The sequence below is a fragment of the Micromys minutus genome, assembly GCF_963924665.1.
Source record: "Micromys minutus genome assembly, chromosome: 8".
NCBI classification, from domain to species: Eukaryota; Metazoa; Chordata; class Mammalia; order Rodentia; family Muridae; genus Micromys; species Micromys minutus.
The window spans coordinates 50,582,356-50,654,444 of NC_137977.1; the positions used below are offsets into that span (position 1 = coordinate 50,582,356).

Here is a 72,089-nt window from a genome sequence, read left to right on the forward strand (position 1 = left end):
CCCCCCGGGTCATGACACACAGGTTGAGAACAATTGGTCTAGATTATCCAGAAACTGCTTGAAATATGAACACTGTGCGTGGCAATATGATCCGAGGACACCATACCATTACTGCTAAGATAAATTATTTCCAGGGTCTAATTAGTTAAAATACACCAGAAGTATTTGAGGTTTGCTGCTTGCTGTTGTGGAGCTGAGGTTGGACCCAGAGCCTTAGACATGCTAGACCAAGAGTTGCACCACTGAATCCTCCGATAGGAAACTCAATCTTTAAAACCTCTCGAAAAGATTTCGGTCAGTTCCCTGAATGAGTATCTGAATCTCCAGCTCCATTAGGTCCATCTGGCAAACGCCCTCCACTTGAAGAGGAAACCTTTGAGGTTGCCCAACGTGGAGAGCTGGTGGCCTGGCGGATTCCGCACATACGCAAGCTCAGGGTCTGCTGAGAGTGGATGCGCGTGGGGGCGCCTCCGGGAAGCGCGTGCTACCCTCTCCGGTGTGAGGTAAGCATCCTCCCACGGTCCCGGGAAGCTCCTACGCCACAAGCTTCCTAGCTGTGGCAGCCCCTCCACCGCTTCCTCCAACTGCTATACACGCCCATCCCTTCCTGCTCCGCCGACAGTGAGGTGCAGCCTCACTCCCCGCCCATACTACGCCCCGCCTCCAAGGGTAGCTTTCCCAGTGGCTGAGACCGCGGCCGGCAGCCGGAAGCGAGGCCCCGCCCCCATCCCGCCCCGCTCACTACAGGTGAAACTGTTTGCTCTAATGACTGGGCCCCACCCTACGCCCCGCCCCCAAACTCATCTCTTCTTGCCAGTGGAGAAGCGCCACTCAAGCCCCGCCCACACACCGGCAGACAGGCCCCGCCCCCGAGGCCCGCCCCTCCCTTCGGCTAGCGCGCGGCGAGGCTTTTCAAGGGAACTTGTCTCGCGGACCCAGGAGCAGTGCTTCTTCCTGTGAGGGCCTTGCTGTACGGCTGACTTCTCCTTCCGCTCCTGCGACTCCAGGGACAGCGAGAGTCAAGCCGAAGGTGCGCGGACGCCGAGGCCCGAGGTGACCGGCGGGAGTTGAGCAGTCGGGGCCACCGGCTTAGCCATGTCGCTGTGGGGGCAGCCGCTGCAGGCCTCACCTCCCCCGGCGGTGCAGCAGCCCCTGACCGCGTCCTCCGGACCTCCGACCGCCCCTCCAGCGGGCGCAACCCTCAACCGCCTGCCGGAGCTGCTGCTGCGGAGGCTCAGCGAGAGCTTGGACCGTGCGCCGGAGGGCCGGGGCTGGCGACAGCTGGCCGAGCTGGCAGGCAGTCGGGGACGCCTTCGGCTCAGGTGAGCCGGACCCTCAGACGGGCGGAGGGGTGTGCTCCGTGGTAAGGAGTCGCGAGGGACCGACGTGGGCCCCGGGGTCGGGAAGGGACTGGCCCTGATGGCCCAGTGGCCCCTTCACACCTTCCCGACCCTCCGCTCCTGAAGCTGGAAAGCGATCTCCACCTGTTGACACGGGTTGTGTTAAGTGTAGGAACGCTTATCTGCAGGGTTGTAATATAGTGGGTTTTAAAGCAAAAGGCAGGGATGTGAACACAGCCCCCGGTACCCAAAGGGCGGTCTAGAGAGATTCGGGGAGGTAGAGGGTTGTGAAGTGTGCAGGGGTTCCTGGATTTTGAGAGGAGAGAAGAGACTGGATTTAAATTCATCATCGTCTCCAGTTCCTCGACTTTACTGATCTTCACCACGAATATTAGACCCTTAATAAATTAAACGACTTTTCCTGCTGAGAAAAGGGATCACTGACGTGACTTGGTGCCACAGTCAGCGATTCTTAAAATGTGGGGTCTCAAGACTTCTCCCCTCCTAAGAATTATTGAAGACCACAAATAGCTTTTATGTGCATTTTATATATTTTTCAGGTGTGTACGGATATTCTACTTGAAAGTAAAACTAATAGCTCCTAAAATATTTATCATAAAAGTAATTCTTACATGGTAGCAGAAATGGTGTCTGGTTTTTTTTCTTCAGAAAAAGTTTGTCCAAAAACAAATTAAATAGAGCTTTGGTTAACATTTTTTAAATCTGTTGCTTTGGATTTTTTATTTGTTTGGCTGGTTGGTTGCTTGCTTGCTTTGGTTTGGTTTGGTGTTTTTTTGTTTTTGTTTTTTGTTTTTTAAACAAGATCTCTATGTAGTTTAACCTGTCCTCAGATTATTCTTGTTTAAGTCTCTCTAACGGTGGAATTTCAAACTGGCATCATCATATCCATATTGAAGTATTTTGGGTTTTGAGACAGGATCACACTGTATCTGAGGTGGCCTGGAACACTCTGATCAACCAGTCTGATCTGGATCTGGTAGCAGTCTTCTTGCCTCAGACTGGCAATGCCTCGAACATCTTTATGTTTAATTGCATATTCTTTTCTATATCTGATTCATTCTACTGCAGTATCATAAGTGTCAGGGCTCTAGAAACTTTTCCTTTAGGAAATAGAAAATAGAAAACAGGGTCTTAGTACTATTATGGAAAAAATGCTTTAACCTTATAAACAACCTTAAAGTAGTCTTAGAGTGTTCTCAACCACTACTTTGTACCGTTGTCAAGATTTCAGCCTGTCCTTTAACTCCTCAAATAACTAAGCTTTGACTTTTACTGTAATTATTTGTATACGTCTTTATAAGCTTAGGAACAGAAGTCGTTTCTTATTGTGTGTTATACATAGAACTTCTCTTAGGCAAGTTCTTAAAAGAAGTCCTTTGTTCAAAATTGTATTTGTTGAATGTTTCTATTAGCTGGAAGTTCTAATCAACCATTATTTGGGAACAGTCACAGGGACATATAGAATGCTAAGTTGAGTATAAATAATACCATTAATTGAACACGTTGTACATACAGTGTGCTGTTTAAAAGCATTATTTACTTTAACATTCCCAACAGCTGACAAACTAAGCTGGACATGGTAACACACACCTATAATCCTAGCGCTTCAGAGGTAGAGGCAGGAGGATCAAGGAGTTCAAGACCAGCATCAGGTACATGAGACGGAGAAGTCAGACAAACAATAAACTAGCAAAGCTAAGCAGACAGAGGAAGTAAGTTCTGTTCTTGGGCTTTGAGTTATACAAAGACGGTCCAAAGTATCATTCAAGCTTCATAAATTTCTCAACTTCTAGACTTCCATAATACAAGAAATTGTTTCCTTTGTGGGTAGATCTGCAGAGTATTATAGTGTTAATTGTGAATCCGGTTAAGGAAGGCCCTAGGCTTCCTGGAGAGAGCCTGCATGGTGATGAAGATGTAAACATCAATATATCAAGCCCTGCCTAAAAGAAGCATGGCTGTTGGACTATAAAAGGGGTCGGTACTTAATGCTGGGTATTAGGTTTTCCTTCCTAAGCCTTCAGTACAATTTAACCATTGTTTGGGGGAAATCTTAGGGGAAAGTCTGAAGCCTCTTTAGAAGGAGTAGTGTAGAAAGAGACCAGTTACTTATTGTTCATTTTTAGAATCTTAGAATTCAAGGTAGAGGGTCTGGTAGGGTGTTTTCTGTAGTTTATATAAAACTATGTTTTATAGTTTCATGAGTCTTCCACAATGGTGGTTAGCTAGCTCTGTGTGGCTTAATTGGGGTTGGAGGATTGGAAAATCTGGAAATAAACTAATACCAGTTGAGATCAGAAGAATCAGTTGCCATTAAAAGTTAGTACTGAAACCCAGACATGGTGGTGCACACTAATCCCAGCACTCGGGAAGCAGAGGTAGGCAGTGTGAGTCCTCGGCTAGCCAGTGCCACATAATATGCTGTCTCAAAGACAGTACAGAAGTTATCACTGAAAACTTGGGGCTGGAGTAAATGAACCAAAGCAGTACACGGGGTCCACTGGTGAGTCTTATTATTATGCTTAATGTTTTTGGGAATGTTCAAATGACTTCATAGTAATGAAAATAAAATCACCGGCTGATAGAAGGTCATAAAGGCCTTTTCCTCTGATTACACTGGGAGAGTCTAGTTGAGGGTATATAACAAGTCACGGGAGAATGTGAAGCGCTTTTCCCAGTCATTGAATTCAGCCCAGGCTGGTCTCCAAGTTGTTGTGATCCTCCTCCCTCTGTGTTTTGAGTGCCCCCATGCTCAGCCCCTTGTCACATTTTCCTCTCAGTCTTTACATCTTTCTTTAGATTCCGTGAGACTTTAATAATACAGATCATAGAAACAGTCCATTTAGCACTGTCCCCAGAGATTAGGAATGTCGTAAATGTTGTTTACGTTTGATTATTGATGACTCAGATTAAATCTTTGCATGTAGCCTAGTTTCCAATAACTACTGACCCTGATCTGTTCAAACTGATGTAATACTAGGTTCTTTTAAGACAGGATCTCCGTAGCCCTGGCTAACCTGCAATTTGTTATATAGACCTAGCTAGCCGTGAACACAGATCTTTCTCTGCCCCTAGGTGCAGGAACTAGAAGTGTGTTCCAGTCTGCTTGGATAAATTTGGGTGCTGCCTTCTGCCAGTTTAGACATACTCTTAGTGTGCCGACACGTTAATTGGTGGTGAGTGGAACAGCTAAACTGCAAGGATTGGCAGAACTTCGAGAAAGCTTTAAAGTATCTAAATCCTCTAAGCAGAGTGCTTGAAAGTGGAGCCGTGAAACATGAACCAAGGGGCAGCCATCTGTTGCTGCTCGTCTGCCGTGCAGAAGATGTTCTTTAGCTGCAGATGATGGTAAAAATGGGAACACTGAAAAGATGAATGAAAGTGTCCCCCATTATCTGTCCGGCTCAGTTTTGAAGTGTGCAAGAACTCATGCTTTTATTTCCAGTGCTTTTCTACCTAACTTCCTAATGCTGCCCTTCACTCAGGGTTTTGAATATAGTCAAGCTGATTACAACTAGAAATATCTGCTTTTCCCAGACATATGTAAGTAGGTGGCTATTGCCATCTCCTCAAGTGATTAGTAGGCATCTTAAATGTAACATGTCCTAAACGTAATAGGTACTCTCCTATAAACCTCTTCCCCTAAGTGACTTCTACATCTCTACAGTTGTTCAGACCAGAAATTCCAGTCATTCCTGATTTTACTTGTATACACATCATTTTTGTCAGTAATTCCTGATTGTTCTATGTTTAATATATATATAGAATATGACATCTACTGCCATACAAGGTTAAGGTTAAGCCTATATATCTCACCCAGTTTCTTCTAATACTTTCTTGAGTTCTCTCTCCTTCCCATTCCAACCTGTGTCCAAAACACAACAGTAACAATGCTTCTTTCCAAATATTAATAAGCAAGTGGGGACTGGAGCTCAGTTGATAGAGTGTTTGCCTAGTGTGCATGGGTTTCATCCCCAGCAGCACATAAGCCACATATGGTAGCAAATGCCTGTATTTGAGATTTGGAAGGTAGAGGCAGGAGAATTAGAAGTTAAAGGTCCTCTCCATGGGGACTGTGAGACATGCCTAGGATACATAAGCCCTGTGCCAAAGAAAAGGTAATCGAGGTGTGGTAAGTGCAGGTGTAATTCTAGCACTGGGGAGACTAAGACACAGGCATTTTAAGCCTGAGGCCACCCTGAACCTAAAACAGTAAAATAAAAAAAAACCTTAAGTTAGGCTTGCTCCTCTACTTAAAACCCTTCAACTGCTTTCTGTTTGAAGTGGAAAAAAAAAAAATCTCTGTAGCTAGAGTTCTAGGACTGTGGTAGAGTTAGCATGTGGTTGTGAGCTATGATGCTCGGGACTGGACTTAGATCTCTAGAGGAGTGCTGACTTTGCTTTCCCACGTTACTACTGAGCCATTTCCCTAGCACCTAAAATAATTTTTAAAAGCAAAATTCACCTGTTTTAGTGATAAAGAAATTCTTTAAATTCTAAATTCAAGTTTATAGAAACCACATCAAAGGACACTCTTACGAGAACATAACTAAAAAAGGAAAGATAAGAGTTGTGTATGTATACACATCACCTTAGCCCAAAGCCAGTGAGTGTCCATGCAGAAAATCAGTAAAACAAAATGATACAAAATCCTACTCTTACCTTTATACCTTGTTTTGGAACAGACGTATTTAACTTTAATTTGATCTTTGCTCCTTGTTAGGAAGGAAAACTCTGGCTATTAAGCTTTTTCTCTGTATCATTTAAGACACGCCTTGGTTACATCTGATGAGATGGCATATCAATTTCATGTATCAGTGCCTGGTAAACTTCTGAATCCAAAAACGTATATTTTGCGTACTATACTCATGCATCTATGAATCTCATATTGGCTTGAAAACTTAGTAACTTGTTTCTAACATATGATCTTTGATAAGGGCTTCTTCTGCCTTTTTCAGCTGCTGACTTTATAACATTGATTTTCCTGTTCAGTGTCTTTGAGGTATTAGCTTCTGTGCTCTTAATTCTTCTCACATCTGTTCACATCTGTTCGTGCTGTATTGGCCTCATGAGAGGACGGGCTTATTCTTTTCAGACAACGGCAGCATCTAGCCTGCTAATTAGTGCCTACATTTTGGGTAGTTTTCTACTTCATCTTTAAAGAGCAAGTTAAGGGAATTGCAGTTCTGTTACCTGAACACATATCATGCTTATGATTCAAAAAGTATGTCAGAAATTTTCTCCAAAATAATCAAGGGAGGTTGAATCTAGTAATGATTATCATCTATAGCTTTTCGAACCTTTTATGCCTTGATGGTGACAGAACCTGTTAGCTGTAGAATCTGTTATACACAAGTAAAAATACTTTCTTTGTTTAAACAAAAATGGTTGGGCAATAGTGGTGTACTCCTTTAATCCCAGCACTTAGGAGGCAAAGGCAAGTGGATCTCTGAGCTCCAAACCAGCCTGCTGTGTACAGAGAGAGTTCTAAGACAGCCAGGACTACACCAAAAAGCTCTGTCACAAAAAAAAAAAAAAAAAAAAAAAAAAAAAAAAAAAAAAAAAAAAAAACTGGACGAGAAAGAAAAAAAGGAAGAAGAGGAGGAGGAGGAAGAAGAATAAGAAGAAACCACCACCAAATGGTGTGGTGACTTAGCATTAAGCACTTGGAAGACAGAGACAAATAGCTCTCTGAATTCAAGGTCAACCTGGTCTATATTTCAGGTTCCAGGCCAGCTAGAACTATATAGTAAGACCTTATCTCTAAATAAATAATAGTAAAGAAGGAGTAAAGCAAATTTCTGGCCTTTTTCTTATTCTCAATTGAAGAATAAAAGTCTGACCTGAATCAAGAGTAAATTTTTCTCACATCCTTCAGACTGAATAATTACAGGAGCTAAAGAGGTGGGGAAGAAACTGGAGAAAGGACTGCTGGGGAAGAGAGAAGAGGGGAGGTGGGGCCCAGTCCCTACAACTACATATTAGACATGTCTGAATCAGATCTGTCGTTTCAGTTGCCTGGACTTGGAACAGTGTTCTCTTAAAGTGCTGGAGCCAGAGGGGAGCCCAAGTCTGTGTCTACTGAAGCTAATGGGTGAGAAAGGATGTACAGTCACAGACCTGAGCGACTTCCTACAGGCTTTGGAACACACTGAGGCTCTTCAGCTTCTCAACCCCCCAGGTAGGTCCCCCGTCCCCTTCAGGACTATTCTTCAGAAATTCATGGAGTCAAATTTAGGGAAGAATACCTTTTTTTGACCAGGTAAATTGTGTTCGGTATTTTTGGAAAATATAAATGCATAGAAGAATCTCATTCCATTTTCCCCCATGTTGAGACATCAAAAGTATTGGATTGTAGTTCAGGAAACAAGCTATACAAAACAATTTGAAACAGCTATTTAAAAATTTTCACTGTAACCCACATATTTGATATTAGAGAGTTATGCCATAATATTGTAGTTCAGAAGATACCTATATTCTAGGAAGATGTATGCTAAAGTATTTCAATGTTAGGTTTCTGTAACATACACTGAAATAGTGTAGCCCAAAACACAGTGTACATTTTATGTATGTGTATATAGGCATGAGGTAAAACGAGAGGTCAGTTGCTCACTTTTTAATCATTATAATACTTTTGAAATGTTAGCTATATGAATTTTTCTTACTACACCTGTATTGAGTGAGACTTTTCATATGTAAAGTCACATGGACAATGGGGAACAGGAGCTAGAAAGGTAACGGCTCATCGGTTAAGAGCACTTGCTGTTCTTTCATAGGACCAGAGCATGGTTCCTTGGACCCACATCAGACAACTCACAAGTTCCTGTAACCCCAGCTCCAGGGGTCCAATGTCTTCTGACCTCTGACATCACCTGTATATACACAGAAACACGAACACACAAATAAAAATAAAATGCAAAATTAAAAAAAGAAAAACAAGTAGGAAACAGGCTGGGGAAATGGATTGCTTGTCCCTAATACTGTCATTGTAGCCAAGGACATGGAATGTGCTGATATGCTTGGCTTAAAGCTAAGAATGGAGTTAAGCTGAGTCAGCTTTCCAGGAACCACATGGATCACCAAATAAAAATAGATTGGTTGGATAAGAAAAAGAGCCAACAGACCCTGGAGATGTAACCAGACTGTTGACCACAAATACAAAGGGTCCTAGATTATGAGGAAGGGAACGTGGATCCCAGCCATTCTCTGCTTTACCATACACCTTTATATGACTTATTTGGAGTGTTATATTGAGTGTTCAGCTTCCTCAACTAAACCTGTTGGCTAGGAACAATGAACTGCTAATGCAGACGCCCCACGTGGAATTGTTGCCCATCTCTAAACAATGAATGTCCTAAAGTGTAAGGGCCGAACACCAGCCTAATGCTTTATACCATGAGTTCTTATGTTTTGTGAATGGGGTATCTATCCTCTGCCTCACAGTTACAGGAGTCACGTGGAGTGGTAGCTCATGCCTGTAATCCCAGCACTCAAGGAAGCCAAAGTAAGAGGATCGCCATGAGTTAGCCAGGGCTAAATGAGTGAGTCCTGGCAAGCTTTAGCTCCAGAGTAATGTTTTTTCTCAAACAAAACAGTTTTTATGTTTTAATATCAAATCCAAAAATAAGACTATCTTAAGAAAAATATAAACTCTGGCAAAAATCAGTTTAATTTGTGACTTTGCTCAGAATTATTCTTTGAACACTTTTTTTCTATTTCATTATCTTCATGGTCTCAGGCATTAAACATGAATTCAGAGATAAACAAGACAATTATTTTTGCCTATTAAAAGGTCTTTGTTTAGTAGAGCAGACAAATATCAAATCTAGAACAACTATAAAAAATAATTATAAGCCAGACATAGTGAAGCACACCTGTGATCCCAGAACTGAAGAAGCAGAGTCAAACAGATCTCTGAGTTTGAAGCCAGCTTGGTCTACATAGTAAGTTCCAGGACAGTCAGAACTACATAGTGAGACCCTGTCTTAAAAAAAGTGTGTATCTGTATGTGTGTGTCTGTGTATGTCTCTGTGTGGATAAGTTTATCTGATCTCCAGTTTTCCATTTTAGTACTTCACATTCTTTTTTGTGTGTTTTCAGGGTTTTTTGTTTTTTGTTTTGTTTGAGACAGGGCTTCCTTGTGTGTCCTGAAACTCAATTTACAGACCAGGCAGGCCTCAAACTCAGAGATCTGCCTGCCTCTGTCTGCCTCCTGAGTGCTGGGCTTAAAGGTATGTGCCACCAGACCTTTAAACTACCTGTAGTTTTGATGTGCCTGATATTCATTACAAGTGCATACACCTGCTAACACACTCATGCACCATACACACATGCATCATATTTATATACACATAATAATAACAACAAAGTAAACCATTTTTTCTTTAACATTTTTCATATAATCTATCTTGATATTCCCTCTCCCTCAACTCCTCAGAGCTCCTTAAATATCCCTACCCACCCAACTTTATGTTTTCTATCTAACAACAAACAATAAAATAAAAAACAAAACTCAACCAATAAAGAAAAAAAGATGAAATGCACACACACACACACACACACACACATACACACACACAAATATGAGAGAAGAATCAAAAAAGGACTGAATGATCTAAAGTCTCTCTGCACATTGTCTACTTGTAGGTCTCTGTTATTTCTATCTACTGCAAGAAGCAGCTTCTCTGATTGAGCTGTATTCTGCTATATGACTACTGTGGGACTTTGGGCTTGGCTGAGTGCCAGAAGCCCCACACAGAGGTCTCTGGTCAGAGACAGGAGTGGCTTCTGCTGCCTCCTCTGCTGGGTCCGGCTGGGCTCGTGGGTTCAGGAAGAGGGGAATTCCCAGACAGGGAAGGGAGAACCAATTCTCCCTTCCCCCTTTCCACTGCCACCTCTGCGCCTCCGGGCCAGGCTGTACCAAGCCAGCGAGAGGCTTGGTCACCAGATGCAAGAAGCTTCGGGAGAGGAAATCTCTCCCCAAACAGCAGTGTTAACAGCTTTTATGACAGAAGCTTTCAGATGACAGAATGATTCTTACACCCCTTTACCTTGCCTACATATTTGGGGGTGTGGTCCTGCTTCTGCCTAGAACTTACATGACCTATAGCCACATCCTCACCTATAGAGCAGGGACTTGGGGCATGGCTGATCTGGCTGGAGTCCTCTTCAAATCCTCTCCTGTGGAGGAGGGACTTGGGGGTGGCTAATGCCACTTTGGGGTGGTGATGGCAGTTCTGTGCTTATGGCAGCGTGAAGGGGCCTGATTTCTCGGGGCCATCCCCTAGGGGCCTCCAGAGCTTCACCGCCCGCCAATTGCCCCACAACTATAGTAATATGTCATTAGGGATCATTTTATCGCTATGTTCTTTTGCAGAATAATATTATTACCCCTTGGTCCATGACTTGTAGTCTCAGGTTCTTGTTCATTTTAGCAGTGTCAACAATGGGTTTCATTTCATGGAATGAACCTTAAATTTAGTCAGAAGTGGTTGCTTACTCTGATGACAGCTGTGCTGCTATGGTACCATTATATCTTGCAGACAGGTCACTGTTGTAGTTCATGTTGTAGTCATGGTTTGTAGCTGGGAGATGTTGATAATTGCCTTTCTCAAGTGGTAGTGTGCAGAGTACCATGAACGCTAGTCAGTAGGGGTGAGGCTTCTAGTTAGACACCAGCTCAGTTTCCCAGATGTCTCTAGTTCATGTCAAGTTGTGTACTACTTAGGCACTTAACTCAGTGGAAGTGCTTGTCACGTGAATATTTAAGACCAGGTATTTTGTATTCATTGCACTGAGAACTGTAATGTGATGTCTACCTGGCAGGTGTCTTAAAAGGTGCATCCTGATCTCAGAAATGTTAGAGTATAGGGGAAAAAGTATTTCTCAAAATTAGAATTTAAGTTTTTTTTCTTGGTTTACAAAGTTTTCAGCTGAAGATACATACTGACAGAGAAAAAATAAATTATTTACGTTAAAGATGAGTCTGAAAACTCTAAAATATTTCTACCTTGTTTTCTACATATAAGCAAGAAAACACCTCTTTTGTGACTTTACTTTTTTTTTTTTTTTTTTTTAGGATTAAAAATCACCGTAAACCCAGAATCCAAGGCAGTTTTGGCTGGACAGTTTGTAAAGCTGTGCTGCCGGGCAACTGGACATCCTTTTGTACAATACCAGTGGTTCAAAATGAATAAAGAGGTAATTTTAAGTGTCTTTTAATTCTACTTAGGTTGGTTAATTAGCTGATTGGCTAACTGACTGGCTGGCTGGTTGAATGGCTGGTTGGTTGGCTGGCTGGCTGGTTGAATGGCTGGTTGGTTGACTGGCTGGCTGGCTAACTGACTGGCTGGCTGGTTGAATGGCTGGTTGGTTGGCTGGCTGGCTGGTTGAATGGCTGGTGGGTTGACTGGCTGGCTGGCTAACTGACTGGCTGGCTGGTTGAATGGCTGGTTGGTTGGCTGGCTGGCTGGTTGAATGGCTGGTTGGTTGACTGGCTGGCTGGTTGAATGGCTGGTTGGTTGACTGGCTGGCTGGTTGAATGGCTGGTTGGTTGAATGGCTGGCTAGCTGGCTGGTTGAATGGCTGGCTAACTGACTGGCTGGCTGGTTGAATGGCTGGTTAACTGACTGGCTGGCTGGTTGAATGGCTGGCTAACTGACTGGCTGGCTGGTTGAATGGCTGGCTAACTGACTGGCTGGCTGGTTGAATGGCTGGTTAACTGACTGGCTGGCTGGTTGAATGGCTGGCTAACTGACTGGCTGGCTGGTTGAATGGCTGGTTAACTGACTGGCTGGCTGGTTGAATGGCTGGCTAGCTGGCTGGCTGGCTGGCTGATTGAATGGCTGGCTAACTGACTGGCTGGCTGGTTGAATGGCTGGTTAACTGACTGGCTGGCTGGTTGAATGGCTGACTAGCTGACTGGCTGGCTGGTTGAATGGCTGGTTGGTTGGCTGGCTGGCTGGTTGAATGGCTGGCTAGCTGGCTGGCCGGTTGGTTGGCTGGCTGGTTGATTGGTTGGTTGGAGGCAAGATCTTATTCTGTAGCCCAACCTGGCCTGGAACCCACCATGGAACTTTGACTGACTTTATGGTAATAGTAATACTCCTGCCTCAACTTCCTGAGTGATGTGATTCAAGTGTGAGCCGTCATACCTGGTTATATCACTAGTGTAAGTGGGTAAAGCTATTCCCAGAAGGCATAATGTTATTAAATGAGAATTCCATGTCCCCTCCCTTCCATGTTGCCCATAGTGGGGTTGGAAGATCATAGATTCCCATATAGCTTTTTCATGTAACCTTCATTTTGGTTAGGACTTCTATCACCCCTCATTTCCTTCTACCTTGCCCCTCTTGGCACTTGCTTGGTAGTATTTATTCCCCGTGGCCCTTGACTATATTTATCTTTTTCTTCAGTCCAAAGTTATTTCTTCTGGTAGCCTCTGTAGAACTGGCTTGGTAGTTATAAATTTATTTTATTTTGTCTTTATTGTAAAAATGTTTAGTTATCTTATAACTTTAATAGATAGTTTTGTTGGATTGGATGTACTAGTTTGGGTTGGCAGTTGAGGTCTTTTGGAACTTTTAAGTGACTGACCCTTCTGGCTTTTTAAAAAAATTATTACCCTTTTAAAATATAATTATGTCATGGGGATTTTCTTTCCTGGTCTTTTTGGTGTTCTGTAGGCCTTTTATGCTTTTATACCTGAATGGGCATTTCTTTGGGCTTGGGGAAATTTCTTCTTTTATTATTTCATTGAAAATATTCTCTGTGCCTTTGGTATGGTATTCTCTTTCACTGTGCTCATAACTCTTAAGACTGTCTTCTCACAGTTTCTCAAAATTCTCCAGTGTTCCATACTTTTTTAAAGTTTATCATTGACCTTTACTGAGTAATACAATATATGTCTTTCTCTCTGATACTCTGCTTTCTGCGTGATCTATTGGTTAAGCTTTCCATGAGGATTTTATTTGGCTTACAGATTTTTCATTTTCAGCCCTGTTTCAGTTTGGGTTTTCTTCAGCATGCACCTTTTCCTTGAATTGGCTTCCTCCTTTCACTCAGCTTTTTGCTTTTCTTTTGAACCATGCATCTTCTGTGAGTTGTTTGAACATAATTATAATCCTTTGAATTCTTCAACTGGTAGTTCTTCCTGGTCATTCTTATGCAATTAGTAATTTTAGGAGGTGACATGTTCTTGTGGTCTTTGTATGTGGGTTACTTTTGTTTCTGCCCTTGGGACTTGTGCATCTGAAATAATTTGTTGATTTAGTCTGTTTTTTTCCAATCACTCTTTTTATTTTAGTGGAAGTTTATACAGTGTTCAGAAGAAGATATTATAAGCTGTGAATTTGAGATATTTTCCTCTGTGGGACTAGCATTGAAAGCTTCAAGAATGGGGTCTTATGTAGTGACACAGAGAAACATGTTTCCAGAGGAGTAGGAAAAAAATGGGGAAATGGGGGCCAGGCATGGTGGTGCATGCCTTTAATCTCAGCACTAAAGAGTTTCATCCCTAAGACTCACATGATCAAAAAAGAGAACTGATGCACAAAAGTTGTTCTCTTATCGTCACACATATACCATGGCACATGTGCATGTGTGCATCCTGACACACATAAATAAATAAATAAATAAATAAATAAATAAATAAATAAGTTCTTAAAACTAGTCATATGCATGGAAGAACTTAAAATTAAGCAGTTTGCCAAATCAGTTAAGTTAGAGGCTTATATACCTAACTTATGAGAAAATCAAATGTGTTTCTTCATAAAAGATGAGATTCTGGGCATATCACACATGCCTTTAATGCTAGTACTTGGGAGGCAGAGAGGCAGGGTCCAAGGCTGGCCAGGGCTGTACTGTAAGACCCTGTCTCCTAAATAAATAAATAAATAAATAAATAAATAAATAAATAAATAAATAATGAATAAATAAATAATAAATAATAAATAATAAAATTAAATTTTATAAAACCAATATACTCAAAAAAAGCAAAGGTTTTCTAGAAGAGCAAGGGTAGGCTAGGGAACTCTTCTGATGTTAGTTTGTTGTGAAAGTCTTCCTTCTTTATGGAGATAAAACTGAGAAGATTTATGATAGATTTACTCTAATCTGAGATTAGCATGAAGAAAACACAAACTAACCATCACTTCAAGTTCTGACGGAAATGAAAGAAACCTTACTATGGCCATTCCTTCCTGTCACTGCTATGCTTTCCATGAAGCCGGACACTTCAGAGAAGTTGGATGTAGTTTTGTTAAGCAGCTGTCTTCTTGAGTACTTTGTAGATGAGAAAGTGAAGTCACAAGATAAAATGGTTTATCCCATGTAGTTATAGTTGATCAGGCCAGAAAGGAAAATGCTATAGCTAGTTTGTTTTCTTCATTCCATGGTAGTGTTTATTTATGCTACTTATAAAAGTTGCAGTTGCCTAAGTAAGTGTGCTATCTTAATGACCAAATAGACGGGTTCCTACTAAAATCCTAGAAACAAATAACCTCTCTGATGAATGAAAGACTGTGAACTTGCTTCTGTCCTCAAAAACCCGACTTTTTACTTTGTAACTAGCAAACATTTTAGAATTTGAAGAAAAAAAAAGAAACGTACTTTTGAAAGGTCTGTAATCAAATCATAGATTTCACACAGCATGTATTACAACCTGGATTTTTGATGGATTCTTCACACATGCCCTCTTACTGATTCTTTTGCAGATCCCATATGGAAATTCATCAGAACTTATTTTTAGCACTGTGCATGTGAAAGATGCAGGCTTTTATGTCTGCCGAGTTAACAACAGTTCCACCTTTGAATTTAGCCAGTGGTCACAGCTGGATGTGTGTGATGTGGCAGAAGTAACAGACAGCTTCCAGGGTGAGTGATAACTGAAGTTGCGTGTTTAAGTGTTCATTTAAAAATAACTCCAACGTGTAAGTGTCATGCATGAGTCATTAGGAGTTGACTCCACAGGATTTGATTGTCATTCTCTACATGTCTGTTCCTTGAGATGACATGGGCCCTTCTCATTCTTGTGCCTGACGCTCAGCTTGAACCTGCTGATGTTTGTGGCCCTGTCCATTAAGTATGGCGTCTGTCTTAGTCAGGGTTTCTATTCCTGCACAAACATCACGACCAAGAAGCAAGCTGGGGAGGAAAGGGTTTATTCAGCTTACACTTCCACATTGCTGTTCATCACCAGAGGAAGTCAGGACTGGAACTCAAGCAGGTCAGGAAGCAGGAGCTGATGCAGAGGTCATGGAGGGATGTCACTTACTGACTTGCTTCCCCTGGCTTGCTCAGCCTGCTTTCTTATAGAACCCAGGTCTACCATCCCAGGGATGGCTCCACCCACAATGGGCTGGGCCCTTCCCCCTTGATCACTAATTGAGAAAATGCCTTACAGCTGGATCTCATGGAGGCATTTCCTCAAGGGAGGCTCCTTTCTCTGTGATAACTCCAGCTGTGTCAAGTTGACACATAACCAGCCAGTACAATGTCTATAATTTAAGCTTAGTTTCTCCCCTTACTTCAGTATTCTTGTATGCCCAGTATTGCTAAACTGTTGTTGTTCACTGCAGCATTCTCTTTCACTTTAGAACATCTCTGAACGTTTGTGGGAGTTTCATGAATAAAATAAATAAATAAATAAATAAAAACTTTAAGTATGGTTTTAAAAATCGTAAAAACTAAAGGATACACTTAGACATCTCTGTTTGGGTTATAGGGAATCTTTGATTTTAAGTTTAACCCAAAGATTTTATTTTTTTCTTTTAAGGAAGTGTGGATGGCATCTCAGAATCCAAGTTGCAAATCTGTGTTGAACCAAAGTCCCAAAAGCTGATGCCAGGCAGTACTTTATTGTTACAGTGTGTTGCTATTGGAAGTCCTATGCCACACTACCAGTGGTTTAAAGATGAATCACCATTAACACATGAGACAAAAAAGCATTACACGGTAGGCAATTGATTTGGGGGGGGGGGATAATTTATGAAATAAATGGTACAATTAAGATGTAAAAGAACTTGTTAAATTTATAACTATTTGGAATGTTTTTGGTATTTTTAGTTCAAGTTTTTTGTTTCAGTATTAGTTAGTTTCTTGTGTTTGCAACAGGACAGGATTTCAACTGAGGCTTCAATATAAAATGTCAAATATTACTGTACCAAACTTTATACTTTTAGAATAATTTTATTTGCTTGCTAACATTTAGCTTAATGAATGATAATCTCAGGGTATATAATTTTGTTGAAAGACTGCATTTGAGAAATCTTTTAAATACAATGACTTTTACCTTAAGTAATTTTTAAATTAATGTTGAAGAGAAAAATGTATGTTCTGATATTGATACAGGTTCCATATGTGGATCTAGAACATGAAGGAACCTACTGGTGTCATGTATATAATGACCGAGACAGTCAAGACAGTAAGAAGGTAGAAATCGTCATAGGTAAGCCGTGTTGTGACCTGAAGCATGAGACGTGAACTGTATAACTGGAGTGTGTGAGCAAAGCAAACCCAACGCTTTCTGACCTGGGCCATCTAATAACCCCACGTGTAAGGAGTTACATTGTTTTGTACAGGAATTTTAGAGAATTCATGCTAAATTAATTTTCTAAGGTGTATACAAAAAGCAAAACAAAAAAACGGAAAAATGATTTTATTTATCCTATTTTATTTTTATAGTATTACAGTGTATCATAAATATTTGTATCAAAGTGTATTTCTTGTAGTTCTAAATTACAAAAGGATTGATTTGGTGAAAAAGATTTTCAGTAATAATTATTGATCAGTATTCCCTATTTTGAATTATGTGATTTTGGAGTTTGTTCTGTTACATTGACTATATTTACAGTGACTTTGTCAAGAGTAGGAAATATTGATGCATGTGTTTCTTAGGCAACATGATTCTGTGGTGTTTATCTCTGTTTACTTGATGACTACCCTTCCTAAGATTATGAGTTACAGTGTGTTCAAATTTGTTTTCTCTAACATAAGGAAGAACAGATGAGGCAGTGGAGTGCACTGAAGGTAGTGTAATCCTTTGGTTCGAGACCAAGTCTCCTGCATGCTGGTTACTCTGGGGAGCGGCGGAGTGTCCTAGCTCACTAAGGGCAGCGATAGAAAAAATACTAGCTCTAATAAGTCGTTTCTACTAAAGGACATCGTGTCTTCTTAAAGTTTTGTACATTTTCACTACTAAACAGACACTTCTAAAGTAATCTCCAGCTAATTTCCTGTTGTACATAAGACCCAGAGCTCCTCCATAAGTTACTTGAAATAGTGAATATTTGCAGTTCTTAATCGTAATAAAATACATTTAAAATATTAAATAAGTATTTGTTTAGATTATTTGATTTCTTAAGATGCCCTTTAATGGCAAAACATAGTTTCTATAAAAATTTCAGGATGGATATATTATTTGGTATATTTTATCAATTATTAAATATTCTAAAAATGATTTGATAAGGATTTTCAAAACTATGATTTTTAAGATTAATTTACATGCCACATTGACCATGGAGAGAGAACTGAAAATCCATTTTAGCATAAACTTCTAACTAATTTTAATTAACCAAAACATCGTACTTAAATTGTATTAAGTAAATATTAAATATTAGACTATTTCCCTTTGGTTATTAAATATTAGATTATTTCCCTTTTGAAATCACATTGGTTTCAAAAATTAGGGTTATGAATAGCAAAAGTATTTTTTCAATAGCTGCTTCCTTGAACTGTTACATTGTCTTTCTTAGGTTCTACTTGGGAAAAGTAAGATGAGTAATGTTAAATCAAACATTTCCTGATTTTCCTATCATTCATCTCTATGGTAGCATGTAAACTACTAATAATTACTGTTTTGATTCTAATACGTAGTTTGAACCAGAATTCTCTTATAAATTCTAATCCTACTCTTAATCTTACAGAAGGGAAGCCGTGTACAGAAATCCTAACCAAACTTTTCTCTCTTATGTTTTTTTGCCTAATTGCATGTGTGTTTGTTTCTTTAAATTTTCTAATATAAGAGACCTTCAAGAGTAAATAAGAAAGAGCACTGCTGTTTGGCTTCAGAGTGAGCATGTGATTGTTACCCTGCCCTGCTGTTTCTATAATTGAACAATTTACTATGCAGTTGTTTTTCAATGATAAAAACAAACAACTAGTCAGTGGTGGTACATACCTTTAATCTCAGCACTTGAAAGGCAGAGGCAGGCAGATCTCTGTGAGTTCGAGTCCAGTCTGGTCTACAGAGTTCTGGGATAGCTAGGACTACAACCCTGTCTCGAAAAACAAAACAAAGCACAGTCAAACAATAATTTTCAAATAACTATTTGGAATGTAGAGGTGACAATGTAGCTGTAGAGTTGCTTCAATATTTTCAAATGGAAAACATCATATCCAAAAAGCCTGCAAAAACTAAGACTGTAGTTGACGGGTTGATAAAAACTGTGAACAGTATCCTTTATTGTGTCGTATGTTAATGTCTCCTATTCCATTTTGTTTATTCGAATATTAGGACAGGGGTGTGGTTGAAAAACATGAGGCCCAGCTGTAATTTAGGGTAGTAAAACTATGCAAATTTTAAATAGCCATTCAGGAGACGGAAAGAACAGACACCCAAGATGGAATGCAGAATATGGCAAAAACATGTAACTGTGTTACAAATGTTTAAAGTATTCTTACTGAGAAGAGATGGAGCAAGGTGCTGACCTGCCTCTCCAGGAACTCATCTGTAAGAAAAAGGCTTGACAACCTGTATGTACACTGTGCACTGGTCGATGCCACTCTTAAGCTGATCTTATGTGGTATGAAAATGCCGTTCTTGGCCAGGCTTGTTGCATGACTGAAAACTAAGGTGGGAAGGTAGTGGGCTTAAGAACAGCCATGTTTATTTTTGTCTTCCTAAAATTTCCTAAGTAAAAAAAAGTGATGATGACTGTTGTTTTATGCACTTGTGCTATTCTGTATGAAAAGTGTATAGAGGATGCAAGTTAATTCTGAAGCTGTTCTACCTCCCCCAAAAGCATACCATACCTTGATACATCCATAAGAAAAACAAACAAATCCCAATTGGAGGACATTCTACTGTTCAAAACTGAAATGGTCATTAAAAACAAGGAATGTCTAAGGAGACACAGTAAATGCTTCTTCTATCTTAAATAGATCTTGGGGAGAAAACAAATATTATGGTAAAAGTAATATACTAACATGTTAATAATAGGGAAGCTAGGTTTGTACTCAAGGACCTTCCTCTGCAATAGTCCACAGTAGTTCATCAGATGTCCTGGTGTTTTATAGTTAAAGGTCTATTAATTTTCTAAAGATCACTTATGAATAAGTATCTAAAACTTTGAACAAATGATGAGTTTAAGTGTTTGTAATTTAAAGCGAAACAGCTTTAGGATTTGCATGACTTCATTTAACTTTGAAAACTAATGATGAACTGTAGCTGATATAACCGCTTCTCTTACTCATACTATTTGTGCTGAGTTTGGCAGATTACTTAAAATTAATTTGTTTTCTCTTACTGTATTTTAGATGAATTAAATAATTTGGGGCATCCTGGTAAGTATTATAAACAGTTTTCTTTTAGATTGCTACGTTTGATATAGGAAAGGTACTATAGACATTCTTGCCCACATTCTTAGACTACTGTTTACATGAAGTTCAATTTAAAGTATGTAAAATGTAAAAATATTATTGATTATAAGACCATAAAGGTTGAAAACGTATTTGGGGTAACAATAACAAATGTTAATGCTTCAGTCAATAAACTAGCCAAATGAGTAAAAGTACCTACTTCCAAATTTGACCTGCATTTGACCCTCAGAGCCCACGTGTAGGTAGGAGAAAACTAATTCTTGCACATTTTTCTCTACCCTCTGCATGTGCACCATGCCCTGACACACAAACAAAAGAAATAGATAAGTGTAAAAAAAATTAAGAATTTTGGTTTTTGTTCTTGTGTGTTCTGGGGATCACACCCAGGTCTAGTACATGCTGTGCCAAGCTCAGCACTGATGCTTTTTAATCATTTTATATTGCTCCTTATAGAAGGAAGTCCTTTGTTTTTAATGTGGAAGACTGGACATATTGATGGAGTGACATTGTAAACTGTCAGACATTGACTATCCCTGAAATGGTTGGGTAGATGCCATCACCACAACTGAAAGGCAGCTAATGAAGAGAGTTAGCAGTAGAAAGATGCATTGGTCTGTAACTATTAAGAGACTAGTGGTGGCAGGCTCTAGGTAAGCTTTGACAAGCTAAGCCATCACCTGAGATAAAGGGCATTCAGTAATGACAATTATGTAAAGACAGAGGTGTCAGCATAAGCTGTGGGCATTCTGAAAAATACCAACAGAACCTGTGAATAGACTAATTAACTATACAGAAATACGTTAAGAAGGCATGAGGATAGTTAATATTTCAGAAAGCCTGGTGGTCCCTTTATTTTATTACCATAATTAGTTTGCTTGATTTTGTTCATTTCAAGAAGCTGGGGATTGTCCTGGGAGGAGGGCTGGTGTGTACTGGTTCCCCACTGGCTCCTCACTGGCTCCCCACTGGCTCCCCACTGGCCCCCCACTGGCTCCCCACTGGCTCCTCACTTGCTCCTCACTGGCTCCTCACTTGCTCCTCACTGGCTCCCCACTGACTCCCCACTGGCTCCCCACTGGCTCCCCACTTGCTCCTCACTGGCTCCTCACTGGCTCCCCACTGGCTCCCCACTGGCTCCCCACTGGCTCCCCACTGGCTCCTCACTTGCTCCTCACTTGCTCCTCACTGGCTCCTCACTGGCTCCCCACTGGCTCCCCACTGGCTCCCCACTGGCTCCCCACTTGCTCCTCACTTGCTCCTCACTGGCTCCTCACTGGCTCCTCACTGGCTCCCCACTGGCTCCCCACTGGCTCCCCACTGGCTCCTCACTTGCTCCTCACTTGCTCCTCACTTGCTCCTCACTGGCTCCTCACTGGCTCCCCACTGGCTCCTCACTGGCTCCCCACTGGCTCCCCACTGGCTCCCCACTGGTTCCCCACTGGCTCCCCACTCGCTCCTCACTGGCTCCTCACTGGCTCCCCACTGGCTCCTCACTGGCTCCCCACTGGCTCCCCACTGGCTCCTCACTGGCTCCCCACTGACTCTCCACTGGCTCCTCACTGGCTCCCCACTGGACCTCCAGGCTACTCCTCTGGCACTGTTTGCTTACTTATGTTTTTCACTCAAGACATCTGTTACTGTAAGTTCTGTCTGACTCTGCTGACTGTGAACAAATCAGACAAAAAAAAAAGCCTCATGACCATTAGGTTATTTCTGCTGTCATATCTGCAAATTCATGTGAAGCTCAGTACGAATTGCTTCAAATTTCCTGAACTAATGACTATTGAAAATATCCTAATAATTGTTTCTCTTAGTGTTGATAGGATCCATTCCCTGCTTTTCTTCCCCTATATTTTGCCCTTTATAAGAGTTGTGAAATTGCTTCATAAAAACTTTAATATATCCCCCACTAAGTCCTTTATATTTTTTAGGCCTGCTTTTATTTTATTCCTCAAGATTCAAAGAAATCAAACCTTTATGTTTAAAGAAAATGATGTATGGTGAGGCTTGTAAGAACCTCCCATAGCATCTGTATTATTAAATATGCAGATAAACTAGTTCTCCCTACAAGTATTGGACACACAGGGAATTGAACTTCATCTTTCCCTGTGTCACTTCCTAATGGTACTGGAGATTGAATATAATTTCATTCTATATATGATAATATGAACCCATATATTTTTGCCGAAAATCTTTTAGGTATAAATTAGCTATTAGTAATGTAGTATTCTACATTTTTCCTTTTAAGTTATTACTATACTTATTTATGAAGTACCATATTGTGACCTGCTATATATATTGTGTATAATGATCCAGTTCAAGTAATTAGCATTTTCATCTGCTTAGATATTATTAATCTATGGTTGGGGCCTTCAAGAGTTTCTCTTTTAATTATTCTTAAATTTGGAGATATAGTTGCTGTTATGCTATTCAGCATTAAATCCACCTCTCTTTTGGTTTTGTACCTGGTTCACCCTCTTTTTTTTTTTCTTACAACTTTATTTTTTAAAAAGAGATACATGTACAGATTTTTAAAAGCATTTTGGCATAAAACTGTATGAATATATTTTTGTCAGTACTTGCTTATTTTTAAGGTATGATAGTATGCATTGAAATCTTACTACTTACAATGAGCATAAAGTACATGTAAAACAAAACATAACATGAAAATAGTCAAAGTTTTCTTGGTGTGTATAGATTAAACATAATGATTTTTAAATACCAAACATTGCCACAAGACCATCTTCTTAGCTCTTGAGTTATTAATGATTTAAGGTCTAGGTGTCCCCACTCTGAGCAGGTGCTGTACACTTGTTGTTGTTTTTGTTTGTTTGTTTGTTTGTTTTTTCCCCTTCTCTTTCTAGCCTCTGTGACCTCTTCTATTTATAGAATTTAATGATACCGATGCAGTCTGCATTCATTGCTTTTATCTCATTAGCTCTGAAAATATCCCATGAATAACATCTTCTGTTTGTTCTTTTATTCTTGTCCAGATAATAAAGAACAAACTGGCCAGCCTTTGGGTGAGTAAAGTTTAAAGTACAGGATCAGATGTAATTACAGTACTTAACTCCAATTTTTTATTTTCATTAGGAATTTACAATATTTAACTTGATTGATTTATGAATATCTGGGGAATATTGGACCAGATTTTTATTTTGGATAATAGAAATTATGGAAGAAAAACCTTTAAAAAGAATTTTGATTTTTTTTTTTTTTTTTTTTTTGGAGAGTTTTATGGGTTTTGGTTTTGGTTTTTTGTTGTTGGCTTTGGTTTCGGTTTTTGTTCTTGTTTTGGGGGGTGGCTTCAAGTCAGTTTCTAAGGAGTGATTTCTGTTTCTGGCAACATAGAAACAAACATGCCGCATAGAGGAAGAAGTGGTTATTGCTGTCTTCTGATGAGGTAGAAATTATGAAACGACCATGTAGATAGCAGTGAGTTTTGAATATGCTTTCCCACCTATCATTGGAAGAGAAGGGAACAAGATAAGATTAAGTGGACAGTGGCATTTAAGTGTGCTTTGAGAACAGGATATAAGAGAGCATATCCAGGAGCCATAGCTCAGCAGCCTAGTGCTTAAAGAAGTTGTGAACATACCCGTGTACAGAAGTCAGGTTAAAGTGATGTCTAACTGCTTTGATCAGAATTTTGAATACCTTTTTATCTTTTTTTGTTTTTGTTTTTTGAAATAGTATCTTAACATTGCCCAGGCCAACCTCAATCACTATCTAAGGATGACTTTGAATTTCTAGAATGTCCCCCCTCTGCAGCCCAAGTGCTGGGTTAAAAATTCAGTGCCCAGCCTGAAACCTTCTTTACATTTCAGATTAGAAAGAAGAGGATATTAATGAAGATAAAGAACGGTTTTTTTTGTAGGGCATTACAATTTTTTCTGAGCATTTCCTTGTCTGGGTCATCCGGTTAGCAGGCCGAGGAGAGAGTAGAGCGGCGGCTGCGGAGCCTGAGTAGAGCCTGAGCAGAGGCTGAGGTAACTAACAGAGCGGTGGAGCCTGAGCAGAGGCTGAGGTAACTAACAGAGCGGTGGAGCCTGAGTAGAGCCTGAGGTAACTAACAGAGCGGTGGAGCCTGAGTAGAGCCTGAGCAGAGGCTGAGGTAACTAACAGAGCGGTGGAGCCTGAGTAGAGCCTGAGCAGAGGCTGAGGTAACTAACAGAGCAGTGGAGCCTGAGCAGAGGCTGAGGTAACTAACAGAGTGGTGGAGCCTGAGCAGAGGCTGAGGTAACTAACAGAGCGGTGGAGCCTGAGCAGAGGCTGAGGTAACTAACAGAGCGGTGGAGCCTGAGCAGAGGCTGAGGTAACTAACAGAGCGGTGGAGCCTGAGCAGAGGCTGAGGTAACTAACAGAGTGGTGGAGCCTGAGCAGAGGCTGAGGTAACTAACAGAGTGGTGGAGCCTGAGCAGAGGCTGAGGTAACTAACAGAGCAGTGGCTGCCTGCAATGGGAGCTGCTAGGGGGTCCACCATGGCCTAGAAATGAGGAAGATGGGCTGGAAAGTTGGCTTAGCCATTAAAGGTTAAGGCTCACAACCGAAAGGACAAAAGTTAAGATTACAGATCCGTTATGTGCCTCTTCTGTAGCAGAATTTAAGTTTAAAATGAAGAAAGGTGGGGCTGGAAAGATGGCTCAGTGGTTAAGAGCACTGACTTTCAGACGTCCTGAGTTCAATTCCCAGCAACCACACGTTGGCTCACAGCCATCTGTAATGGTATCTGAAGATAGCTACAGTGAACTCATATATATATATATTAAATCTTTTTTAAAAATGAAGACAGGCAGGTGAGCTGGTCCATCTGTCCATTTCTGTGTTCTAAGCACTGTAGTAGTGAGAGGTTCCACAGCGCACATCCAGAGGAAGCAATAATTGAGATTTGGGGAACTTAACCAAGGGATAAAAACTGCACAGGGAAAGAAAGTCTTTTGAAAGGTTAATAAATAAAAAACAATAGGAGTCAGGACTCGGGTTTGCTGAGTTGGAAGGAAAGTTCAGCAGGAACAAACGTGTTTAAGAATAGGGGTAGTATAAAAATAGAGTGCATTACTTTAAGATTTGAGAACACAGCAGTTCAGCAAGGCCCAGGGTTAATCACAGGACTGGGCAACAATGAAGGTAAAGGCTCTTGATATTGAAGGAGACAGGACTGCAAATTACTGCCTTTTAAAAACAAAACTGCTACATTTCATTCATAATGACAAAATTTCACATGGTCCAGTCTGTTCTTTCGTTAGACACCTCCTCCCCACCACCACAGTAGTCACTTGATAAGAAAGACCAACTGTAATAGTCATCTGAACAAAGCCATGACTACTTTATTCTGTAGTGAGAAGCACATGGGATAATTCTGCACACAGATAACAAGCTCAATATATGAGCAGATACTGAAAGTTCAGCAGGAATCATTACTTATATGAAAGGTATAAATTACTCCTGAGATGTTGGTTCTGTCTTCATTTTTTGTAGATGAAAGCTTGGCTAGGTGTAGTGCACACACCTTTATTCCCAGAGCTTGAAAGAGGCAGGCTGTGAGTTTGGTACCAGCCTGGCCTACGTAGTAAGTTCCAGGACAGCCAAAGCTACATAGTGAGACCCTGTCTCAGGACAAAAACAAAACAAACAAAAGACCTAACTCTGAAACTGTTAATGTAACTGGTACCTGTGTGGGGTTGATATCTGGGGCCAGTGATTCTGTCTGCCATTGTTGGTTCATTCTGTCACGTGTTATTTCACAGACACTGATATTCCAAGAACAAGGTAAACTGAGTATCAGGTTAACTTTTATTGTGAAGTTCACCAAGCATCAAATATCTCATTTCTTTGCTACCTTTTAGAAAGTATGAGAATGACTGTGGTATGCGCCATAGTAGATATGGATAAATAATCTGGGAGTATTAATTAAATTCCTAGAATCAGGTGATCAGATTTGTCTAGGGGAGTCAGGGAAGGCTTTGTGAGGGAAGATTCAAGTGAGAATTTTCAAGTACAAGTTAGATTCATGTAGATAAAGCTAGTGTTATCTAAGGCAGGCTTGGTGAGTGTGAATGTGGGAAGAGAACAGATTTGTCAGTACTGCTGGAGGGTGGAGTCTTAGGTTAGGACTGCTAGCCATTAGGCTGGTGATATAGTTATCTATAAAATAGTAATATAGTCCAGCACTTAAAAGGCAGAGGCAGGAGGATAGCTGTGTGTTTAAGGCAGACCTGACCACATAATGAGTTCCAGGACAGCCAAGACTACATAGAGGAACCCTATCTCAAAAATATATCAGTTTCATTTCACCTCGTTCTGTGGAGTTTACAGATGGTCCTTTTTGGAGTCTCTGATGTAGTTACAGTCTGTTGGTGACCAAAGCTACAAATATAAGAAGGCTTCACTTCCACACCATAGAACCGTAGTGAGGACTGATGAGACACTCTTGCTCTGTCCTGCCTCTTTCCTTGTCTGTGCTGCTGCTGCTTTTTTAACATTGTGCTTCTGTCTCAAAACTGAGGGCTGTCAGGACCACTTTACTCACAACTCAGAACTGTAAGTGTCACCACGTAGTATGTACATGCCGCCAGGAGAAAGGGACAGGGGGCCAGCACACATTTAGAGGGGAGGCTGACTGTACCACAGCAGGACAAAGATGCTGTGATTTCTCATGGCCTGCCTATATAGCAGCAAGAATGTAATTGGCTCTGTGTGCCAAACTGATGAATTCAGACATCATTTTGAAGGAAATAGAGAGTCATTGAAAGATTGAATGCACCAGAGAAACAGGAAGTCAGATTGAATTGCACTAGTCAGATTTTATGCTAAATCTGCATTCTTTATAAAAATTCAAAGACTTAACAAATACTTAATATCACTTAGAATTACTAGACCCTTGTCCAGGAGCTTGGGAATCTGAACTCTTTTTTGGATGAGTGACTTAGATCTATTAAACATGTAATTAATGATATAGCACTGTGCCAGTTTTTGAAGAATACACTACTTTAAGTTCTAGGAAATGTCTAAGATCTTCTGGTAAGTATATGTCTAAAGTTTTTACTGTTGTTGTTGTTTTACATAATCAGATAGCATTTTTATTCCTTTGTTTTCCTTTTCTTGGTGCTAGGATTGAACCCAGAGCATCATACATGCTAAACATGCACTTAACCACTGAGTGATTATTCCCAGGCCCATGTTCCCTTTTCCAATAGATGATTTGTATTTAGGAGCTTGTGGGTTGCTCTTACAGTAAAGGTTTTAAGTAAATTTCTTGACTTTGTCATCTAAAACCCACCATGACTTACTTACATACTTGCCATTTTGAAATTTTCTTTATCTGTCTTATTTCCTCAAATTCAAATTTTACTATTCCTTTCTCTGCCTGGTTTCTGCCACAACCATTTTCTAGAATGGGTCCTTGTCACCTTACTTCAGCCCACCTCTGCTTCTCTGTCATTCTAAGTCCACTCCAGCTCCTCTGCTACCCAGCAACTGCTTCACAAGTAGTTGTGAAGGTAAGACCCATCATCTTCCATACCGTGAAACTTTAAAGCTTTATATAATCTAACTTTTAAAAATTAGCATTGACAAAAAATTTTTACAAGAATTTTGGGCAATTATTGATATTTTCACTTTCTCATATTCTTGGACTCTTGTATTTTAAAAATCATTCTTTTCCAAATACAGTTAATTACATACTGCTGAATAATAGAGGTATGTCTTAAGAAACAATGTCATTAGACTATATAGGTTCGTTTTTTCAATATTGTTCCAATGCACTCAGAAAATAAAGTAAAAACTGAGGTGTAAGGCTGCTGCTGACATACTACAATATGCTGTTAAGAAATAACCTTTTTTCATGAATACAAGTCATATACTCTACAATAATGATGAACTGTATTATTTTAAGATGAAATTTAATAATGAAAAACATTGTACAATAAATATATAAACCACTTTGTGCTATTGTGATTTTCTGTGCACTAATTGTACACAGCTGTCAATGCATAGGTCTCTTGACAGCTTTTATCCCCACCATCCCACCATCCCCACCACCCCTACCATCCCCACCTCGAAACCAACAAAAAGACGAAATGTTGAAATCTCTTAAGCACTAAGCTTTGTCCAGCCTTCAACTGTTCAAACCAGGCTGTATTCATAAAGGCTAGCCGACACTTTTCAAGGCATAGGTACATATTTTTTTGCCTGCCCCCACTGTAAAACATCTCTTTCTGTCTGAGCAAAGTCAAAAGATTAAAGTTGAAAATAAGTTCCTCAAGTGGCCTGATCCCAGGCAAACAGGAATGTTAAGAAAGCACTGGCAAGATGAAAGTTGCCCTCTGAACTCCACACGCATACCATCATGCGTGCATGCCCACATTCACAGGTACTATAATATTGATGATGATAATTAAGAATGTTTAAATGTAGAGCTAGGAGATAGTACATCCACACAACTACTATAGGAACCAAAGTCCTTCTGAAGCACCTTCTTTCCTCTTGGGTCTCTCCCCTCCCAGCTCTGTGAGTTCTACCTCTCTCTAGGTGTTTGTTAGTCTCCTATCCTCCTCTAATCACCCCCCCCCTTTTTTTTTCTTACAGCAAAGGACAAAGTTGCTCTTTTGATAGGAAATATGAATTACTGGGAGCATCCCAAGCTTAAAGCTCCTTTAGTGGATGTATATGAATTGACCAACCTATTACGGCAACTAGATTTCAAAGTTGTTTCATTGTTGGATCTTACTGAATACGAGATGTGTAATGCTGTGGATGAATTTTTACTACTTTTAGACAAAGGAGTCTATGGTAAGATAATTCTGATACTTATTTTTATAGCTATATGCCATTTCTGTTATACACAGTAGCAGCTGGAAGTAGTGGGCTGGAGACATGGCTCTGCAGTGAAGAGCACTGGCTGCTCTTTGAGAGGACCTAAGTTCTATTTCTAGCATCTACATGGTGGCTCACAATTTACCTGTAACTCCAGTTCCAGGTTTCCAGTATACAGTGGTGCAAAGGCAAAATATGAATGTATGTGTGTGTGTATAATATAATGTATTTTATATATATGCATATATGTATAAAAAAGAAAAAGGTTGGAAATCAGATAAAGGTAGGTAAACATACTTTTGAATTATATTTTAAATTTTATCATTATTCCATGTGAATAATTAATTAGCTTAATATCTTTATTTTTATGGTTATTTTATCATGTTAAAACAACATTGTTCTTAAGAGAATTCTTGTCTTTCCTTTTGTGTTACATGTAAAAGTTACTGTACAGTATTTAGTCATTTAGTAAGTTTAGAAATTTGACTTTAGGGGGCTGGAGCGATGGCTCAGCGGTTAAGAGCACTGACTGCTATTCCAGAGGTCCTGAGTTCACATGGTGGCTCATAACCATCTGTAACGGGATCTTCTGCCCTCTTCTGGAGTGTCTGAAGACAGCAACAGTGTAATCACATACATAAATATTTTTTAAAAAGAAATTTGACTTTGTAATCAGGTAGCAAAACATACGTGCTTGATATTATATAGATTATTTTAAATATAATAGGTTGTGATAGAATATACATTGTGTTTATAAAAATGTATTTTTTGAGAACTTACCTTGTATGAGTCTTCAATAAATGAAAGTTCTTTTTTAAAAAAGAAGTAGATTGTTTGAGTATGTTATATGGTTTATCTGTTTTTAATATCCCTGTGTGACTTGTTTCTAAAACTTTACTAGAAACAGTGAGGTATAAGAAAAATGTAGGGCTGGGGAGATGGCCCAGCATTTAAGAGCACCAACTACTCTTCCAAAGGTCCTGAGGTCAATTCCCAGCAACCACATGGTGACTCACAACCATCTGTAATGGGATCTGATGTCTTCTTCTGGTGTGTATAAAGTGTACTCACATACATTAAATAAGTAAATCTTTTTTAAAAAAGAAAAAAAAAGTAATGACAAGTATTGATTTAGGTTTCTGGGTTGGTAAAATAAAGACTGAGAATCATATATAGAGCATCATGCATATAGTCATATATTTTGTTACTCTTTTTTTTACTGCAGTTGTTATTGTAACTTTCAAATGTTTAAGTCAGAACATTTTTTTAAAGATTAATTTATTTTATGTATATGAATACACTGTCACTGTATTGCTGGGATTTGAACTCAGGACATCTGGAAGAGCAGTCAGTGCTCTTAACCGCTGAGCCATCTCTCCAGCCCGAGTCAGGACTTTTAACTGCCCCTGTTATTAAGTAGAAAACCAGAACTATAAAGGATGGGTTAAGGACAAGGCTTGAGTTGGGTGACACTGTACACAGTTCACACAACCCCACTGACGGTTTCAGCCTGGGGTCTAGAAGAAAGACTGGTAAATAACTGAACAAAGAGCAGCTAAAGAAAGCTAGAGAACTAAAATCCATTTGTGTCTCTAACAGGCTGGCTGCATTGTGTTTGAGTATTGTGACTATCCAAAGCATCAGACACATCTACATTAAATGTACGTGTGGTTAAGGCTTCCTGCTGTAGGGCTGGCCACAGGGAGGCTTCTCACATCTCTGTTGGAGCATCCCTTTACCTCTCCTAAGAGCCCGGAGAAGGAAAAGAAAGGAGGTCCAACACGAAAAACTTAAGTTCAGAAAAGTGTATATACAAATTGATATTCTCTTATTGCCCACTCATTGAGAAAGAAGGAAAATTTATAGTAGAACAGAAAAATGAGTAATTCAGTTTGTTACATGTAAACAAGCAGAAACCAAAATTAGAAATCATTTACTTATAAATGTATAAATAGTTGTGTGGATAAATAGGAGAACAGTAACTTGTTTTTGTAAACTCATCCCTGCCTATGGCTTTCCTATGCCTTCTGTGGAAGAGAATAGTAAATAAACTTAGGCAGAATATGACAGCCCTGGAGTCAGTCATTTAACTCAGTGTAACTCCACAGGTAGCATTGGACCTTAACATAAATTAACCAGTATCGATGCTTTGTATTTTGTGGTTAGGTAGTTTTGTTGTTACAGAAAAAAAAAATTACCCTCATGCCTGATACTCAGTGCCTAAATTATTGTATGCATTGTTGCCATTTTTGTTACTGTTTTTGAATATGGACTATAGAGAGTTGGCTTAGTGGGTAAAGTGTTTGCTGCATAGGCATAAGGACCAGAGTGTGGATTCCTAGCACCCATATAAGTGTCAAGCATGCATAGAAGCCCGCCTATAATCACTAGCTCTTGAGAGACAGAAACAGGATCTCCAGAACAAGTCGACTGGCTGACTAACCAAATCAGTAATCTCTGAGTTTGTGTAAGAGACCTTGCCTCCACCTATAAGGTAGAGAGGGATCAAGGAAGACATCCAGCATCAACTTGTGGTCTCTGTGTTTATACGCATGCACACCTCTACACAGCTGTGCACACAGACATGTAGACACGCATCTACTCAGCACACATGCATACACACATACTTGAAAAACCTATTAACAGCATTCAGACTATCCTGTATCTTTAGATTGGCGGTTTGGACTCAGTGGCACTTTGGACTTGACTAGAGAAATGGAACTCATCTTGATCATCATTGCTGGTGTGCACTGCTAATGAGAGTGTGCTGATATCCCTGTGTGGACTTGATACAGTTTATACTCCTGCCCTCTCCCCTCATGTTTTCTCCCCACAGAAATCTTAAGCATACTCTTAATACACCAGCGTGATGATCAAGATTACCTGTATCCAGCGTCTAGTTTTCTGACTTACTAGTCCTCTGAATTTGGGTGAGCCTTTAAACCATCTTAGTGTCCCAAGTTCCTGTGTATGTAAAAGGGGAGTGATTCCATTACCTACCTTGTTATGAAGATTACATGAGTCTGCCTGAGCTGGTGATTTACTATTCACATCACTATGCAAAGTCAAATGGAAGTCCACTTGATTAGGAGAGGTTTACCACTTGCATTTTATTATTTTCCTTTGTTCTGTTTGAGACAGTTTTCTTGTGTAGCCAAAACGTTTTTTAAACTCAGGATTCTCCTGTCTAGGCTTCTGTGGTACTGGGATTATAAGTATATGCCACCAAATACTTCACCTGTTGCCCAAAACAAATAGCTATGTTAAAATTAATTAATTAATTAACTAATAATCCGAATGCCTAAAGGCACACATTTTTTAGTCCTAATACTTAAGAGGCAGAGATAATCAGACTTCAAAGTTAAAATCAGCCTGGGCTGTATAGTGAATTCTAGTCCAGCTAGTTCTACATGGTGAAACCTTGTCTCAAAAAAATAAAAAAATAATTTAATGACCTGTATTTATTTAGTGTGTGGCCATTTGTATGTATGTAGGTGTATGCCACAGTGCCTGAGGTCAGAGGACAACTTGCAGGAGTCAATTTTCTCCTTTCGCCAGAAGGATCTAAGAAATCAAACTTGAGTATCAATCTTGGTGGCAAACACTGCTACCCACTGAGCCAGCTCAGTGACCCCAAAGTACATTGTTAAAAACCATATATCCAAGATGAGAGAATTCTCTAATAATCTAATTTACATAATTGTATTTCTAACTACATTAAATTTCTTGATGTTTCTAAAAGTATATTTTTCCTCCCCTTCCTTTAATAATTAAGAGAATTAGCAGTGTCAGAGATGGAGTTCTTAAAATACAATGATTTTCACTGGTTTTTTATATAAAAATAATCCCACCCTGATGTAATCTCATTGTAGATGCTGATACAAAAGGCTTGCACTTTGCCAAGTCATGTTGGAAAGGAGAAATATTTTAAGAACATATTTTAAGTGCCTTACTGTGAGTAGTTGCTGAGGCTGTGGCAACCATGTGGTGAGACCACACCTCTCTTTTATCTGTGGTAATGGAAGTTGAGCCTCCAGAGTTGCTGCTACTCCAAAGCTGAATCTCACTAAAGCCAGATGGGGCAGCACCCAGGCTTTCTGAGTAGCTATCTAAACTATGCCAGTTTTGAGAATGGTCCCAGAGGGCTCCTGCTGGATGCCTTGGTGCATTGTTAATGTGGGGTTCCTGTTCCATCTCTACAGATACAAAGGGGTCAGTGTTCTGGGGACACTGTAAAAACAAAACAAAGATATGGGTAAAGAGCAGAAAGACAAAGACATGGCAATGGAGAACATGACAATACCTAATACAGTAGTGGAAGTGCCACCTAGAGTCCAGCCCTCTGACTGAAGCAGAGCCGTTTAGTTTTCTCTTCCATGACACAGGAATAGGATCCAGACATGGAATTTACACCTGTCATCCCAGCACTGGGGATGCTGAGGTAGGAATGTCACAATTTTTGATGCCAGCCTGGGTTCAAAGAGTTCCAGGTAGCCAAACTACAAAATGAGACCCCGTCCAAATAACCCAAAATGATATAGGGGTAGATATCGTTTATAAATTGTATTATCTGAATTAAACTAAGTTGTGTATATATGCAAATGCTTTGAAAACCATGAAAATGTTACATAAAGATAAATGAGCATTTTCTGTCAGAAAACCTAAGTATGCATAAGACTGTTTACAGTGTCTTCCAAGCCAGTCCATGATTAAATGTCAAAAAGTGGGACTGGGGCTGGAGAGGTGGCTCAGTGGTTAAGAGCACTGACTGTTCTTCCAGAAGTCCTGAGTTCAAATCCCAGCAACCACACTGTGTCTCACAACCATCTGTAATGAGATCTGATGCCCTCTTCTGGTGTGTCTGCAGACAGCTACAGTGTATTCACATATATTAAATAAATAAATAAATCTTAAAAAGAAAGAAAGAAAGAAAGAAAAAGAAAGAAAGAAAAGAAAGAAAGAAAGAAAAAGAAAGAAAGCTAAAGCAGAAACCACAGAGGAACACTACTGTATGGCTTGTTCCCTGCCATGGCTTGCTCAGTTTGTATTTTTATATAACTTAGGACTGAGCCCACCCACATCAGTCACTAATATTTTTAAGATTCCCCACAGATTGTCTCAAGTCCAATCATATGGTAAAAGTATTTTCTAAATTAAGATTCCCTCTTTCTAGATGACCCTCGTTTCTGTGTCTTTGACAAAAAAAAAAAAAAACAAAAACCAAAACCCTATAGATTTAGACACATAAAATTAATTTAAAATAAACCTTTTTCTTATGGAACTATTCTATGGAACCATTCTGCCTGTAACCTTTTATGTCTAAACGGTTATACTTTCACTTGAGTGTGTGCCTGGTTTTATCCAAGTTGTAGCATGCTATCGGAAGTTTTTATTTTAAAACTGGATAATATTTAATTATGTGAGTATGTCATAGTTTGCTCATCTCACAGTTATATAAATTATTTTTACTTTGAGAGTAATATGAATACTTTTTCCATAAGCATCTGTGAACAGTTTTGTATGGACACAGTTTTAGGTCTCTTACGTGTACGCCCAGCAGCAGGATTGCTGATCATACCATAATGCTGCATTTAAATTTCTCAGGAGCTGGTAGACTGCAAAGTTTCTATACCATATTACTGCTAGAAACAGCTGAGAACCCTGGTTCCGCCTCATCTTTGCTAATGCCTGCCTTTTGATTACAGCTGCCCTAGTAAGAGTGAAATGGCATCTTACCCCAGCTTTGATTTGCTAGTGGTAAATGATCTTAAACATCTCGAGTCGTGTTTGCTTGTTAACCTAAGTGTTTACTAAGGTTCTTTCCTGCACTCTGGCTTCATGGAGGGCGATTTAGGAGAGAAGTCCTCACTACCTTTTTCTACACCATAGGATACTGTTAACTCAGTCTTCTTGAAATTAGAGTGTATTCAGACAGTATCTTAAATTTAAATGGTGACCATTTCCAAAATAACTTAAAGTTCAGATTAGCTTGACTATTGACCTTGTCTATAATTGTCTATAATCAGCCAGAAGAAAGAGGTCATAGTTACCGTGTGTGTCTGCGCATGTTGAAAGTGCATTTAGAGTTGACATCTTTCTTCCCCACCCCAGGGTTGTTATATTATGCAGGACATGGCTATGAAAACTTTGGGAACAGTTTCATGGTCCCCGTTGATGCTCCAAATCCGTATAGATCTGAAAATTGCCTATGTGTACAAAACATACTGAAATTAATGCAAGAAAAGGAGACTGGACTGAATGTGTTCCTGTTGGATATGTGTCGGAAAAGGTAAAATGTCTGATCTCTATCAAATAGCAACCTTGACAAATTCAATATAAGACAATCCTGTAAGATGCTAAGAAACACTAGGAATTGTGAGCTTCTGGAAGCAGACTTGATGAAAATATATTTTCAGTATGTATATCTAATTATTTTAACTTTTTTTTCTTTTTGAAGTAAAGGGGGCTAAAAGATACGAGTTATATGCTCTCTAGAACTGCATATACCTGTGACTAACAGTCACTGCAGTCACTCTCCAGGAATTAACAAGCCACACCTGTGGATCTAGAGCATGTCGTTACCAGGCTGTCCTGCCTTACAAGTGGGAAGGATTGTTGACACAGATTTGGAAGTCTTGGATCTGTTTGCCTGCCTCTGTGTCCCCAAGGATCAGAAAGTGATTATTCCTCTCAAATTTACGATTTTTTTTTTTTTTTTTTTTTTTTTTTTTTTTTTTTTGCTTGCTTTACCAGTCAGAATTCAATGAGGGGAGTTTAGCTACAACTTCATTTAAAAAGCTAACAAAAAAGCCAAGAGTGCGCTGGTTTTAACCCTAGCACTCAGGAAACAGAAGTAGGCATGGTTCTGTGATTTCAAAGCCAGTCTGCACATAGAGTTCCAGGCCAGCAGGGATGCATAGTGAGACCCTGTCTGGACAAAAGCTAAAAGCCGGGTACAGCAGTATCCTAGCACTCAGAGGCTTAGAGTGGGGTGGTCTGGAGGCCGAGGCTGACCTACACTACACAGTAAGATCCTACCTTTAGAAAAGTTAACAAGATGACTACTTGCTGTCTTAACGTAGGAGCTTGGATTGGTTTTTGGTAAGTATATAGCTAAGTAAAAGAGTTTGAGGGCTGGAAAGATGGCTCAGTGGCTGAGTGCACCAACTGCTCTTCAAATTCCAGTAACCACATGGTGGCTCACAACCACCTGTAATGGGATCTGATGCCCTCTTCTGGTGTGTCTGAAGACAGCTACAGTGTACTCATATATAATAAGTAAATAAATAAATAAATAAATAAATAAATAAATAAATAAATAAATAAATCTATTTTTAAAAAATTTAGTCCAGAGCAAGTCTTGGTCTACAAAGCAAGTTCCAGGACACCTAGGGCTACACAAAGAAACCCTGTAGGGGTCGGGGGTGGATTTGAATTTGTTGTTTTATATATACTGAAAGTAGTAGCATATTTTTCATTGACAAACACTGTTATTTCTCATCTGCCTCTTTTTCCTTCCCACTCATATAAATAGAAATGACTACGATGATACCATTCCAATCTTGGATGCACTGAAAGTCACTGCCAATATTGTATTTGGATATGCCACGTAAGAATAGTTTTATTCAATGTTCTTTATGTCTTTGTTTTGGTTGTAGATTAGAGGCAGAAGCGTCCGTGGGTGTCCTTCTTGGTGTACTTGATAGAGAGCTTTAGCCATGCACTTCCATCTTGGTGCCTTCTCCTGGAGCAGCAGAACCTTCCTCTTCTGCCTCTAGCTGAGTTCTAGTTGGGAGCCACTAAAGGGCAGAGGAAAGAGAAGCTTGTTTGTAGGCATGGGCACTCCACTAGCAAGCACTGGCTTTTCTTTTTATTGGTTTCTGTTCTATTGGAGTGAAAAATTATAAGCATATGTATTTGTGGGGTATAGGACATTACAGTGTACACAGCATAAAGTGGTTGATTGTATGAAGCCCATCAGTGTTCCATTTATGTTATACACCCCTTTACTTACCTAGCTAAGAGAAAGAAGCATTCTGCCCTGCGCCTAGTGTATCCCTCCCACCCCACTTCCCAGCCTTGGATACCATCATCCTGCCTTTGGCTTCTGTTGTGTGTTCGGCTTTGTCGGTGAACATGTGGTTTTGTTCTGTGCCCGCCTTATTTCACCTTTTTCTCTTGGTGTTTTTAAGGTGCCAAGGAGCAGAAGCCTTTGAAATCCAGCATTCTGGATTGGCAAATGGGATTTTTATGAAATTTTTAAAAGATAGATTATTAGAAGACAAGAAAATTACTGTGTTACTGGATGAAGTTGCAGAAGGTAAATTTTTTTTCTTCAGAAAAGCCCACTCAGAGTTCCTCAGTTGGTGGAGACTTTATTCTTATTAGTGCTGTATGGGTTTGGAATCTGCTTCAGCAACAGGTTTGGTGGAATGCTCACCAGTTCTGCTGCTGCTCTGTTCTTAGCCTGCTGCTGCCAGTCTAGTTGTTAAGGAGGGAAAGTCCAGTGGGCATCTCTCTACCAAGGTATCTTTCTCTACACCTTATCTTTCAAAGATATTGACACCCTGCTGGGGAAAAGACAGCCTCATTCTTTCTTTGACAACCTTGGGTGTTTTTAGGTCCTGCTTTAAATGAATGACCTCATATCATATCTTCCGCCCCCTCTTGTCCTCCTCCCCATCTGTTCATTTGCTGTTGCCCATGACAAGGCCAAATCTATACCTGTTAAATATGTAGGTTACAGGTGGTTGAATTTGTTTTGTTTTGTTGGCTTTTGGATTTGTTAGGTTTGTTTTTGTTTTTTGAGGCAGGGTCTCACTGTGTAGCCCAGGCTGGCCTCTACTTCACAGTCCTTCTGTCCTAGTCTTCTTAATGTATTTATTCTTAATTAATTGTGTTTATATGTGTAGCTCTTCGGTCTGCCTTTGCACCATATGCATGCCTTGAGCCTGAGAAGGCTACGAGAGGGCACTGTATCCCGAGGACTGGAGTGACAGATGGTTGTGAGTTCTTGGAATTGAACCTGGATCCTCTGCAAGAACAGCCCACTGCTGAGCCATGCCTCCAGCCCCAGTCTCCGCTTGCTATTGCTAAGCATTGTGCTTTGCAGTGTATGTTTTGAAATGACCTTTTATAAACCACATCAAAAAGATGATTACACCCTTTGTAAACCCTAAAAACTGAAGTTTTACAGATCTTACACATTTGACAGGTTATGTTTGGGGTTTTTTGAGTCTTTGATTTGTGAGATAATGTCTCACTGTAAACCAGGCTGACCTCAAATGCTCAGCAGTCTGTAGCCTAGTCCTGTAGTTCTGAACTTTTCAGAACTACCTTATTATCAATGAGTAGTCTTTCTAAGTCTAGGACAGGTACTGAAGGCATGAGCTATCACATACAGCTCAGATATAATACATTGAGAATTTTATATATCTTTATATATAAATCTTTTTAATCTACAAAATATATTTTATATATACATATTATTTATGTATTTGGTTTTTCAAGACAGAATTTTTCCTGGCTGTACTTGGACTCACTCTGTAGACAAGGCTGGCCTTGAACTCAGATATCCTCCTGCCTCTGCAACCAAGTGCTGGGGTTAAATTCATGCACCACCACTGCCCATAGAGAATAAAATATTTTACTAACAGCTGTTCATCTCTCTCTCTCTCTCTTTCTCTCTCTCTCTCTCTCTCTCTCTCTCTCTCTCTCTCTCTCTCTCTCTGTGTGTGTGTGTGTGTGTGTGTGTATGTGTGTATATATATATATCACGCACACACAGGTAAAACTTAACACTGAACACAGCCTAAGCCTACCAGGTCTTTAGACTTCCTCCTGCCTACTTCAGCCAGAGAAGTTCTGCTTTTGTCTCTTTCACATGAGTTTCCTCTTTTTTAAGCTTTTATCTGAAAACATTCTGCTTCTTCAAACTTAAAGCCCTGGGATTATTTCAGTTATCTTCAGACTGAGGGGTATGAAGGTGCTCCAGACCCTCTTTGGGTGTTTTAACTTTCTTTATGGGAGGCAGACAGCCTAAGCCATCCTGGAACAGCAGTTGTATTGATGTTCCACAGCCTCCCTGGTGTTAGTCTGAGGGCCATGAGCCACCGTGCTCTGGCCAGTTGCAGTTCTCAAGTATATTTTAAAGGTGAAGGTGGAGCCCAAAGTATATTTTAACTATGTAAAACTTAATAAAAACCACATGCTTACTTACATATGATGTTTACCAAGTTGCCATATGCTGTAAGTATATTTGAACTTCTCACCAACTTCTTAAGAAATTTACTGTTCTTTCTGACCTGGCATGCCTCCATAATTGAAATTGCCCAAACAAGAATAGGCTAGAGTACACTAGAGTAAAACACAGAATTCAGTGCTAGGCATATTGTTCATGTCATGGGTAATAGCCAACCAACTGTACACAATTAGTAGGTTGTTAATCATAATAGTTAAATATCCTAACAAAAGCAGGTTACAGTTCATCATTACAAGGGGGTCAAGGTGAGAACCTGAAGTAACTACTCAAACTTCATCCACAGTGAACAAGAAAAAGGAGTGTACTAATTAATGTGCTCATTCTGCTGCTTGCTGTCTCCACTCTTGGACAGTCAAGGATCCCCTGCCTGTCTTGTTGCCTCAATTAACATAATCATTATAGCCCCCAACAGACCAGCCTAGCCCCTAACCCTTCTCTGAAACTCCTTTCTCTGGGTAATTCTAGAATAGTAAATGACAGTTATAGCTAATTATCTCAGTAGTAAAGAACAGAAATAACTGTAATTATAAGAAATAATTATAAGAAATAATTAGGGCTGGAGGGACGACTCAGCAGTTTAGAGCACTGAATGCTCTTCCAGAGGTCCCAAGTTCAATTCCCAGCAACCACATGGTGGTTCACAAACATCTGTCATGGGATCTGATGCCCTCTTCTGGTGTGTCTGATGACAGCTACAGTGTACTCAGATACATGTAATAAAAAAAAAAAGAATTATAAGAAAGTGTTCAAAAATCATCCAACTTTGAAATACAGCTTTCTGCTCTTCCCTTCTTACCTTCTAATTAATTAATTAGAAATATTTATGGTGGGAATTGTTTGAAGATCATATGTTATTGACTGGGGGGAAAAAAACGCCTTGTCAATTTCATCCATATACTGTTTACAAATGAAATAATGAAATGAAATAGGAGATAAATTGCTTCCTTATATAAAGCATGCAGCCTTTAGTCGGTAGCCTAGTCCTGTATTTTTGAACTTTACAGAACAACCTTATTATCAATGAATAGTCTTTCTAAATCTAGGACTTTGCCAGTAACCTACATGTAACAACTATATGTTTCCTCTATTTCTTTGATAACCGCCATTCTTTTTTGTTTGTTTTGGAGTGTACTTGTTGGGTGGGTGGGTTGGTTGGTTGGTTGATTGGTTGGTTGGTTGGTTGGTTGGCATTTTAAGATGGTTTTTCTGTATAACCCTGGCTGCTTTGGAACTTGGAAACTTGGTAGTGCATGGCCTCAAACTGTGAGCTCTGCCTGTTCCTGCCTCCCAAGTTCTGGGATTGAAAGTGTGCACTAGTACTCGTAGCTGTTGTTCTGGTTTTATTTATCATCTCTTCTGTTTTCTTATATAATTCATAGAATTTTTATATATTCTCCAAAATTATGTCTATTTGTATGTAGTTTGTTTTTGGCTAAGAAAGAAAAGAAAGAAAGATACATTCATACATACAAAATCGTGCTCTGTATAATTCTTTTAGACTGGAACTTCTTCAATTCTAACTTCGATCCATACTGTTGAAGGACCTGGTGCAAACAGGTATACAAAAGTCTTCCCAGGATGGATAAAAATAAAACATTACAAAAACCTGTTTGTATCATTTTTGTTAAATTCAAAACTAAAATGTCAACACATTATTTACAAGTATTATGCATTGAGTAATGTGACTTCAAGCTAGGGGCAAGGGAATAATAAAGGCATTTAGGCTAAGTAGGTAGGTGGCTTTAATATATTACTTCCTGTTTAAAATTAGAGATAATTGAAGAAAATGTGACATTTGTTTTACATTTTCTTATGTATGTGTTGTTACTTGACTTTCTACTGAATGTGTTTCTCAGCAGAGTACAGACATAAATTATCATGGTACCCCTCTGTAAAAGGAAGCTTGCCCAGCCGGTTGTGGTTCATCCACACACGGTTCTTGTCTGGTCTCAGCTACAAAGTGAGTTTGAAGCTAGCACAGGCAATATGAAACCCAATCTCAAAAAAACTAATGATTAGGAGGCATGCATTTAGGTCAGTATTTTTATGTTTCCTCCCTGCTCCATCCCCAACACTTTGAACTATGCTTGTACATAGTAAACACTGAGTAAATATTTGTTAGCAGATGACACTGAGAATATAACCTAAATTTGTTTTGGTTTGGTTTTGTTCTGCTGTTACAGACATGGTTTCTATATGTGATCTGGCTGTTCTGGAGCTTGCTCTGTAGATCAGGCTAGCCTTGAATCACAGAGATTCTCCTGCCTCTGCTTCCTGAGTGCTGGGATTAAAAGTGTTTGCCATCCTACCTTACCTAAATATTTTAAACATAACAAAAGAATCAGTGTCTAAAACATGTTCACCTTCTTGTCTTTCAGATATGGGTAAATGTCACCTTACGAAAGGCAGACAAGCTCTGGAGATTCGCAGCAGCTTGTCTGAAAAGAGAGCGCTTACTGACCCAATCCAGGGAGCACCTTGCTCTGCGGAGGCCCTGGTGCGGAATCTGCAGTGGGCCAAGGCTCATGGTAAGCCACAGTATGCTTCTTGTGAGAGTATTCTTTTTCCTTTCTTTCTTGTTTGTTTATTTTGCTTTGTTTTTTGAGGCAGTGTCTATCTGTAGCCCTGTTTGGCCTGAACTCAGGTTGTAGACCAGGCTGGTCCCCAATTCATAGATAAGCTTACCTCTACTTCCTGGATGCTGACATTAAAGGTGTAAACAGTTTTCTCCTAAATTTCACAGTGAGATTGGGGTGAGTGGGTGCCAGGTATAGCAGTGTGTGCCTGTAATCCCAGCACTTGGAAGGCTAAGACAGGAAGATCATGAGTTCACGGCTAGTCTGGACACATGACAAGATGCTACCTCAAAAGAACAAGTGTCTATCTAGTAGGCAAGTCCAAAACTAATGTTCTAGTTGTACATAATACATTGATTTATGCTAGAAATACCAAACTATTTCATCTCTTTTTTTTCTTTTGAACAACTTTATTTTAAAAAACAAAGATAAATGTACAAATTTTAAGGATTTTTGCATAAAAGTATACGAATACATTTTTGTCAATGTTTAGCTTTTTTTTTCAAAGGTTTGATAGTGTGCATTAAGGTTTTACTAGTTACAATGAGCATAAAGTACATGTAAAACAGGATGTAACCCGGAATTAGTCAACGTTTTCTTGGTGTGTAAGGATTGAGCATAATGATTTTTTTCTTTTCTTTCTTTTCTTTCTTTCTTTCTTTTTTTTTTTTTTTTCTTGAGCTTCACACAGTCTGTGAGTTGTTTCTGGAGTGTTCAGAGCTTTCTGGGGTTAGTATCCCATTATCAGTGACTGCATATTATGTCTGTTCTTTTGTGACTGGGTTATCTCACTCAGAATGATATTCTCTAGATGCAGCCATTTTCTTAAGAATTTGGTTAAGTCATTGTTTCTGGTGGCTGAGTAGTACTCCATTGTGTAAATGTACCACAATTTTTGTATCCATTCATCTTCTGAAGGACATCTGGGTTCTTTCCAGCTTCTGGCTATTATAAATAGAGCTGCTATGAACATTGTGGTGCATATATCTTTGTTGTGTACTAAAGTGTCTCGGGTATATGCCCAGAAGTAGAATAGCTGGGTCTTCAGGTAGTACTATGTTCAATTTTCTGAGGTATCGCCAGACTGATTTCCAGAGTGGTTGTACCAGTTTACAACCCCACCAACAGTGGAGAAGTGTTCCTCTTTCTCCACAACCTTGCCAGCATCTGTTGTCATCTGAGTTTTGGATCTTGGCCAATCTGACTGGTGTGAGGTGGAATCTCAGGGTTGTTTTGATTTGCATTTCCCTGATGGCTAAGGATGTCGAGCACTTCCTCAGATATTTCTCAGCCATTCGGTGTTCCTCAGCTGAGAACATTTTGTTTAGCTCTGTACCCCATTTTTTAATAGGGTTATTTGATTCTCTGGTGTTATTTCATCTCTTTTACTGTTAGTGAAAACTGATTTTATTTTTGTTTCTGTCTTTTGAAAAAGGTAGCCTAGACTGGCCTAGAACTATAAAACTTATGTAATCGTGTGTAATTCTTCTGTTCTGAAAGTGAGCTTAACCTTTTACTCTTGTGTGATGGAGGCAAGCCTTTAACTTCTCTACACTGTGACTGTTGGCTATGCAAGTGTCAGGAGTCAGGCAGATCTGGAGTCTACCATGTGCTCAACCTGTGTAAGGTTAAGAAGCATTCCTTGTCGCACAAGGTTGTTGACGGTGACTATGGAGCCAGCGGTCCATGACCATTATTGCCACGCTATCTGTGATACTTAATTGGTGGATGGAGTGGCAAAGACCATATCTGTAGCTTAATGACCTTCTGCTGGTTTTTATATGCTATAGGAAAATAAGCTTGAATTACTGCCCGAAGGCTGGATTTTCTGTAAGATCCCCCAAGTATCTACTTTGAATTTCTTATTGTAGAGGAGGTTGAAATAATAATATATCCCTTGAACTTCTGTTTTTAAAACTCTTTATATTTTGTTTTCATAAGTCATAATTTTTTGTAAATTAACAATGTTAGAGCACATTATAAGGTAAAATGCTGTAACTATCTCACCATTAGATAATTGCACAAACAGTTGAATTGTCTTTTCCACAAATGTGTGTGTGTGTGTGTGTGTGTGTGTGTGTGTGTGTGTGTATACATACATTGATCTAAACAACACAAAACTACAGTGTGAAGAGGAACATTAAGGGATAGGGCACAGCACAGTAGTCGAAGTGTTAACCTGACACATGTGCAGTCTGAGGTAGAGGTCTCAGCACTGCACCACAAAATCAAAATTAAGCACACTCAGCAATAAACAAAAACTTTCATAAGACAAAACCAAATAGGTGTGATGTTATACACCTGCAATCCTAGCCCTTGAGACCCTGAGGCAGGAGGATTGAAAGTTAAAAGCTATCCTGGTCTTGTTAGGGAATTCCAGATCAGTCTGGACTACACAGACCTGTCACCCTATCTCAAAAACCAGGGAGAGATATACTTAAATTATTTATATCATTTATTTCATGTTTTAATTCTATACAGCCTTAAAAAAAAAAAAAAAAAAAAAAAAAACTAGCCCTGGTTTAGAAATGTTTTAGTAAGCTGGGTCGTGATAGCACACACCTTTAATCTCAGCAAGAGGCAGAGGCAGGGGATACCAGGTCCACAGAGCAAGTTCTAGGATAGCCAGGCCTAAAGAGAAACTTTGTCTCAAGAAAAAAAGAAAAAATGTTTTAGTGAAACTAGTATATTTATATTTCATGTCAATTAGAAACAGAATGGCATGTGTAAGAACCACCAAATAACAATCTCCAACAATTCTGAAGCATTAAATCTATAAAATATTGGCTAATAGAAAAATATCAAAACTCCAAGATACTAAGTTATTCAGAGATAGCAGAATGAATAGTTAACAAATTATCATATACACATTACACTTTGTAAAAATGACTAGTTAACAAATTATTATATATACATTACACTTTTAAAATTTTTTGTTAGCATGTGAAGTTTTACCTAGAATGTGCAAGACCCTGGACTTTATTCTCAACATTACACAACACACACACACACACACACACACACACACACACACACACACACGTTCTTGTTGTAAAGATCGAGTCATTAATAAAAGTCTATGTATATTTTATTACTACTAGGAAAACCATATATGCAGGTGGCAAAGAATTTTAGTAAATGAAAATTTTGGCTTTTGGCCTATTTGTATGCATATGTTTCAGTAGTAACATTACATAATATTTCTAAGCAAAAAATCTAACCTGTTCTGCCCCATGCAGATATTTATGATCCATCAGAAAATTTACCAACTACTCTTTAAGTTATATTTTTTTATAAGTTGTTTCTACTGTTCTTTTCCAGAACTTCCAGAAAGTATGTGCCTTAAATTTCAATGTGGCGTTCATATTCAGTTAGGATTTGCCGCCGAGTTCTCCAATGTCATGATAATCTACACCAGTATAGTCCACAGACCACCTGAGATAATAATGTGTGACGCCTATGTTACTGATTTCCCTCTTGTAAGTCTCTTGCTTCTTATGTCTAAAATACAATAATAACTTCTCGCTTACGAAAGACTGAACTTTAAAAGGAAGCTAGAGCTTGGGGATAGAGTGCAGCCTAGCAGGGGCAAGGCCTATGGTCTATCCCCAGCATCAAAAGAAAAGGTCACTTAAATAATAAACTGTGAAAACATAGACGTCCAGCTCAACAGGGATGGTGTACTCTTTGAATTCCAGCGCTTGGGAAGCAGCCAGCTCACAACCACCTGTAACTCTAGTTGCAGGACATCCAACATCCTTTAGCCTTCAGAGGTACCCATATCCAAGTGATAACACACACTCACACACTCACTCACATACATATACATAAATTAAACACACACACACACAAGAAAGAAAGACTTGTTGAGCTATGGTAGCTGTGGGAAGAACAGAAATCTGTTCTTTCCAAACATTTAATTCTGATATCACTTTAGACTAGTTTAAAGAAACCAATAAATAGTTATTTTTCTCCCAGTGTATGAGTGACAAATTAAAAAATAAGCAAAGACTAAGAGAACAAGAAATCGCAAATATCACTTATTACTTATAAAAGCTTCATGAAGGGCATTGCTTCATGTGAGTGCAAATTATGTAACATGGAGCCCCCAGATTAGGTCCACCCTGCCTGCAGTCATAGCTACAGTGTATAGGATAGGCCTCCCTTGAGTGATGGGCCAGAAAAGACCATAGGCTTCCCTCTGGAGGAGCAGAACACCCCTTCACTAGTGGGTTGACTATAAGAAGAGAAGGGCTCGTTTTCATCTTGCTCATTTGTTCTTTGTAAGTATTCTATGCATATGAATCTCCCTGCAACTTCCCAAAATGATAATAAAGATACAGAGAATCCAAGACTGAAAGGAAACTGGAACAGGTTGCAAAGTGTTCCCAAGGATAGTTTAAGAAGCAACTATCCTATTAGAAATAACTTGAAGTGTTTTTAATGTAACTACTTTGAAAATGTATAGAATTCCTAGGGCAGTTTATGACCTTGGAAATGGTTTTTATGTTTCTTTAGTCCTAGATAAGGGATTACCTAATCAAGCCAGTGCTCATGAGAGAACAGTGTCTCTGAAGATGTTTTATGTAATAGACATTGCATTGCTTTGCATCCCATTGACTGCATCATTGACATTCACTGACTTCTTTTCTTTTCTTTATAGGACCTAGATATTGATCCAAAACATGCAAATAAGGGGACTCCTGAAGAAACTGGCAGCTACTTAGTATCGAAAGAGCTCCCCAAGCACTGCCTTTACACTAGACTCAGCTCACTACAAAAATTAAAGGTCTCCGCTTTTCCTGTTTATAGCAGCTAACAAAAAAGTTGTGGAGCTGAAGTTGATGTGACATTGTCCAGGGATGAGCTGCTCCACTAGGGAATTAAATTGGAGCAGCAATAACTAACCTACAGTGGGTCTTCTCGGTGATACTTGGCTTTAAATTCTGCCTCTAATAGGGGCCTAGGGACTGTCTTCTATGCTGCTGAGAAGTTAGACACATAGTCGAGAGTCCACTTTTGAATTATACATTTTTAAAGTGATGTTTTCTTTGTTTTAGTTTCTACAAAACAAATCAAAATAGGAATTGCTTTTTATTCTAATTTTTGTCGACTAACAAATGAGAAACTGGTTCTGTCTATTTCAGTTCTCCCTTTATCTAATTGAGTTACTATGTAGTATTTTCTTTCTCTTTTTTTTAAAGATTTAGTTATTTATTATATATAAGTACACTGTAGAAGAGGGCATCAGATCCCATTACAGATGGTTGTGAGCCACCATGTAGTTGCTGGGAATTGAACTCAGGATCTCTGGAAGAGCAGTCAGTGCTCTAACCACTGAACCATCTCTCCAGCCCACAGCTTGGGCTTTAAATGTACATATAAAGCAGGGGATTGTCACATTTAAGGAGCCTGTTTCTAGGTGTGGGAAAGATGAGATCCCAGTGCTTCAGAAAGGGGAAGAAATCTCTGGTTTTGTAACATTAGTAAGAACTAGAATTCTATTAGCCAGATAAGATCCAAATGATCCTGCCTGCCTGTTTGCTTAAGGGGGGTTAGAAAGGATGCCTCTGGGATTTGAACCCTCAGTCAGTAAACATGGTACGCCTCTTTTCACTTTTAGGAGCATCTGATCTTCACAGTGTGTCTATCGTATCAGTACTCAGGGCTGGAAGACACTGTGGAGGAGAAGCAGGAAGTGAACGTGGGGAAGCCTCTGATTGCCAAGCTAGACATGCATCGAGGACTGGGCAGGAAGGCCTGCTTCCAAGCGTGTCGTGTGCCTGACGAGCCTTACCACAGCTCCACGTCTACCTCAGCGGGAGCAGGGCGTTTCCATTCCTCTCAGGACTCACTCCATGATGTGTACCGTTCACATCCTGGGGATTCAGACAGTGGTATTCCACCAGACAGGTGTCACTGCAGCCGGACTCCACATGCCTTTATTTCAGATTATCCCAACCACCACCCCTGCCAGTTTGGTAGAAGTAATGTGCCTGTAGAGACAACTGATGAGATGCCATTCAGTTTCTCTGACAGGCTTATGATTTCTGAAAACTGACCGTCATGTTTTTGAAAACTAGAATAATTACAGTAAGCTCACATAAATTAACACTCATATAAAGTTAGGTGTGGTGAAAAGGCAAACTCGTATGTTTGGAGAGAAAGCTAGCAACTTTTTATAGCAAGCTCCCAAGAATATGAGACATTAAAATTACATTATTTAAGGTGGGCAGTAATGGGCACACACCTTTAATCTTAGCACTCAACAGGCAGAGGAAGGGACCGAGCTCTGAGTTTGAGACCAGCCTGGTCTACATAGTGAGTTCCAGGACATCCAGAAATGCACAGAGAAATCCTGTCTAAAAAAAAAAACAAAAGCAAAAAATGATTGCATTATTTAACCGTACTATCTTTTGTTTTTGTCCTAAGACTTAGTGAATGAATTTGTTCTCTAAGAATGAAGTTTGAATCCAGCTTAATGGTACAGTGCTCACCTAACATGTGGAAGGCCCTGCGTTGGCTCATCACTACTGGAGGGGAAAATGAGTTATTAGAGTAAATATGTATGTGTAACAGATATTTCCATCTTGACCACTCAAAAGAGCCATGAAAATGGCATTAATATAAATTGAGTTATGGTGTTAGCACCAAAAAAAGAACCCGTTCTCCTTTTCAGAGTTATTTACGTGTATGTGGGGGCCCGAGTGTGTCTGCACTAATGGAGACCAGAAGAGGGCATCAGATCCTGGAACTGGAATTACAGGCAGGTGTAAGCCACTCAGTGTGAATGCTAAGAGCTGAACCTACTTCCTCTCCAAGTGCCTTAACATCTCTTTCCCCAGAAAGAGCCTTCCAGGCATTGGGCTTAATAACTTCATTTCATCAATGGGAAAAACAGATAGAGGCAAGCTCTCTTACACGGGAGCGCAACTGAAGTCTCAGTTCTGGGCTCAAATTTTTCTTCCAGTGCTTTCTACTCTACGAGTGGTTTCGCCACTTTAAAAAAGTCTCAGAGTGTGTTGGTGCATGCTTTTAATCCCAGCGCCCGGGAGTCAGAGGCAGGTAGGGCTACACTAAAAAATGTCTCGAAAAACCAAAAAAAAAAAAAAGAAAGTCTTAGAGCTGGAGTGATGACTCAGTTTTAGAGTGCCTACTGTGAAGTGTGAGGACCAGAGTTAGATCCCCATCACCTACATACAAGTTTGAGGGCATGGACAGGCAAGTCCTTGAGCTAGTTGTTTGGCCAGCCAAATCAAGGCTGTCTAAAATAAGGGAGAATGCAGCTGAGGAAGACAACCAGTATCGACCATCGCTGTCCAGCTGTGTGTGTGTGTGCATATGTACTCCATAAAAACAGACATACAAAGGTCTTGGAAGAACACCAGCACAGAGAATAGGCATCTGGACTGCCTTGGGGTTTCTACTGCTGTGATAAACACCACAACCACATGCAGCTTGGGGAAGACAAGATGGATCTCGGCTGACCACTCAGGTCTCGCTCCATCACTGAGGGAAGTCACTGATGCAGAGGCCATGGATGGGTGCTGCTCATTGGCTTGCTCTCCGGGGCTTGCTCAGCCTGCTTCCTTATAGCACGCAGCATCACATCCCTGCTGTGTGCTGGGCCCTCACGTATTACTCATCAATCAAAATGCACCACAGACCCAACAGGCCAACCTGATGAAGGCATTTTCTCAGTGGAAGTTCCTCTTCAAAAATGAATAGTTTGTGTCAAACTAACAAAAAAAAACAAAACAAAACAGCCAGCATATGAACGTTTTCCTCAACATCTTTAAAGTGTCTGACCTTTCAAGTGTCTAGCTTGAGCGTAAAGGAGCCAGCTAACCTTGTCAGTAAGTCACGAATTCTTGTCAGATCCCATAACCAAGCTTAGGTCATTGCTGTGCACATGGGCACAAGTTTAACATGACTGTTATTTTGCTTTTGTGGGCTTTTCTTAACAAACAGCCTAGTATATTGTAAGTTGTTTCCTGTTACTTGAAACATCCATATGGGGAGGGCTAAATAAAATTAATTAAAATAGATAAGTTATGGGGCCTGGAGAGATGGCTCAGTGGTTAAGAGCACTGGCTGCCCTTCCAGAGGTCCTGAGTTCAATTCCCAGCAACCACATGGTGGCTCACAACCATCTGTACTAAGGATCTAGTGCCCTTTTCTGGTCTGCAGGCATGTATGCAGGCAGGACACTGTATACATAATAAATCTTTAAAGTTACACTTGAATTGTATTCACACCAGAATTACTTTGTAAAAACAAAAATGCATATTTAACATGACCAGTTGTTAATGTACAAAATATTCTGTATAGCAACCTAGAACAGCATAACAGTTTATCTGCGTTGAAATGATTGTTTGCTTAGCTGTGTTTCCCCACTTGTATATACTGAACAACTGTTGTGTAACTTAAAATACAGATGAATGCAATTATAAAGATGCCCAGCTTTGAGACCTTTCTCTTGAGGACACGTTTCTCTTTCTATAAACACACTCTTAGATATGGGTACTGGTGAAGCATGCATATTTCATGTCCTGAATTCTAATTCATGTTAGCTGGGGATAGAGCTCAGTCGGGGTATGCTTGCTTGCACACCAAAGTCTTGGGTTTGATCCACAGAATCTCAAAACAAAGTAAATCCGCTCTTGCCTACACACCTTTTTTTTTTTTTTTCATGAAGTTTGAGCACATTGGATCAACAGCATCATAAGTAGTAAATCTGGTACATATTTTTTCCATTAAGTGTCTAGGCTTGAGAGCAGAGGACAGCCCGGCTTTGTGGTGCTGAGGTGAGCATCTTCTATCCAGGCTCATTTAACCGTCAACAGGCCTGGAACTACAGATGAGGAAACTGACTGTTGAACTAACTCAACATGTTCATGTGCCTCGGATGACTCAGATCTGGACCACAGTGCTGTCACTGCTGTGACAAGATGGTGGGGGAGGTATTGTGATGACTACAAATCAGTGCCAGAGCTGTGTTACATCAGGTGCTCACACTCGATGGAAGAGAAAATAATTTTATGTCTAAGACAAAAGAAAAAAAACCTTTGAAGTCTGCAAGAAATCGTTATCTTTTGACAGCAGCAGAAGTGATGTCTTAAGTTAGGAGAACTCACATGCTAGATCTTGGTTTTCTCTAACCACAACAGGAAAAGGCTTCAGATAACTTTTTTGATTGGTTTGGTTTTTGGTTTTCATTTTTTATTTTTTTTAGAAAGGGGGTCTCTAGTCCTAGCTGTCCTGAAGCAAAATCAGGGTGGTTTCAAACCAGATCTACTTGACTCTGCTTCCCAAGTGCTGGAGTTAAGTGCATGTGCCGTCATGCCAGGCTTTCTGAAACTGTCTTAAGAGCTCCAGTCTTAAGGAGACTATCCACCCCTGCATGTGTGTGTGTGTGTGTGTGTGTGTGTGTGTGTGTGTGAACATGAATGTATGTGCCCTCAGAGAATAGAGTGTTAGATCCCCTAGGGCTAGAGCGGCATCCATTTTTGAAGCACCACAGCACTAGTCCACTGCAAGAACAGTGTGTTCTGTTAACTATTGAGCCATCTCTGCAGCCCCTACTTTTAGACAGTATCTCTCACTAAAATGAGGGCTTCCCAGTTCAACAAGATTAGTTGGCTAGTGAGCCCTGGGGATCCTCCTATATGCCCACCCAGTGCTAGGATTATACCACACTGGATTCTTACATAGGTCTGAGGCATCCAAACTCCGGTCCTTATGCTTACACAGCAAACACTGTACAAAATAAGCCATCACCCTAGCCTAATAAAAGTTTTAATGTTGAAATGTTCATAGAAGAAAATAATTTGCTATCAGATGAAAACCACAGGTCACATTAAAAATAACTCTTAAACTGGATGTAATGGCACACTTTTAATCTACTCAGGAGGCAGAGGCGTGCAGATCTCTGAGTTTAAGACCAGTCTAGTCTACAAAGCAAGTTCCAGAACAGCCAGGGCTACACAGAGAAACTCTAATAGGTGGGTGGGTGAGTGGGTGGGTTGATGGATAGAATCTCAAAAGGACTTGGTCTAAACTAATGATGTTGATAAGGTTTGTGAACAAGCCTATTCAGATAAATACATTTTAAAAAGTATCTTAGTTACTTTTTCTACTGCTGTGAAGAAACACCAAGATAAAAACAACTTACAGAAGAGTTTACTGGGGGCTCACAGTTTCGGAGGATGCACCTACGGTCATCATGTCAGGAAGAATAGCAGCAGGTCAGCACAGTGCTGGAGCAGTAACAGAGAACTTACATCCTTATCTGCATGTTGGAGGCAAAGCGAGAGCTAACTGGGAATGGTATGAGCATTTGAAACCTTAAGTCCCTACCCCAGTGACACACCACCCAAAGGCCAGACCCTCTAATTCTTCCCAACTGCTGACCAAGCATTCAAGTATATGAGCCTATTTGGGCCATTCTCGCTCAAACCACCTCATCTTTAAAGTAGGCTTATAAGCTTTAGTTTTATTCCCACTTTATGTAGAATGGTCCTTTCTGAGTTACAAAGTGTTTCTCTAATTTTCATAATCTGTAACAATCTGCAACATGCTATTCAGACATTGTCCTCTGACCTTCTCTTCTATGTCCATTCTCACTAGGTGAGTGCTTTTTGTTTCTCTTCCCACTTTCTCCTTCAGATGCACTTGACCTCCCAGTGAGTCCAATGGTTTGCAGACTGTTCGAGCAGCTCTCCTTTGAAGGAATAGGGACTCCCCCCTCTGCTTCACAGAACAAGTCTGCTGCTATCACCTCCTTTACTTTCCAGGTAAGCTGCAGTTTGCATGAAGTTTCCCAGACAAGGGGTGTCTAGTCTCAGTACTCTAGCTTTAGGTTAGCAAGTCTCTCACATACAGCCACAGTAGCACCAAACTGTACTGCGAAATAGGGAAAAGGGAACAGATTCCCAGTTCGCAGTGGGGAGTGGATTCCCCACTCTTCTCAAAGAAGGAGGGCATCTATGAGTCCGTCATCTTGAGCTGCTGGTGACAAGCAGTTTTGGTCCCTGGAGTGAATAGCACCAAGTTTAGCCCTCAAATCAACTGTAAGGTATGGCTTGCTGGCAGGTATTAGCAACAAGACAAGGTACCATGTGCTACTCTCCAGTCTGAATCAGTTATTACTGCCAACTAAGGTTAGTTTCCTAAAGCCTGCTTTTCCTCTGTGGTATCATGGGACTTTTGCCCTGAAGGGGTGTTGGGTTTTGTCAAAGATCTTTTATGCATCTAATGAGATGATTGGGTAGTTTTTGTCTGTTTCTACGGTGGGTCACATATATTGATTTGCATTTATTGAGCCATCCCTGCATCTCTGAGATGAAGGCTACTTGATCATGGTGGATGATCTTTTTAATGTGTTTCTTTTTTTTTTTTAAGATTTTATTTATTTATTTGTTCTATGTGAGTACACTATAGCTGTCTTCAGACACACCAGAAGAAGACATCAGAAAACATTACAGATAGTTGTGAGCCACCATGTGGTTGCTAGGAATTGAACTCAGGACCTCAGGAAGAACAGTCAGTGCTCTTAACCACTAAGCCATCTCTCCAGCCCTAATGTGTTTCTTAGATTTGGTTTGCAATTGAGATTTTTTTTTTTTTTTTTTTGCACCAATGTGAGGGAGATTGGTCCATACTTCTTTTTCTTTGTTGTGTCTTTATGTTGTTTAGGTATCTGGGTAACTGTGGCCTGATAAAAAGAATTGGGCAGTGTTCCTTCTGTTTCTATTTTATTGAATAATTTAAGGAGTATCATGCCAAGGACCAGCCTTGGTTTGGAGAAGGATTCTGAAGATGAGGTGTCCGGAAGAATTGGGAGGGGGGAGAACAACTGTGGATACAAGCTGACAGCCTGTGTTCTGCTTGAGACAGCTCTCCAGATAGCTCTCTGTTTGAGACAGCTCCCTCTTGCTATAAAATATAAATAAATAAATAAATAAATAAATAAATAAATAAATAAATAAATATTCTCTGGAAAGCTCATCTCTTGCAGACCAAAAGCCCACCAGTCTTTAATTTTCACAGCAATCCAATCATTGCCCCAGGTTTCCTTTTGATTATCTCATGAATCAGTGTCCCCTGACCCCAGCACCCAGTTTCTTAGAAGAAGACAGAAAATTTGTTCTTTTTTCTTCTTTTTTCCCCTAACATTGTAAATGAATTTAGAGATCTGCCTGCCTTTGTGAGCACAGACAATAAATTTATCTGGGTGAGTCCCTGTCCTGAAATTACCATTCCTACCATGCCTGGACCTAAATTTCTTATGTCCCAGGCTGACCTTGAACTCAGGAATCTGCCATGTCACTCTGTCCCTTTTGTGACCATGCAAAACTAAGCAGTATCAAAGCTAGTCTTTGAAAGTAGAATTCTGTGCTAAAATCATCTGTTCCTGGGCTTTTATGGTTTAGTAGATATTTAATGACTTTCTATTTCACTAGGGACTATAGGTCTGTTTATATTTTCTATCTGATTTTGATTTAACTTTAGTAAGTGGCATATATCAAGAAAATTACTTATTTCTATTATATTTTCCAATTGTGTGTAGTTCAGTTTTTTAAGTATATCTTTACAATACTCTAGAATTCCTCTGTGCCCGTTGTTACATCCCCCTCTTTGCCTCTAATTTAGTTGATTTGTATATTCTATCTGCCATTTAAATAATTTAAGTAAGAATTTGATTGATTGTCTCAAACAATTGACTCTTTGTTTCATTAATTCTTTGTATTGTATCATATTGTTTGTTACCATGTTATTTACTTCACCCAGGAGTTTAACTGATTTTTGACATCTACCGATTTTGTGTGTGATTATTTTCTCTAGAGCTTTCAGATGTGCTGGTAAGTTACTAGTACGAGATCTCTCTGGCTTTTTAATGTGGTCACTTAATGCCTTAAATTTAGAACCTTCTTCATTGTGTTTCATAAACTTGGTTAGGTTCTATTTTTATTTTCATTCTATTCTAGAAAGTTTTTAATTTTTTCTTAACTTCTGTCTTGACAGATTTTTTTTTTTATCAGCAGTGAGTTGTGAGCTCTCTTTTCGTTTTGTTGGTTTGGTTTTTGTTGTTGTTTAGTTTATTTGATTTTGAGACAGAGTTTCTCTGTGTAGCCCTGGCTGTCCTGGAACTCACTCTGTAGACCAGGCTAGCCTCAAACTCAGAGATCTGCCTGCCTCTGCTTCCTGAGGGCTAGGATTAAAGGGGTGTGTGTGTGTGTGTGTGTGTGTGTGTGTGTGTGTGTGTGTGTGTGTGTGTGTGTGTGTGTGTGACCACCCAGACTTTCTATTGTTTCTGTTGTTACTGATCTTCTTCATCTTTCACCCACAGTGGTCAGATAGAATGCTGGCTATTATTTTAAATTTCTTGTATCTGTTAAGACTTGTTTTGTGGGCTGAAGAGATGGTTCAGTGGTTAGAGCACTGACTGCTGTTCCAGAGGTCCTGAGTTCAGTTCCCAGCAACCACATGGTGGCTCACAACCATCTATAATGGGATCTGATGCCCTCTTGGTGTGTCTGAAGACAGCAATAATGTACTCATATCACTAAAAATAAAGAAATATTTTAAAGGGGGGCTGGAGAGATGGCTCAGTGGTTGAGAGCACTGACTGCTCTTCCAGAGGACCTGAGTTCAATTTCCAGCAATCACATGGTGGTTCACAACCATCTGTAATGGAATCCAGTGTCCCCTTTGGGTATGTCTGAAGAGAGCGATAGTATACTCATATTAATAAAATAAATAAATCTTTTTTAAAAAGAAGTACATAAAAAAAGTTTTTTTAAAAAACAATCATTATGTTTTAGGGAACAAAAGAAGAATAAGGGAGAAACTAACCATCTGGAAAACTCCTTTTGGAGCTTGGGAACTTGAACTTAATTTCACCTTATGATCAAAATGGAGTCTGAAAACAAAATGGCAGCACTTAGAATAAGTCTCATTTGTTTGATCTCAACATAGTGCCTGTCTTATCTCTTCTGATTACTTCTGGCTTGAAGTCTGTATTGTCAGATACTAAAATGGCTATGTAGTCTTACTTCTTTAAGTCTGTTTATTTGAAATATTTTTTCACCCTGAGGCAACATCTGTCCTTGAGGCTGTTGAAGTTGACTCCCATCCCCACATAGCTGTAGCCACTTTGCTCAATGCTTGCCAGATATTTCAGATATTTCATACTGTGGTTATAATATGCTTGCCAGTCATTGACAAAGGAAAAAAACTACTTGACTCAGAGCAGGGTCATGCTGACCACATATCCTGTAATGTTCTGTATATTCCGAGGTTTGTTAAGCTTAAGAAATTCCACAACCCTACGCTCCACTGAGGACCAGAATAAAGATCAATTTAGCCAAACTAGTCTGAGTCAAAGCCATCCACCGGGCAGTACCTGCACATGAGTTCACTGTGGTTTTTTCTTTTATAAACTGGCCCTGAGAGATGTTCGTTGTTGTGGCTCAGCCCCTGAATGCCAAGCTACAGCCCTGATCAACCAGCCTTAGGGTGTGCGGTCAATAAACCATCCCTATCTGACTGAGATCTGTGTTTGAGTGGTGTGAAGGTAACTCTTGGATCCCAACAATGTTAAGGTGTGCTTCTTGGATGCAGAAGGATGGATCCTGTTTTTTAATACAGTCTGTTCGCCTGTGTCTTTTTTTATCAGGAATTGAGACCATTGGTGTTGAGAGTTACCAGTGAGCAATGTATTGATTCCTGTTATTTTGTTGTTCTGGTGGTGGTGATGTGGGGCTTCCCCTGTCTTTTGACTTGCTAGTCTAACATTGCTTATTCCTTGTGTTTTCTTGGGATGGTTAACCTCTTTAGGTTGAATTTTTTCTTCTAGCTCCTTCTATAGAGCTGGATTTGTAGATCCTGCTTTGAATTTCTTTATTTATTGCAATTAAACGTGTTGCTGGATATAGTAGTCTGGGCTGGCATCTATGGTCCCTTGGAGTCTGTAGAACACCTGTCTGGGCTCTTCTGGCTTTTAGAGTCTCTATTGAAAATACAAATGTTATTCTGATGGGTCTGTTTTTATATGTTACTTGATCTTTTCCCCTGCAACCTTTAATAGTCTTTCTTTCGTCTGTATGTTCAGTGTTTTGATTATTGTGTGTCAATGGGGAGTTTCTTTTCTGGTCCAGTGTATTTAGTATTCAGTATATTGTACCTTGATAGATCTCTCCTTTAGGTTAGAGGAGTTTTCTTTTATGATTTATTTTCTTTTTTTAATTTTATTTATTTTATGTGAGTGCACTATAGCTGTCTTTAGACACACCAGAAGAGGGCATCAGATCCCATTACAGATGGTGTGATCCACCATGTGGTTGCTGGGAATTGAACTCAGGACCTCTGGGAGAGCAGTCAGTGATCTTAACCACTGAGCTGTCTCTCCAGCCCATGATTTATTTTCTGTGCCTTTGACCTGCGTTTTTTTCTCCTTCCTCTGTTTCTATCATTTGTAGAATTGGTCTTTTCATAGTGTTCCAGACTTCCTGGATGTTTGTGCCTGTATTTATGTTTTTAGATTTAACATTTTCTTTGACTGAGATATTCAAAATATCCATTTCTTCTCTCTTGTCTTCAATGCATGAGAGTATCTCTTCCATCTCCTGTCTCTGTTAATAAGGCTTGCCTCTAGAGCTCTTGTTCAAGTTCCTAAATTTTTTATTTCCAGTTTTCCCTCTGTTTGAGTTTTCTTTACTAATTTTATTTCTACTTCTTTGTCTTGAATTATTTTCTCATTCATTCCACATTTTCATTAATAGAATGCTGATGCTAATTTCCTGGTTAAGGTCCTTGAACATGTTCATAATACTATTTCACAGTCCTTGCCTTGTGGTTCAGCTGTATCGAATTTCTCATGCCCTACAGCAGTAGTGGGTTTTGGTGGAGGCCTTGATTGTTGTTGATGGTGTTGGGGATGACTGTGAGTCTAGGTGTTGCTATCATGTCTTTTTGGTGGGTGATTTAGTCCTTGGTTTCTCTTGCCCACTGTGAATCTTGGGAACTTGCATTGGCTGTGGGTTGCTTGGTAGGGAATACTTCTGAGTCTCTGCCAAGCTTGACCACTAATGGTCCGAGATAGAACATATTTCTAAGTACTGGAAACGGACACAAAGGGATGGAGGCAGGGTAGATGGAAACTAAAAGGGTTTACAGGACAGAGGGAAGCTGGGTTTGCCACGAGGTTCAGCAGAGTCCCCAGGAAGTAGAATCAGAGGAAGAGAACAGTCCCCTGCAAATGGTCTGCTACAGGGCTGGGGATGAGACAGGGGAACTGGATGGAGAGGACAGAAAGGAGAATGAAGATGCCTGCCTTACCCCCAGCTGGGTTCTGGGCACAGAATGTGGTGCCTCCCAGTGTGGGCAGCTGGATAAAGGGGTGGGGTGAAGGGTGTGGGCAGCTGGATAAAGGGGTGGGGTGAAGGGTGTGGGCAGCTGGATAAAGGGGTGGGGTGAAGGGCAAGATCTGTGAGTCCCCTGGGAATGGGGCAGAGGGGAAGGAGAGGTCCCAGCAGGTGGGCTACTGTTAACCATAATTTTTTTTAAATTAAAGACTCTTAAAAACTCCAAAATCAAAAAAAAAAAATCAAAATCTTTAGACTTTCAGCAAAGTAGCAGGATACAAAATTAACACACAAAACTCAGAATCTTTGTATGCATCAAAACTAAACTTTCTCAGAAGTAAGTCAGATAAAAAACATTCCTTTTACAGATGGATTGTCTTAGCCAGGGTTTCTATCCCCGCACAAAACATCATGACCAAGAAGCAAGTTGGGGAGGAAAGGGTTTATTCAGCTTACACTTCCACATTGCTGTTCATCACCAAAGGAAGTCAGGACTGGAACCCAAGCAGGTCAGGAAGCAGGAGCTGATGCAGAGGCCATGGAGGGATGTTACTTACTGGTTTTCTCAACCTGCTTTCTTACAGAACCCAGGACAACCAACCAGCCCAGGGATGACCCCACCCACAATGGGCCCTCCCACCCTTGATCACTAATTGACAAGATGCTTTACAGCTGGATCTCATGGAGGCATTTCCTCAACTGAGGCTCCTTTCTCTGTGATAACTCCAGCTTGTGTCACGTTAACACAAAAGCAGCTGGTACTTGGGTGGTGGTACATGTCTTTAGTCCCAGTACTCCAGAGGCAGAGGTAGGCAGATGTCTGTGAGTTCAAGATCATCCTAGTCTACAGAGTACGTTCCAGGACAGCCTGGGCTACACAGAGAAACCTTGCCTCAAAAAAAATTAAAAAGCCCATTTACAATAGCAAGACAAAAACAACTAGTAATAAACATAACCCAGGAAATAAAAGCCTTCTACAATAAAAATGTATTTAAAACACAAACACAAACTTAAGACTGTAGAAAACCTAGAATGACCTCCCATGCCAATGAGCTGGCAGGATTAATATAGTAAAAATGACTATTACCAAAAACAATCTACATCTTCAATGTAATCTCAATCAAAATACCAGTGGCATCCCTCACAAAACCGTAGGGAAGGAGTGACAAGATAAAAATTTTGTTGTTTTGAGACGAGAGGCCAGTGGCAATTTTACCACAGCCCTGAAAAGAAGACTGTGTGATCTTTTAATTTTTATATTATATTATATTATATTATATTACATTACATTTATTTTACTTTTGAGACAGGGTCTTTCTATGTAGTCCTGGATGTGTTCTGGAACTCGATATGTAGACCAGGGTGGCCTCAACTCACATCCTGCCCTACTTCTCAAATGCTGGGATTAAATGTGTGCGCACCACCACACCCAGCCAACTTTGTAAAAGATTAATTACAATTTTATTTATCTTGGTCAGAGCATGCCACCATATGCATGTGAAGACCCGAGGACAGCGGTAGGAGTCGGTTCTCTTGCCTTGTGTGGTGAGCTGTGAGATGGAAATAAAATCTGCTTGGTGACAGATAACTAACTGTTGGGCAGGATCATCCGTCACCCTGAGGTCAGTCAGGACTTTCTGTTGCAGTCCCTTGCGCCCCCTGCTGGTACAGTGCGGTAATTGTGGCTGGTCTATAAGCCCTGTGAAGTGGAATGGAAAAAGAAGAGATCCCAAAACATTCACAGAAACATGGTTGAAAGAGACGTTAAGAGTGGTGTGTGTGTGTGTGTGTGTGTGTGTGTGTGTGTGTGTGTAAGAGACATTAACAGTGGCAGGTGTATGTGTGTGTGTTTAACCCGTCTTGAAAAAGAAAATCCAAAGCCGCCTTCTCTCTTGCTTTAAGTCTCATTCTCCACATCGCCCTCTTTCTGTGGCATCGTTCTTGGGGCAGACTGGCAAAGCCCGTATGTGAGGGGCTGTCCTGGATTCTGGGAGCAGCTCATCTTTGGGGAATCAGCCAAGACTGATTGAAGAGAGATCGCAGAGACTTCCGGCAGGGGGCAGCGCAGGCTTGTTTTTGTCTTTGGCTGGCAAGCTCTATGTCCCCTTGGCATTTTCTCAGAGTCTTGCTCAAGCATACTGAAGACAGTGCCCGGGCACTTCATTTTTATGACTAGGAGATCGCCTCATACACTCGGATCAATACAGTAGGGAGCGAAGGGGGGGGGGGAAGGGCAGGGGAGGCGCGAAGAGGGAACTTTCAGAATGGCGATCACAGGGAAGCCGCCTAGCCGATGGGAGAACTTGGACCAGCTTTGCAGGACTCTGTTCCATGCTCCTCTTCTTTCCTCGTCCACCCAGACTCCACTGGCTCCAGAAGAGCAAAATAATGTCAGGAGGGAGCGCCTCTAGGTGCCTTCTGAGGGAGGCGCCTTCTTTTGAGAGCCATCTTGAGAAGAGGGAAGCATACACAAAGAATTGAGAATACAACCCTATCTTTAAACCTACCGGTCAGCTAAAAAAGAAAGGGTCTTAGAATGATGGTTGAGAACTCCCCCAGCCACAGCCCGACTTGAGTCTGTTCCAACGGGGTGTCAAACCATGACAAAAGGCCCCTTGGCCCTTTATGATCTGTTTCGGTGTGTTTCCCTACTGTGTTTCTCTTTTATTTATTTTTGTTGTGTGTTCCTGGGTGATGGGCACTGCATCTGTGGTCAGGAGACAACTTTGTACAGTCAGTTTTCTCCTTCCACGTTTCTATGGTTTCCAGGAATGGAACTGGAGTCGCCAGACTTGTAAGCAAGAACCTTTACCCATGAGCTATCTATCTGGCCCACTGTTTTCTTAACTGCAGTAAAATATACAAGTAACCATATTTTTAAAAAATATTTTATTTATATGAGCACACTGTAGCTGTCCTCAGAGACACCAGAAGAGAGCATCAGATCCCATTACAGATGGTTGTGAGCCGCCATGTGGTTGCTGGGAATTGAACTCAGGACCTGTGGAAGAGCAGTCAGTGCTCTTCACGGCTGAGCCATCTCTCCAGCCCAAGTAACCATTTTTTAAATGTGCAGTTCCATAGTGATGGTGCTGTCGTGCTAGACTGTTGCTTCCACAAATGTTCGTGAGGCACAAGGCTGGGAAGATGGCTCTGCATGGGCCACATGCCACCCACTCAAGCAAGAGAACCTGGTTCAGATCACTGACAAAACACACACACACACACACACACACACAGCCCTGGCATGGCAGCAGGCAAGGTAGAGACAGACAAGATAAGGAGATCAAAGCCACCCAGGCACCAATGTTGAGTCCTGGATTTAATGATGGGGCCCTGTCTCAAATGATAAGGTGGTACATAATTGTGAGACACCCAGTGTTGACTTCTATGCTATGAACACACACACACACACACACACACACACGCACGCGCACACACACACACATGCACACACACACACACACACACACACACACACACGGATGAGGAACAGAAGTGTGGTGAGCCTCAAGGCACAGACCTGAAGGGTGGTGTAGCGGAGAAGAAAAACTCAGAAGGAATTCCAAGGTGGATGCAGGTTCTGCAGGTCACTGTGCACCTGAACTTTCCAGATGCCTCAACCCAGTGTCTCAGTCACATCTCCCTGTTGTCTTCCCCACCACACAAAGACTCGAGCTCATCTGGTAGTACTCAAAAATGAACCCACGGAAAAGAACTGTACAATCAGGCATAGTAATGCATGCTTTTAATCTCAGTCCTTGGGCTGGAGAGGTGGCTCAGCGATTAAAAGCACTGACTGCTCTTCTAGAGGTCCTGAGTTTAAATGCCACATGGTGGCTCACAGCCATCTGTCATGGGATCCGACACCCTCTTCTGGTGTGTCTGAGGACAGCAACAGTGTATTCATATACACAAAATAAATCTCAATCTGAGCCCTCAGGAGGCAGAGACTGTGAATCCCTGTGAGTTTTTAGGCCAACTTGCTCTATCAAACCAAGGCTATACTGAGATCCTGTCTCAAAACCACAAATGAAAAGAAAGAAGGGAGAAGAAGAAAGAAGAAAGTCACCCATGCAGAGAGTGAATGGGAAATTACAATTATTGATGACCAGATTTTTTTTCTTTTCTTTTTCTTTTATTTCCTCCTCCTCCACCACCTTTTCTTTCTCCTCCTCCTCCTCCTTCTCTTTCTCCTCCTTTCTTCAAGTTAAGACAGTTAGTTTCACCATGCAGTTCAGACTATTTTGGAGCTCAAGAGTGGACTGGTATCCACTGCTAGAATGATGGGAAATGTCTCTACAGTAATTATGCAGTAAATTAACTCACTCTAGACCACAACAGGGAAAATGATTTGTTGAACACAGCAAGAAGCCATAGGGCTGAAGTGTAACTAGAATGCTGACTGTATGTAGTGTTCCGTGGGTGAGTTGGGATAGGGTAGGATGGGCAGTTTCCAGTCCTGGCTGTCCAGTGTGCAGTTCTGGGAACTCAGAGCACTCTGTGGTGAAGGAAAACTCCTGAAGAGAAGCTGTGTCTGCAGAGAGTGGTTGATCGATTAGAATTTCAGCACCGTGGAGAAACTGGAATATTGCAGGTCCACAGGCTAATTGTCTTATCTGGGGCTAGTTCTGGTCCTCTGGAACAGCCGTTCCTTGCTGGTTTCTGTGTCTGAACTAATAATAGCTTGTGACTAATAGAAACCTTTTGGAGCCGGGCATGGTGACACACACTTCAATCCCAGCATTTAGAAAGTAAGGCAGGAGGGTCTCTGAGTTTTAGGCCAGTCTGGTACAAAGTGACAACCGGGACAACCAGGGCTGTTATATAGAGAAAACTTGTCTCCAAATAACCAAAAAAGAAAAGAGAGAGTAAAAGAAGGAAAGGAAAGGATGGAAGGAAGGAAGGAAGAAAGGAAGGAAGGAAGGAAGGAAAGAAGGAAGGAAGGAAGGGAAAGAAACTTTTGAAATCCATTAACTTAAGAGAGCAATCCCTTCCACCAATCCAATAGCTAAGAATCTAAGAAGGCCATCGGCTAGCATCTGGACCTAGTGAAAAGATTTCCCCCATCCTGTTCTACTACTCGGTACATCTCTCTGATGTATATCAACCAATTCATTTTAAACTTGCCTTGCTAGCAGGTCAGTGGTTGTGCACGCCTTTAATCTCAGCACTTTGGGGGCAGAGACAGGTGGATCTCTGTGAATTCCAGGACAATGGTCTACAGATCAAGCTCCAGAACAGCCAGGACTGCATAGCGAGACCCTGTCTAAAAAAATAAAAAATAAAAACAAACAACAACAAAACTTGCTTTGATCCATGACTTCCTTTGTTTTGTAAAACTATAAAGCTTCATGAGACTGCTTCCACATTGGAACATGGAATTTGGGGTAACCTAAATCTGTGTTCCTGGGCCCCAATCACTCAACACGGCTCCAAGCATAAACTACCTATTTCCTTTAAAATGAGAGTTGTAATTTTTTTTTTTTTTTTTTTTTTTTTTGGTGCCGGCACTGTTGTGCACATAATTTCCGGTTGTGCAATGTCTGCCATAGAAATCTGGGCCCTGTGGAACAGGGTCATGTAAATAAAGGTTATCCTGGTCAGAGGCCCTCAGGACACACTGGGTTACAGTTCTTTGGTGTCAAGTTACTGCATTCTGCAGCTAGCAGCTAGTGCAGACACCCTCAGGGTGCACAGCCCCATCTTCTGGTCTCTAATTAAAAGGCTTCTCTTCACACAGCCCTGTCTGGCCTCAATGGCATCTCTCCACCACAGCCTGACAACCTATCACACTTAATTCCTGAATTTTACTTTCCAGTGCTTGTGGTGTGTGTGTGTGTGTGTGTGTGTGTGTGTGTACATACGTTTCCACGTGTGTGGAGCCAGAGAACAGTTTGATGAGGGCAGTTCTTTCTTTTCTCCCTCTTGTGAGTGTCCAGGGTGGAAGTCTCCTTTCCTCAGCAGCTGCCAATGTGCTTGATCCTGGTCCTCCTGAGGGGGCTCAAGCCATGTTCTCTCAGGTGGGGTGTTCACTCCATCTGGTGACCAGCATCCTGAGAGCTCAGCTCGCCTGCAGCTACATCCTGCAGGACCACAGGTGATGGTAAAGGCTGATAAGATCAATGCTCTCCATAAAGCAGCTGCTGTCCACGTGGACCTGAACCTTCCTGGCCTGGCTTGTTTGCAAAGGCCCCGACCGACTTAAGTCAACACAGGAAGCGTCATCTGCAATGTAGAGGTTGGTAGGCCTGCCCCAGCAGCTGAAGCCACACCAACAAGCTGTTCTGTCCCCTCTACCACCGCCACCTTAACTGAGAGGGAACAACGGAGGAAGAATCCAAGAAGTTTGATGCTGACCTGGGCTTTGGTCTTTTGGGTTTGAGATGCTTTTGTCAACGTGTTCAAGAGAAAACAAAATCTGGAGAGGGGAAAACAACAACAACAAAAGACACAGATGGAAGTCAAGTCGGCAGACTTTCATAGCAAATGCTTTTAACTGTGCCAGCAGCCTGGCTATTAAGCATCAAAATGGGTTAGGTATGTGGTCATGATGAACCAGAAAACTGAGCAAGACAGAACCTGAGCCCTACTGATAGCAATGGCTAAGTAAGAAGTTGCTTCCTATATGCCTTGCCCCAGGCCAAGTGTTTAGTCACTCTGGCCTGTGCTCTGCTAATGCTTACCCTAATCCCTGTCACAGAGCAGGAGTCTGGGCCTGAGGACGTGCAGGTCCTCTCGTGTCACAAGGGAAATTATATATGCCTGAGCCTGGACTTTGGTGCCAGCAAACAGCCCTGGGTACCTCACTGATGACTGTCTTCTTGCTGATCCTGGGCCATGTCCGGCCATGAGCTAGGGGCTCAGTAGCTGCTAAAAGGATGAATTCAAATACAGTCCAGAGTTAGTGAGCCAGAAATGCTCTAAATTTGACCACTTGGACTGGTAAATGTTCATGCAACTGCTCTATTAGGTCACTGGGGCAACCAGAGGCACAAGGGCTCACAACTGTTACTGAAGGGCATCTTGCGGTTCTTCTGTGGCAGGATGTCTGGGTTCTTTGTGTCTTGGACAAATAATTGAACAATACACAAACTGCAGATTTGCTAGACGTGGTAGAAAGAGCATGTAGTACACGCCACAGAATGGGACTGAGCCAGAGTGAGCTTGTGGCTCAAGCAACCCAGATTCTCTTTCAGGTTCTATTTTATGAGATTAGTTGGAGGGGAGATGTGTGTGTGTGTGTGTGTGTGTGTGTGTGTCCCTTGATTTTAAGCATATATATGGCCCATCATCAGTACTGCTTTAAGTGGGCCTTGTTTATCTCTCCTTCTCTCAGAGGGCTTGACCTCAGAATCCTCACAGGAGGGGAGGTGTTGGGTGTTGCCCTCCTGGGACAGGGGAGACACACTTTTCCAAGGGTAAGTAGTAACCTGGCTCCCTGGCTGTCCTCTCACCTACCTCACAGCTGGTCCCTGTTGGCATTTAGTCTAGGCTCTTCTCCACAGTTACCTGGGAGCAGCCAGGTGTGCCTGACTCACTATAAAAGGGGCTGCTTGTCCCCTCCTCTCTCTCTTGCTCTCTTACCCTTGTTCCCTTACACTCTTTCTCCTCTCTCCCCATTTCCCTCCCCCACTCTTTCCACATGCTCATGACCAGCCTCTACTCTTCTTCTTCTTCCTCTTCTTCCTCCTCCTCCTCTCCCTCCCTCTGTCTCTCTCTGTGTCTCTCTGTGTGTCTCTGTCTCTATCTCTCTCTCTCTCCCTTTCCCTTCTTTCAACTCCCCTCACCATACCCTGAATAAATTCTATTCAATACTATATTGTCTTGTGGCTGGTACCTCAGAGGGGAAGAGATGCCCAACATGGCCCCCAAGAGGCACCCCCTTCCCCCATACCTTACAACACCTCCACCAAACATATCTCTGACCTCTCCTATCTTTTATAAAATACAACAGTCCCATTTCTTCTGCTGCTGTCTCACTTCTCTCCCTTTGTGTACATTCCTCTTTGCTTCCTGTATGTGTGGATTTGGATTTTGGTTGGTTAGTTGGTTAGTTGGTTGGTTGGTTGGTTGGTTGGTTGGTTGGTTGGTCAGTTGGTTTGTTAGTTTCTGGTAGTACTAGAGATTGGACCTAGCCCTCACAAATAGTGCTTATTGACCAATCACTGAACTTTCTCACCAAGCCTTTTGAACATGTGCATATTTTTAAAGATATATTTATTTATATGATTACACTGTCACTGTCTTCAGACACAGCAGAAGAGAGAATCAGATCCCATTACAGATGGTTGTGAGCCACCATGTGGTTGCTGGGACTTGAAATCAGAACCTCTGGAAAAGCAGCTGGTGTTCTTAACCACTGAGCCATCTCGCCAGCCCTTGTTGTGTGTGTGTGTGTGTGTGTGTGTGTGTGTGTGTGTGTGTGTGTGTGTGTGTCTGAGCACACTAAATTTCAAGCTAGTGGGAGGAAAAGCTAGGAACAAAAAAAAAAAAAGGTCATATGTGGTGATTCGTCCATGTCACCAGGCAACTCTGCACAGCTCGGCTTTAATTAACCAAGCTCCCCTCCGACCTTTCTCAGCACCCTGTGCCCACTGCATTGTGAATGAGGAAGCATTGTGAGCAGGGAACCAGCAGCCATCTAATTAGAGACTCAAACATCTGCTTATCGACAACAGACACTGGGCTGTACTTACCTTGAAACTGAAAAGAGCCTCTCTCCAGCCTGGGGCTTGATGGATCAGGGGCAGGAATTCCTGCTACCATTTTCTTTCTCCCTTTGTTATCTATTTAGGGTTTCTGTGATAGGCATCTGTTTTCCTTTGTCTGCACAAGTGAGCAGGGTCAGAGTAGAAGTGTTCCCACTAGTGCTGGGTACTTGTGGGTCGGGGACTGCCTGTTCTCCCATCTGCCTTAGGGATAGCTCCAGCTTGCAGCACTTTGTTGGTGTTTCTGTGGCTTCGAAAGTTTAAGTCCTTCATTCATGAGTAACCCACGTGCCAGCCAGCCCTACCCTACCTATGTTTCCCTGGCCACCTTTAAAGTAAGTATGACATGGTTCCTAGCTTCTGGCAGGAAAGATTCCCTGGTGGGGAGTCATTCTGAGAATCATCAGGTAAGAAGTCTTTCTGGCCTTATTCATGAGCAATCATGAAACAATTCTGCCTTGGAGGGGGGATGCTCTTATGGAATTTTCCCGTCACGTCTTGTCAGCGTAACTGAAGTATTCACTTTCATGCCTTTAGAGCGGTGTTTCTTAACCTGTGGGAGGGAGGGTCACATATCAGATATTTTGCATATCGGATATTTACATAAAGTAACAACAAAATAACTTTATGGTGTGTGGGGGGGGGGTCAATACACCATGAGGAACTAAGTGTATTAAGGTCACGGCATTAGGAAGATTGAGAACCATTGCTTCACACTGAGGCCTTTCAACCTTGACACTCCTGGCCTTCAGGAGTCAGACTGTCCTCTGCTGTTGGCACCTCTGGTCACTTGTGAGCTACGTTAGTAGCCTCCGCAGTCTCTGCCCACTAGAGCCTAGTGGCAGTCACAGACGAACACATACATACAGCTGTAACAAGCGTGTCTGATTTTCCCCTAGTGTTGGGATTCTGTAAAACCCACCCCTCAGTTACCTAGCAACAGTCAGGTATACCCCACCCCTCAATTACCCAGCAGTGGCCAGGTATGCTCCGCCCCAGTGACCTGACACTATAAAAGGAGCTGCTTGACCCCTCCTCTCTCTCTTGCTCTTGTGCTCTTGCAGCCTTACTCTCCCCCTCCTACCCCTACTTTTCCCCTTCTCTTCCCCCCCCCACGTGCTCATGGCCGGCCTCTACTCCTCTACTTCCCACCCCCCTCTGCCTCTACCATCCTCTTAACTCTCCCATGACCTGAATAAACTCTATTCTGTACTATACCCTTGTGTGGCTGGTCCCTCAGGGGGAAGGGGTTCCCAACATGGACCCCCCAGAGGCATCCCCCTTGCCCTTAGGCCTCGCCGCACCCCCATGTGTCATATGCCCTCCACTCTCTTCATCCTTCCCCTAACATTGGTGCCGTGACTCGGATTGTCATCTTTTCACAGCATTGGTGCCCCATGACTTTTCCTTTCAGTGACTTTTCCTTTCATTGGTGCCCCGTCATCTTTTCCTTACACCTAGAGGCCTTACAGGCAAGAGCAGGAGCTAGGAACTAGCTGTGCGTTTTTAGAAGCAGGAACCCCCGGCGTGAAGAGTTCTAACTTTTGTCTTGCCCAGAAGCTGGAAATGACCTTGGATTTGTCCCAGCCAAAGGCCAGAAATGCAAGAAGGGAGTTGTGGTTTGTGGCCTGTTTTTTCCTAATCTCTCTTTCCTGAAGTGAGCAGCGACGATGCCTGGAAAGTGTGGCCACACCGTTCAGGTCAGCCACCAGTCCCTCTGGCTGACAGCTTTGGAATTGGATCTCTGGATTTTTGTGGTGAAAACAAGACTGTGGTTTTCCCAGTTTCAGCCCATCTCTCAAATGACTTGAGAATCTCAGCCCTAGAGAGGAGATTAGGTAGCTAGACCGGGAGTAGTGTCAAGGGAGTTAATAGGACCCCACCCTCACCTTTGAACCCTCACTCCCTTTCCCTGGTAATACTAGAATGAAAAATGTCACAATTGTTCCTCCTTAGGCCTCCGGGTCAAAAGAATGAAATACTTCTTAAAAGTGGGTGAAGGCATAACTCGCTGATCTGCTTGAAAGTTTAGAACTTGAGAGTCTACCACTGTCTCCTCCCTTAAGAGCTAATCCAGCTGTGCCTCCCCATCAGGGGCCAAGACTCCCTTAGTTGCCTAGCTAAGGCAATAGAAGTGACTGCCACTTTAACTGGATAGTGACATTCCTCACTCAGAGGAACCCCCTTCAGACCTCCCCTGCTGAGCCTTCGTTTTAATTCAGAAAAGAACGACTTTCTTTTCCTTCTCTGTCTTTTCTTTTCAGATATTGCTCAAAGCCTAAGCATGCTATCCCCACTCTGAGTTTTCCACTCTCTCTGGAGCCCCACCCCCACCCCTCTCCTTCTGCCATCTAGTCACTAAAGGTGACTGATTTCCATTGCTAGACATGCCATCTTTCTCACAGCTGAATGCAAAAGGCATGGTTTTCTCTCTTCCTTTTCCCCATCTCCCACCCAAGCTGCCAAGATCTACAGCTTGTCTGCCCTGTTGATTTTTCTCTCAAAGTCTAATAATATTATCTTCTAGATTCCTTTTGAGTCTGTTGCTAAATTCTTTCATTAATAAGACTGGGACTCAGGACTGGAGAGATGGCTTAGAGGTTAAGAGTACTGAAAAAAAAAAGTTATATTTTGTTTTATATGTAATTTATGCTAATTGAAACTAGTAAGTTTTAAATGCATACTAGCAAACCTCTAAAAAAATCAAATAATGACAAAAGTATATTCATAGAGTTTTATGCAAAAATGCTGTTAAAATCTGTACATTTATCTTTGTTTTTAAAAATAAAGTTGTTTAATTAAAAAAAAAAAAAGAGTACTGTCTGCTCTTCCAGAGGTCCTGAGTTCAAATCCCAGCAACCACATGGTGGCTCACAACCATCTGTAACGAGATCTGATGCCCTCTTCTGTATACAGCTATAGTGTACTCATATATAATAAATAAATCTTTTAAAAAAAATAAGACTGGGACTCCCTACTTCCCGGGTAATGACACTACCAGGCTGGGTACTGCCATGGAGCACAAAGCACATGACAGGGGGCGCTGTCATGCCTTGACTAAAGAATATCAGGGTTTTTGTTTGAGTGTCTAAGGATTTCGTTCTGACCACTGTTTGAAAAGGCAGCTGAGGGATGACTTTCTTGGAAACAGGCTGCGCTGTCGTGAAGAGGGAAGAGAGAGCCGTCTTGGGTCAGGGTTGCCCCTTTCTTTTCTTTCTTCCCAAGTCTACAGGATGGGCTTGTCCAGTGTACCAGCAGGAAGCAGCTATCGAGGTCAAGTCTGTCCCGGGAAGAAACAGAACTAAGTAGTGGGATTTCTGCCCCTTACCCACAATGCATCCCTGCACATCTCCCAGCCTCCTCTTTTGGGGATGGGCCCTGCTCTAGCCTCCAGTGATCTAGTGATGAGTCACAGAGCTGGAAGCAGAGCCGGATGAAAAAAGGAGACAGGAGGAAGGCCCCAACCCATTGATAGACTCCGGGAAGCCCGGGAGTCAAGATTTATCTGCCTCATTCTGGGACCCATACAATTCAGAAATTGACCTTCCAATTCAGAAATTCGTATCCTTTGCAAGAATCATCTGGCATTTAGCATTCTAATCTCAAGAGGAAGGAACCAGGGCACAGTTCCAAGCAGACACAGATCACTGTCTGCTGTTTGGGACCCACTCAATTGCTATCTCCTGGGCTCCATGGGGCCTGGGACGCTCCACTTCCCTGACTCTGCCCTCCACAGTAAGTACAGCTTATCTCGTGAGCTCAGGCTGCCTCCTTTCCACACTGCTGCTGCCCTTGGTGGTCCTTGGTGATCCTGGCATTTCCTGAAGCTGTTTTATTTCCCCAGCTAGAACCATGTGGGAGACTCTTACACAAGGAACAAGTTTAACATGAGATGCAGCCTCCCCCCCCCCCCTTGCGTGTGCTGAAGGTGACTGTCTCCCAGAAGATTCACCTCCACGACGCCGGTCTTATTAATCACATCTGATTCGTCAACCCCGGCTAACCAGTACTTATCATCCAGTGAAGCAAAGGTTTCATTCCAGTTCTTGTCTCTTTAGAATCCCAGATAATTTCTGTAGCTCCATTTGGCCAGAAGTACAGACCACATAATAGCAGCTTTTTTTTAAATTTATTTACTTATTTCATGTATGAGCACACTGTCTTCAAACACACCAAAAGGGGGCATCAGATCCCATGACAGATGGCTGTGAGCCACCGTGTGGTTGCTGGGAACTGAACTCAGGACCTCGGGAAGAACAATCAGTGCTCTTAACCACTGAGCCATCTCTCCAGCCCCATAATAGCATCTTTAAGGGGCTCTTAATCTTTCCTTTGAGCCTCGCAGCCCACTCTCAGCCACAGCTGACAACCCGTGGTACTGGGTTTCACCCTTCAAGGGTTTGCCTCTAATCTTATCTGGTCCCCAGATGAACAGGCTGGAGGTCTTTTGGGAGACAATTCCAGGCCTGCCTATGGCCTGTCCCTGAGGCTAGTATCACCCAGATGAAAGGGGTTCTTGAGTTCTTCAGACTGGGCCAGCAAGGTTTCAGACACAGCCAGGCCCTACAGTCGGGCCATTGCTACTTGCCAACTGCTCTGCTCTTTTTTAAAGCATCATCACCTTCCTTCTTCTACCTCACAGCCAGGAAGCCAAGGTTTACTGCTCCAACAAGTAGCACCTGTAGCATTAAAAAAAAAAAAAAAGTCAGCAAGAGGAGCTGGAGCCATTCTTGGTGGTACAGGGGTGGGGTTGGAGAGTCCAATTGAGAGAGAGAAAAAAAAAAAAAACAGGTCATAGTCTCAAAGATGATCAGGATAGAAGAGTCCATGGCTGTAACTATTGGATATCTGCAAGGACATCGCCAAAGACCCCTAGGGTAACAATACCCTCTGACCTCCAAAGGTTCCCCAGAAGAGACCCAGCCAAGAACAGGCTGAGGAGATGGTGTCTGAGGTGGAAGAGCAGTAAAACAAGGCATTAGAACCCTCTAACCATGGGAGGCCAGAACCTAGGAGACCTCCCACAGGTGCTCAGAACAGGGCAGTCTGACCCCAGAGTCCCAGAGTTTAACCCCTTTGTGACATGAGCCAACGGCAGGGAATACTTTCTGTTACACACATGGTTGTCTCTGGAGGCTCCAACATGCTTCCTTTATTGACTACACTTGGGAGACATTGTGAAATGCTTGAGTTAACACAGGGATCTGAAACAGCCTGTGAGATCACTTACTGAGAAACTGTCCACCCAGCTCGTACCCAGGATCTGTGCACAGCTGTGGAGTATCCACCCTGCTGGTGATTCATTAAGTAGCCATACACTCTGCATGACGTTTCCCACTAACGGCCATTTCTTTTAAGGCCCATAGATGGTAGAGATCCTAATGGGTAAGGACAGGAACCTT

General features: G+C 41.2%; 1 protein-coding gene across 1 annotated transcript; it reads left to right on the forward strand.

Annotated features, from left to right (window-relative positions):
- Positions 1–1,007: 1,007 nt before the first annotated feature.
- Positions 1,008–50,065, forward strand: MALT1 (MALT1 paracaspase). Its single transcript, XM_080919849.1, has 17 exons — positions 1,008–1,322; positions 7,376–7,542; positions 11,440–11,561; positions 15,074–15,233; positions 16,135–16,313; positions 16,710–16,806; positions 17,355–17,387; positions 19,896–19,922; positions 22,952–22,981; positions 28,545–28,748; positions 34,884–35,061; positions 36,307–36,381; positions 36,965–37,092; positions 41,412–41,561; positions 44,931–45,088; positions 46,273–46,398; positions 47,233–50,065. Exons 1-17 carry the CDS (start codon positions 1,096–1,098, stop codon positions 47,668–47,670), a joined length of 2,499 nt encoding a protein of 832 aa, XP_080775975.1. The 5' UTR covers positions 1,008–1,095; the 3' UTR covers positions 47,671–50,065.
- Positions 50,066–72,089: the final 22,024 nt, after the last annotated feature.

Bases quoted from the DNA above. Each gene is read 5' to 3' on its own strand.
- MALT1 (XM_080919849.1), top strand. From the start codon at position 1,096: ATGTCGCTGTGGGGGCAGCCGCTGCAGGCCTCACCTCCCCCGGCGGTG. The intron at 16,807-17,354 runs GTAAGCCGTGTT...CTCTAACATAAG, and splicing joins GAAGGTAGAAATCGTCATAG to GAAGAACAGATGAGGCAGTG. The intron at 45,089-46,272 runs GTAAGTCTCTTG...TTTTCTTTATAG, and splicing joins ATGTTACTGATTTCCCTCTT to GACCTAGATATTGATCCAAA.